The sequence below is a fragment of the Paramormyrops kingsleyae genome, chromosome 6, assembly GCF_048594095.1.
Source record: "Paramormyrops kingsleyae isolate MSU_618 chromosome 6, PKINGS_0.4, whole genome shotgun sequence".
Lineage (NCBI taxonomy): Eukaryota > Metazoa > Chordata > Actinopteri > Osteoglossiformes > Mormyridae > Paramormyrops > Paramormyrops kingsleyae.
This window is the reverse complement of record NC_132802.1, coordinates 10499097-10570711: the sequence shown is the minus strand read 5'-3', so window position 1 is coordinate 10570711 and position 71615 is coordinate 10499097. Positions and strand designations below refer to the sequence as shown.

Below are 71615 nucleotides of genomic sequence, written 5' to 3'. Positions count from 1 at the left end.
CTCATACACTATGCCACCTGGGATAAGTTCCAGGTCTCCAATGAGCCAGATTATAATAAGCAGTTACAATATGGATGGATGGATGGATGGATGGATGATTAAGGGATTGTGCAGCCTTAGATATTACTTTTATTAATTAAAGTGTAGTCTACTGTCAAGACCTACCTCCTTTTATACTAATAGCCACAGACTTGCCATCCAAAATATTTTTAAGCAACTTAAAGGTGAGACATTTTCAAAAATCTGCTTGCCAGCTCTGGATAAAATAAGCAGAGGCGGTTATGGAAATATGCCGGCGTTATTGACTGGAGTGAGTCAATAAATGAGTAAATGCATACTGACACTTTACTTTCACACTCTTAGAATGAAAGACTTCAATGAATCCGCCATTAGTCACCAGTCGCAGGTCATAATTGTATAGCGGAGCACCGAAATATACAGGCTGTTAGAATGGAAACCCAAGCGCATGGGTGATAATGAGACAGAGAAATGGGCGTCAGTACCTTTGCCGCTGCAGAGCACAACAGCCAAATTGACGCTTTGATGTTTAAATGACTATTTAGTCACCCTTTCTATGGTGTCCCCCAACCTTGCGCCCTGTAGACTTCAGCCATCCCACCCCCAGCCAACCTGACCCGGAGAAGCAGTTTGAAGATGAATTATGAATGGATTTTAGCCCTAACACTATTTTAGGTAATAAGTGGCGCTTTTCATGCCAGGATATAAACATAGATGTCTGTAACTTGTCAATCGCTCACTTTGGCCCAGTGGTACTCAGGCTCTGTTCCCCTTTTTGATCCAGGTTCATTAATTAGACCTTTATGACCTGTTCATTGAATCAGTCTGAAGTTTGTGGAATCACATTACATTAAACGCAAGGGCAAATTCGCAGGCAGATACACACAACACAGTGTGCCTTTATCCCCTTCTGGAAAATGCATAATTAGCCAAGAGTCATAATTTACATTTGTGAATATCTGAAATAATAGCACAGATATGATTCCTTTGTTAAAGTGTGAAACTTTTAGAAAGTAGTGTTCTCGAATTTGTTTTATTTTCATGAATCAATGGTTTAGTTCATTGTTCAACTGATTGTGTGAATTTTTAATAATGGTAATTTATTTGGAAGCGTCTTGCCGTTTTTATTATTACGATGACTCCTAACTACATTTCTGTTTCACAAAAAATGGAAAATAACAGCGTCTTCGTAACCTTAGGTTATTTTCTTAAACGTTGCTCCAGAGGGAGTGTTCAGTAATCAATCTAACCATCATTATTATCTAGTACAAGATCTAGGAGAGGTTTCAGAAATGTTTGCTGTAATTCAAGACAAAATGATCACGTAGCTGACTTCAGCCACAAATAAACTGAGCTACTTCAGATACCACTTCCACGCACTCTGCACAGACAGCAAACAGATAGTCCAGATTCTGAATGATGATTGGATCAAACAGTTTGGAAGCTGCGCTCTGATAACACTTCCGATGCCTTTCTCTCGTTGCCTTTTTGGGTCAAATATCGCCACGTGAGGAGATTCTTATCTATGCGTCATTATTGCGTCGTCATGGTGACCTTCTCTCTGAAACAGAACAGAACGTAAAACAACGCGAACCGGTGAAATTAGTTATTTTCTAAATACATCCTGCTGTGTAATAGAAAATCTAAATAGAAAGTTAATGTCAATTATTTAGTTGTAGCGTAGATATCTCATGCGGTGTCTTATGTATTATTGTTTAGATATAGTAGTGGTTGAAGATCACATTATGTGAAACTTTTTGTATCCCAATACTTAAACATGTAACAATCTCTTACAGCAATATGGCTTCGCATCGGGCCTAACGGCAAACAATACATATTCCGTCAAAATCACGGTGCCAGGTTATTTTTTTTATATCGTATTATTAGATTACTGCTAATTTACTGTTAGATCTCTACACAAGAACGTTTCTTCTTTTGCGGTCATCCTAGCTGTTAGTCTTTGTGACCTTCTCTGTGACTGCAGGGTAGGTTGCTTAGAAACTGACATAATAGGTGAATTGGATACATGAATTATTTACAACAAAAATAGCATTGCGCCTGACGTAAACACCGCACCTTTCAGCGTAAAATCCCAGCTGTTGCCCGAACGTATGTCCCCTAGTGGATATTGATAGATCACCCCATACAAAAAGGAGATAATTACGCGAGTATAGGTGAGGTAGTTGCTCGTGAACTTTTGCATATTTATACTGTATATGTTGCAATCGTAACTTTATACGAATTAATCTGAAGGGTACCTCATTAGATAAAAAGTTTATTTCTAGCCAGTGGTGACTGTCGATCATTTAAGTTTCCAATACATTTTATTAATTGCACAAACCAACATGCTGCATAGCTGAATAATGTTCAGTCAATTTTCCAATGTAGGCCTAGTTTCTATATATGTAGTACATTAGATGGGATTACCCAGTACTGTAAAGGTTGTGTTTAAGTGCAATTCAATAATCGGAAGGTTCCCCAAGGTTAAAATCTGAACCATTTTCAACACACCTTGCAAACTCAGCAATCGTCGACATTTTGCCTTTCTGCAATCTTTTCTAACTTTTGGTGTATGGAACAGTACGAATATTGTTCAGCATCATTCTATTTATTTAGACAGCACCTATAACGGTATACCAATAACAATAAGTATATTATTTCATTGCATCCTGTATATTTCAGTAGTTCACGGTGAGGGGGATTGACTGCAGAAAAATAGAGATATTTAGTATCGTAAAAAAACTGCGCATTTTGTCATACAGACAGACTATGAGCGTTATTATGCGTCCTTATCCGTCTTTAAAATATTTGCTGTAAATCTTAACTGACCTCTGATATGGTACAGGAAACATGACTTACTCAACTGGGTCTGTATCTCCTTCTGGTGGCAGTAAACTCGCATTACGAGCATAAACCTGGCATCTACATGTTTAGCTTGAAAATCTGTCTGGCACTTAATACGCATTTCTGTCAAAAACATGTTAACAGAAAACTAATACGTCGATTTCTAACGATTCTCTCTGCACTCGTAAAAAACTTTTATTGCAATATATTTGGTGTTTAACGTGCATACTCTTCTGAAACGCAGTACTACTTACCGTCAATAGTGCAACTGGCAGAATGACGCTTATTCTGACCCATTGCTAAGTTAAAGCCGCGCATTCGTGTTTGCATAATGCTTGAATACTTCTGTCATTAACCTGGACTGGTCGTATCATCTAACCATCCGCTCCATGCACAAAGCTGTAACTAGGAGGCAGTCAGGGGCTCAGGGCTTCAAAACTGCTCCGCGTTCCCCTGGCTCACAATTAGTAGCTAGTTCACTCAGCTAAAACAAAGCAGGAAAAATGCTGTTCTGAAGAAAAAATATTTTTAGAAGCTTAAGCTGAAATTTTGCCACAAAAGAAACCCCAGAGCTAACTTAATGAATCTGGGGAGGGGTTCATCGTCATTAATATCATCATCGCCATCATCAATTTGCATGTGATACTTCGGAAGAAGTTTTTATCCTTCCCTGTATGTGCTGTAAGTTTGCGGAGCCTGGGAATCGGAGCGCGTTGCCAAGTGAATGCTCATTTAGTGATTTGTGAATTCTCAGACCCTTGGGCAATATGCACTAATGTGAGCTAATGCAATAGATTACACAGCAATAGCCTCCAGGAAGTGACAGAAAACAGATGTGGTATACTTTAAAAAAAAAAATTAAAGTCGAAGGTCTTTAATGTGCTAGAGACTGTCCCTTGTAATTTTTCCTTTGAGAGAGCAAACCGCGGTGATGCGCTCATCTCCGATTATTAGGGTTAGTGAGAATGTGTGGCTTTTTTGCAAATTGTAAAACATTGTAAACTAGTTAGATTAGGATAAGCACATACTAAAGCTCTAAATAATCTGTACAGGACCACCAAAAGCACATCACAGGCCTTTTCGACTATATAAACAATATCTGATAACAGTACATTAGCCGAACTCATTCTACCATAGATAACAAAAACAGGATCCAAACGTCACTTAAAACCCAGGCTGCGTCATTGTACGCATACCTCATGCCGCCCGTCCTCTCGCGGGTCCTACTCGGATTTACAGGTTGTAAACACTGCCCTCTAGCGACCGTTTCGCAATCTGAATTGGAGTTATATGTCGTAGGGCTGCAAGTTTTCTACACTGAGCAATTACTTAAATGGACTCTGAGCACCGAAGAGCCGCAAAAACATTTGGACTCATTATATTTATAAACAGCAGTCTGCCAAACGTTTACATTTCAACTTGTGTCCAAAAGAGAACGCCTAAAAATATTGCAGGGCTGCATCAGTTTGAGGGTCTATTTTAATGATTTGAATTCACCTCAGAATAACATTAACACATAGCAGAACAAATTATATAAATACTTTGTGTACATCATACTACCCAAAACTGTTAAATCCATCTTCATTAAACTAAAAAAAAAAAAAATTTAAATCTAACTAAAAACAGGACCTCAAATGGTGCATAGCGCTCATCCAAAGGTGTGCTTCAAATGTAGATTAGCTTCCTTCCAAACTTGGATGCAATGAAAGAAACTCTAAAGGAAAAAAGACAAACAATGCCAAACTGCAAAACTCCAAATCTATATTTACAAGTGAATGCAATTACAGTTCAACTCAAGCACAGCACTCAGAGTACGCTTACACCAGTTTTGTTCCAGGCATACAGTATGACTTGTAATAAATATATTGCAATGCTCATATCCAGATATTCCAACTGTAAAAAATGAATATTTCTACTACTGCCATGTTCAGAAATTGCTCAAAATGTGTAGGAGTGCATGCAAAATCAGGATGCTTCCTACAATATACATAAAAGGCATGTGTAAGGAACAATAAAACATTTCCAACTAAGTGTTAGAGTGTGATTTAGACAGGACAAAACAAGCCCTTGTATCGCCTTAGTTATGCTTACTTCCATTTTGTGTCTGGAATAAATCTTGCTATCGGAGATGTGTGTTTGGGGGCAGTGTTGGAGTTAGCAGCTGCCGCTATTTCTCAGTGTTTAAATGTCCAGGGAGCTTGAAACAAGAGCTGCGCTACACAGACACTTGGATGACAAAACATTCACAAAATGCACACAAAATAAAATGTAACAATCAGGGCTGGAGAATGTATTAGATATGGCTCAGATCAGGAACGATTATTCACAGGTACATTTTTATATTTTGGAAAAAAGAAATGAATTATGCAAGTTACCCTGTGACACAATCTGGACCAAATATAAACACACACGTATGAGGTGGATGTCACCCAGTACAGTTCACTTGAAATTATTCTTAATCCAAGCTAATAATTACAGCAAAAAAATAAAGAAAATTATAAATGAACCCCCTATCTGAATACAGTGATTTAAACAAATAAAAATACTATTCTTTTCAGCCAGGAATTTATGGCTATAAGTGGTTTCAAGTTTAGTTCCAGCAAAAAAAGGGGGAGACAAAATTCAATAGTTCTTATAAAACCCTCACGCAGAAAAACATAGGAAACTAACTTTACATTTTAAGGGTTAATACTCTCCAAAAACGAATGACACAGGAAATTACCTAATTAGACACGCAGAACCCAATCGGTGACCTCTGCAGTGTTCCCTGCAATAAAAGTCTCTCGGTCACCAATTGATAAATGCCAAAGGACGAACACGTCCAGAAATGTTTTTACATTCAAGAAATACAAAAAGAAAGCAAAATAAATAAACCCAAGATGTATAAATGCTGCCAACCAAACAAAAACATTCAAATATCAAAACATTATTTATATTTATATATAAAGTGTGTAACCAACATTCCCTAAAAGCACGATTTTTGACGATGTTCAATTGCAGACCTGATATTCTCACAGCTAAAGCCAGACCCCACCTGAGAGAGGTTTCTGCATCACCGGCAGCTTCGCAGTCACTGATGAGTTTATTACTAACGGCCGAAGCTGACCGTTCAGATGGTGAGGATCTAATTGTGGTGGCAGACGGCAGAGTTAATTAAATACTACTTCAAGGACAAAAGGAGGTCACTGAAACAAAAATGACACCCCGGGAAGCGTTTAAAAAGGCACAGCGTTGCCCCAAGATTCCCTCCGGATGTCGTGCGAAGGCACCCAGGCTAGTTTAACCGGCCACACCAAATGTGTGAAGCCACATCAGAACAATTATTTCTTGCAATCTATAAGTTTCCTACACATTCAATCTCAGTCAATTAAAAAAATATATAATGACCAGGCACTCTGAAGACAATATGCATCCTGATGCGTGGATTTGAGTGTTTCAGTGGTTCTGTACACCCCAAGTACACCAACAGGCAGTGTGATGAATCAAACTGCGTAACAAAGCAGCAACCAACTTCCGGGATTCTCCCATAGATTTGTTCAACACGGATGTCCCCTAGCTAGCGTCGGACTACTCGTTGCAGGCCGAGACCCCACACCCATCCTCCATTTAAGTTCTTACTATATCGTGATGTCGAACACGACGTTGCTTAATGTCCTTGTATGAACGCCTTAGATGTTATGACATCGTCTGACATTCTTATTACTTCTTGACTCCATTCAAGTTGTTTTCAACATATGAAGAAACAGATGAGAGAGTTGGGGGGCAACCTATCCTGTACCCTTGGTCATGAAGCTCATGTGCTGGGATGGTCAGTGGCTTGTAGTCTGGCACTCAAGTCAAAACCCCCAAGCAGCAACCAAGAAAAATAAAAAATTCACAAGTGAAATCTACTCCCTAGTCACTCAAATTTTATTTTCCCCAAAGTTCTCTAAGCACATACATCCTTATAGTTTACATCTGATGTGCTCATGCTAAAGTCATGAAAATGCAATATGCAGACACACACAATGTAATACATCTCGTTAGCTTTGCCAACGCCGTTCAGAGTAGTGTTTGCAGACACACACAGGTCACAGCTTATGTCAGTGGGTTACGTCTTCCTTTCCGCCGAAGTCCTCGTGTCGTGACGCATGGATGACATTGGCTGCATGGGATCTTTAGCAGCCTTTGAACCTTGAGTGAGTTGGGTGGGGGGGGGTGGGTGGGGAGAGAGAGGAGACTCATTTTAACATCAGTTCCCCCAGGGCACAATTGAAAGCAATTTACAGTAAGTACAGAGAGGTCAATCAAGGAATTTACCATCATCTGACAAATGATGTTCTAAGCATTCTTATCAGTAGGTCCACAGCGTGCATTACTCATAGTGCTGAAATTGTGTCTCCTTTGTAGCACGTTATTCAGGTAATGTTGATAGAGCAATGGCCTATTTCCTAGGAAGAGAGGGGAAACTGCTCGATTAAACGTGTCGCCGAGTGCGTCACGAGAGGCGCTTTAAAAAGCAGTGCTGTGGAAGATTTAGGAAGAGCGATCGGGGCAATTCCCCACATGAGTAGCGTGGAGATCCAGAAACGCCGAGCGACACAGACAAGCAAGCTTTCTGGAGAACGTAGCTACTCAACACCATGGGTATAAAAAAAAAAAAATAAAAAAAAAACTCCAGGAGGATACGGGGTTGAATACGAGAGCTGTGGTTGATGCTGGAGAGCAGGGCTGGTAACTAGAGGGTCTAGAATGTGAGCCCCCCCCCCCCCCCCACCACACACACACACACACACACACACACACACACACACACACACACACACACACACACACACACACACACACACACACACACACACACACACACACACACACCACCAAGTGACAAAAACCACAGAAACATGAGGTGCTGCGGCGAGCAGCCCTGCACAAGGCGCTGGGTGGGTTACTTTGGACTGGCTGTTGACCCCGAACACATTGGCTCATCAGCACCGACACGGGCGGCCTGAGTCAACAGCTGTAGTTTTGCAAGCCTCCCACCGCTGCCTCAGCTTAAGAGTGCCTTACTACCTTAAGATGCATCTTTTATTAGACTTTTAAAAAACAACTACCTGTGCTTGCATATTGTAATCGCTCCCTAAATAATACATTGTATAAAGCTTCCAGGTAAAATATGAAGAACATATTTGATTCCTGCCGAATCACGTGGCGTGCCATTCTCATAACAGCCGAGTGTGGCCACAGTGTGGCGCCATTCTCATAACAGCCAAGTGTGAGCACCGTGGCCACAGTGTGGCGCCATTCTCATAACAGCCAAGTGTGGCCACGTGGCCACAATGTAGAGACGCAAGGCGCAACGGAAACGTACAAAGAGGAAAACATGAAAGGAAACGCGAATGAACGGGGTCTGCAGTCGGCTGCTGTGGGAAAGGAAAAAGAAAAAACCATATCAAAAAAAATGTGTCTGGAGAGTCTGCTGGGGGAGGGGGGGCAGACGGTTACAGTAATGGCGGGTCACCCTGGGCCGGGTGCCAGTTTCTGGGCCAGGGACGAGCCCCTTAGCCTTCAGCGAGCGGAGCTGCTGATCTGTACTCAGAGATGGCTCTATGATGTAGAATAATTTGCGCGCAGAGCAAAGGTCACTACACTGATTTTTCTGGGGAGGAAATGGAAAAGCCCCAAAGTTACAGAGTCAGGCGATAAGTGGGTGTGCAAAGCTCTGGGCTTCACTACGCTGCGCCGTTTATAAATGTTCAGTAAGATCCTGAAGGGCCTGGCGAATCTGGCCGGTGAACAAGCCGATCACACCTGAAAGGCTGCATTCACACACAAACGCAAAACAAACATCTTTCCAATGGGCAGTGTCGAGTCTCTTCTATTAAGGATCCCAGTATAGATATTCACCAGCGTCAAATTGCTCTTAGGCTACGCAGTGTCACAAAAAAGATTAGTTTAGGAAATAACCTCATTACTAACCTCATTTTCATTTGGTGCGTGTGATGCCTTTCTTTAAAAATCTCAAGTCTGCAGCGGCCGGAAAAGCAAAACTAAGCAGCTCCACTTTAACCACACTGTTAGCAATCTGTATATATAATGGAGATACTGTGGAAAATATGCTAAAATACTCAAGAAACATTATGCTGTAACGTTAGTGGCAGACATTAGTAAATCCCAAACACTCCAGAGTACTACAGAGAACAGATACCCAACCAGCTATCATATTTTAAACCAGTCAGCTTTCAGATACCTAAGCTGATAAAAGCTTAAGCAATTACAGCAAACCATTAATTTTGCTGTGTTTGATACCATGTATTTTATGCAATGACAAATAAAGCTTCTTCTTCTTCTACAATGTTTTGCTGTAATAAATTACCATGTAATAAATTACCATTTATTACTTGACAGACACTACACAGCCTATCAATTTACTTACAACAAAACTTTGGCCAACAGTAAAGTCTGCACAACATAACATGCTAATCTCCCGCTATTAAGATGGACCAGAATACACCACTAATTTTTGCTCCATTATAATTCTTTACTGGGCCATACCCAGAGGTTTTAGTGCTGCAACAAACCCAGAAGTCACACAAATTATTTCTGTGATGAATGCCTTTAAGACAGGACTATTTAGACTGCAACTTCAGGCTTGTTTAAACACCGAGCCATCACAAAAACTGCCTTGTAAAACTGGGGTTTCGTTCTAAATCCAATTCAAAAAGCCATTTCAGTAAATATTCTGAGAGTCAGGTACCACCAGTATAACAATCTCTGTTTTGGCAGAGACGGGTCTAGTGGAACCAGGGACTGCTCAAAACGAAGCATTATATTTGTTGCCAATGTGACATTTTTTCTAGCGCTTATCTGAGAGGATTGCAGGGATTTTTAACTAAGCTTAAACTTGTCCTTAGCTTTCCACCCCCATTTACTTATTTCCTTACACACACACACACACACACACACACACACACACACACACAAATTTCACTTATATACTATAAATATAAAGTTTAAAGTACATACTTTTGTTGTCAAATGACTATTCTTATTACAATAGAATTTGCAACATGCTATTTTTGGACAGTTCACTAGGTTCATGGATCCAAATATTAATAAATTAATATTTTTGAAATAAATTGAGTAACTGTATGCACTGAGCGGGCTTGGAACATTGAACACCTTGCTCAAATCAAAACCCCCGATTATAATGAGGAAGAGAGATACGACACCCATCCTGGCCTAAATAAGCCTATTTCTTAGCGACAGAGTCCAGCAGCAGCTTGCTTGCGTGGCCCGAGGCGAGTGGAGTCTGGACACCGAGACACCCAGCAGAGGAGAGCCCAGCGACGGGTTAAATTAGCGGGACGCGCTCACCTGCTGTGGAGGAGAGGACACCCCCATGGCTGGACCCGGCCACGACAGGATGGTAGAGGGAAGCCAGGTCGCTGGGGCTGTACGACCTCAGGATGTTGATCACGTTCCAGTCCATGTCTCCCGCTGGTGTGGAGGTCGATTTGGCAGGGGCCAAGGACTGAGGCATTTTAGAGGCGGGGCTCCTGGGCGCTGGGGCTCTGATGTTACTATTCTTCCCTGGGGGCAGCAGTCGGCCATGGATGTCACCCTGCCAGGCCTCGCCGGCTTCCGGATCCCGCACCGTGGTGCCGGAAAACTTCCGCCTCTTGGTGTGCGGCTCCCCGAAGTCCATCTGCGAGAGGCTGCCGAAGCGAGCGGACAAGCACGAGCGCATGGTGTCCGCGGGCCAGACGGCGCTGTTCCGGGCTTGCCGGGCCTTCTGTCCAGGCCCGTTGTGATCCGGGGGGCTCGGCCTGGCGCCCACGGCGACGCCGTCCCGTCGGTAGTTGCCATTCGGTTCCGGGTGCCGCTCCGGTAACCTGGTGATCTCTGGCCGGGCCCCAAGATGCGGATTGGGCTGGGTGGGACGGCGGGGCTCCGCCGACAGCGAGGGCCTGATGGCCTGGGAGGGCAGCGGATGCTGGCTGGGGGGGGGCGGCGGCTTCTCGGCGGGCTTGCCGGACTGAGGGGGAGGGGATTTAGTCCGGCGGGGGTGCCTGCTGTAGGGGGACTGCAGCGGGGCGACGTCTTTGCCCTCCAGGGCGGGGGGACAGCCTGTGTGGCGCCTCAGCTTGATGGCTGCCAATGACAAGCGGGGGCGCCTCTTCTTGGCCGCATCCCCATTCTCCTTATGACTGAGTGCCTTGTGCATCAGCAAGACTTCTGGGTAGAGGGTCTTAAAGGTGCAAAGGGGACAGGCACTGGTGACCAATGAGCTCCTCGGCAACGTCACCATGGCGACGGAAAGCGACATCTTGACGGACAGGTTTAAGGGCGACTCTACGCATTCCTGGTCGACGCCCGATGCTTCCTCCTCCTTGGGAGAGGCGCGGCAGGCGGCGCTGTTGGCGGCCCCCGTACTCGCCTTCTCCGGGTCGCTCGGCCCCTTCTCGTCCGCTTCACTCACCCCTCCCAGGCAGGGGGCGCCATTGTTCCTCTGTGCGCCCTCAGTGCTTCCAGCCAACGTGGAGCACACCTTTTCCTTGGAGTCCTCGGGAGTGGGAGACGGCGACACGGATTTGACAGACGGCCCCGTTTCGGGCACGTCCTTGTGGCGTCGGTCTTGGTGATATCGCAGGGAGGTTTTCTGAGCCGCGGCGTAATCGCAGTGTTCACATTTGTAAGGTTTCTCACCTGCAGGAAACAGACGGTAAAAGCGGGTGTCAGACAAACTGGACAGGCTGAACCGGGCTTGGCCTGGCCTTCTGGCATTCCAGCAACCTTTACACCCCCTCCCCCCCGATCCCTCCCTCGAACCCTCCCCTGCTCAGCAAAATTTACTGGCTTGTCTGTCTGGAGGGCCTGCCTGGTTAAAAGTCCACAGCCAATTCTTAATCCCAATCCAGCCTTGGACCAAACAGAGTAATTTCAGCAGCCAATCAGCTATTGCTTCAAATTTTCAAAGGGCAAAACATTTTAAGGATCTCAATTTTAAGCTTCAAAAATTCAAGAACTGCCAGGTAAAGACTTTACCACGGCAAATAAGGCAAATTACGGACAGACGGCTAACATCCTGCAAAAACAGGAACAGCTTGAAATAGCAGTACAGCCCCTGATAGATGCTATGTTCTACAAAGTAAAATGGGGATATTTTAGAAGAGTCACAAATTACACATTCTACCTGTCTGAAACACCACAAATGCCAATGAGAGAGAAGGTCCGGTAGTAAACAGTAAAACCCGCAAGGGGTGGCGGTGGGGGGGATAAATAAATCACAAACATATTCGACATTTTCACCTTCCCTCATTTTTTGTTGCATTACATATAACTATAACTTAGCATTTAAAACAGACTAACTGCTGGAACAGCCGTGTTAAAGCCATTAGTAAACAAAGTATGCTAAGAAACATTCAGAAGAACAGGCCTGAAGACCCAGGACCGTCTTCTGAAAAAACACCCATCCTCAAGTAATAGTGAGATTAACCTGTATGCGTCCTGAGGTGAATATTGAGGTAATAATTGGAACGGAAAGACTTTCCACAGTAACTGCATTCCTTTGAGGGTGCGAGAATCTTCAGCTTTGATGGGTCAAAGCCATCTTCACTTTTATCTGTGGTACACAGAGAGGCAAAGGTTATATTTTTACAACAAAGTTGCCGCTAGTGTCAACTTCCTTCAGTAGTTATTCCATGATTTAACCAGTAGAGGGAGTTCAAACACAGAAAACTGGATGCAAGGAATCATGACAGACTTTCATCCTACTTGTTCTTCTTTTAAAAAAGATCAAATTAGCAGGGGAGGGAATAAAACAACATTATCCAAATGCTAATGAGAGAGAAGGTCCGGTAGTAAACAGTAAAACCCGTAGGGGTGGGGGGGAAATAAATAAATAAATCACTTAAACACATTCGACATTTTCACCTTCCCTCATTTTTTGTTGCATTACATATAACTATAACTTAGCATTTAAAACACACTTTAACTGCTGGAACAGCCGTGTTAAAGCCATTAGCAAACAAAGTATGCTAAGAAACATTCAGAAGAACAGGCCTGAAGACCCAGGACCGTCTTCTGAAAAAACACCCATCCTCAAGTAATAATAGTGAGATTAACCTGTATGCGTCCTGAGGTGAATATTGAGGTAATAATTGGAACGGAAAGACTTTCCACAGTAACTGCATTCCTTTAAGGGTGCGAGAATCTTCAGCTTTGATGGGTCAAAGCCATCTTCACTTTTATCTGTGGTACACAGAGAGGCAAAGGTTATATTTTTACAACAAAGTTGCCACTAGAGTCAGTTTCTTTCAGTAGTTATTCCATGATTTAACCAGTAGAGGGAGTTCAAACACAGAAAAGTGGATGCAAGGAATCATGACAGACTTTCATCCTACTAGTTCTTTTTAAAAAAAGATCAAATTAGCAGGGGAGGGAATAAAACAACATTATCCAAATGCTAATGATGGCTTCATCTATTTTAAGAAAGAGAGGCAGTGAGACTGTCTTTTAGAATACTTTTTTTTTCCTTTTTTAACAGGTCGTGGTTTATCATGTGACATTTTCACAGTGTATCTGCAAGAGGCAGCCAAAATTAGCTTGTTTGCTACTCTTTACAATATGAGCAGCTCGGCCTTAATGGCAGCCTAATGCACTGGAGAAGAAAAAGAAAAAAACACAGAAACAACATCTGGGGAAGAACATCTTTTCCAACCTTCTACACACTTCCTTCTTGCTTAGCTGCAAAAATTACCTTAAAAACACGTTTCATTTTTAGACTATTCTCTTATTCTCTCCCAAGTTCCTCATTTCATATTCCACTGAATCATGCTCTTTTTAATTCTTTCAACATTTTTTTTTTTGCTATGACAAGCAATAACTTATTGATAAGCATGATTAACATCATGTGTAATGAAGAGCTTCTTTTTCATTTACACGGCAGAGAAACAATCCAGAGAATGTTCAAAATGGTTTATTCTGCAGATTAACCATGCGGTCATTCGACTCTGAGCCAATGAAAACTTCCATCCCCTATAACAGGACCCACCCCCCCCAACTTAATGCAGCTGCTGCTGCTTGGACTCTGATCTTTCACTGGATAGAAACACTGGTTTCGCTGAGCACAGCCCCAGCTACTTGGCTTAGGGCAGAAGCCTGTTAACGAAAGAAAATCAGGGCAAAGCATCCACTGCATTTAAGCAGAATGCAGCACAGGAAGGGTATAGCACTCAGTTACATACATAAAAGATATATGAAATACAGGACAACTAATTACAAACCTACTAACACAGTGAATCATTTATCCCCCTGAGCTACATTAATTTTATAGGCTTTTCAGTTAAAGGGCCAATTTAGTCATTTAAAACTGAATTAATCTGGAAAAGCACGGCAGCTTTTCAAAATACAGCACAGTCGGTTCTCTATGCAAAGCTACTAGAGACACATAAAGGGGACACTGGCCCACGGACCGCAGGGTGCTGAGGTCTGGCCCTCGTCCCTCTGGGTGAGACTGACACTGCGGGGTTTGTGGAGGCCAAGGCCCTTACCTGACTGACAGGCGTCAGCTGGCCCTCCCTCCTCCGAGCCGTCCTCCGAGGCCTCCTCGGCACGGTCCAGCTGAGCGCCCTGCTTGCCATCCACAGACGTGGTGGGGCTCTCGGCACCGCCCCTGTCTTTCTTGTGCACCCTGGAGTGCAAAACCAGCTGGTGGTAGGTTCGAAATGTCTTGCCACAGTCTTTACACCGGGTCGGCTTCTCTTTGGCCAACGACTTGGGGTCTGGCTCTGGCGACGGGGTCCCCCCACCGAAGCGCTTCGACCTCAGCTCGCGCTTGAAGCCGTCCTTGGACTTGCTGCTACGGCCCCCGGACCAGATCTCTCCCAGCTCCTCCTTGTCCGAGCCGGAATCCTCGACGTCGGAGCCGGCATCGGGACCCAGATCCTTGGCCAACCCCGGCCCCACGGCGATCTTGCCCTTCGTGGCCAGTTGCCAGGCCTGGTAGGTGTTAAAGGGGTCCAGCTCGGCGATCCACCTGGCGGGCCTCTCCGAACGGGCCCTCGTGTTTGACACCGGCGGCGGACGGAGCCCCAGGAGCTTCAGGAAGGACTGCTGGGAGAGCGAGGCCTCCTGCGAAATGCAAGGCTCCTTGCACGCGCCCTCGTCTTCGTTGGGGTCTGAGTCTCGGTTGTGCACCTTGCTGTGCTCTGCCAGGACGTCCTTATTGGGGAAGAAGAAGCCGCAGACCATGCACATGCGATACGGGGAGCTGACGGTTGGCACGGCTGCCTGGTCCACCACCACGTGGTTGATGGTGGCAGGGCTCTCCAGGTCCTGCTGCACCTTGTTCCTGGCGCCAGCCTTGCCACCGTGAGTCCTCATGTGGTTCTTGAGGAACCAGGGTTCCCGGAACCGCCTGCCACATAGGCCACAGCTATAGGTGAAGGAGTCCCTGTGCTTCCTCATGTGGGCCTCAAGTTCGCTGGCGTCCTGCACGGACTGGCCGCACACCACGCAGCTGAGGTCGTCGTCCGCCTCCGCCGCCGGAGGTCGGATCCGCTCGCTGGGGCTCAAGAACTCCGCCTCCACGCGCAGCACGGCTGGCCCAAACAACGTGGTGGGATGCTGGGTGAGCACATGCGGACTCAGCTCATCCTGGTGCTGGAATGTCCGGTCGCAGAACATGCAGTCGGCCGTCTGGCTGCCGTCGGCGGGCTTCTCGGCAACGGTGCCGTGCGGCGTCATGCTGGAGCCCATGCCGGGCATGTTGGCGTTGGCATCGTTTAGAAGGTCCTGTCCCAGTCCGTCGGGACTCTCTATGTACGATATCAGTGGGTGAGTGGGCATGGCTCACAGAGAACAGAAGCAATAATTGTCTCAAATGCAATTCGGAAGCCTCAGAAAAAAAGACCCAAAAAATTAAGCAATTGATTTTGACCTTGCGGACAACAAGAGGGGAAAACTGGCCGGAAAAGTAATTTTCAAAAATCCTTTTGGCTTCCTGCTGCACATCACCGGAGCCCCAATATATAACGCCAAAAACCGCCGCCAAAAACTTCACAAACGGCCATGAGAAATTCCGCGAGTCCCCCGCGAGAAAGTCGAGGCTTGACTATTAGTTATACCAGAGTCTGGCCTGACAGATTCTTATCTTGACACAGTCAGCAATAGCTTGTCACACGTGGTACCTGTAAAGAAATAAAAAAGGGAGGGGGGAAAAAAGGCATGAGTTTAGGTCCTGCAATGCATTCATCTCCATACATCTGGAGAAAAGAAACTGGACACTACCAGTATCACCTACACACACACTTTAAATGGAACAGGAAATAATATTCAACAGGTTTAACAGATTTCCTTAATGCAAAGCATCACAAAACTGAACCGTCTTGTGATACTGCCCATTCTTTTGCAGGTATAAGGAATCCATGCAGCATAAACGTCAAGTTTAGCACGACTGATCTAACGTCACACTTCCCCTGGCGTCGGGTCGAGCGACTAACTTGCGTACTACAGAGTGAAACGACACTACAAGGGGAACGACGTAGGTCATCTGCTCAGATGAGAAGTTTCTTTAAACCAAAGAAAAGACACCAACACTGCAGGCCAAACAAAGGGACATACAATGAGCAATGCAACCAAATAAATCAAGCAAGTCCCAACACCAGAAGCCTGTCTGTAAAACGCCACATTTATGACCTATTCAGTTTTGGCATAAGAAATATGAATAAACTATTGGGAATAAACTACAGGGAATAAAAATTTTAAATACAGCATGAACTACAAACACAAAAACACTGAATTAACAACTTGCTAAAGCAAAATACGAAATACCATCATTAAACCAGTACCATAAAGTCACTGTGGAAGTAAAATTGGACATTGACAGGCCCAGAAGAGGCGGATTTCTGCTAATGGCAAAAACAAACCTTATAAGAGACCTTATTTACAGCTGCCTCATTTAAAAAGTCAATTGTCAAGACAATGGGCTTCATTTCTGCTTTTCTGGCTTCTGTGCTGCATTGTGTTTGATCTGAGAGACTTAATCCTACACCTTCTGGAGAAGAGCAGGCAAAAGAGATATGAAAGCTAGGAAACCTTCTCACCACATTTCTATCAAGGCAATGAGTTTTTACATAACTGTTCCACCAAACTACTGCTAAATCTAGAGACAAAAATCCTGCAAACCACATTTGCAGTTTGACAAGGCCACAAACATCTGTTTCTGACTGAAGACCACAACAGAGAGGCTACTTCATTCCTGCACCCAGACATCCGAACGGGATAACCTAAAATGCGCAGCGAGACGTTTTCAAGTCAGATATCGCACCGCCTAAAAAAAATCAGATACAGAAAAAGACACAAATATCCTGACTAAGGTTTCAATTCTACTGGATAAAAATTCCCCCACCAGAGGGAAAGTTTTATTCAAAGGAGCTATTCTCTATAAAAAAAGGGCAACATTCCCATTTTAACAAAACTTCCTCAGCGCCATCTTCACAAAGCAGAACTACACCAACAGCTACACACACAACACTACATAAAAAAAGAAAGTGAAAGACAGAACGTCTACAAGCAGAGAATGCAGCTTCCATTTTTATCCCAAGCCTTTATCCTGCAGTTTAACACAAGTGCTGACAATACACACTCCAAAATGGCATTCCTCATCGAGCTTGTCAAGGACTGCAACGTCCTCAAACAGAAATAAGCTGCAGAATACTTCTGATATGAAAAAAAAACAACTACCAAGAATCAAACCACACATATTGCTTGTGACTGAAATATTCCATTTTTATAAAAGTTATGTTTTACTTTGAAAAACTCTGTGCTTTTAACACTTCATACAGGATCAAATAATCCACATACCATGCTGTGGGCATATCAAACACTCAGACAAAGCCAGTAACAGTCATTTCAAAACCTATTTTTCCAATCCTCCCCACAAATGAATGACAAGCATGTTTACTGCCTGCCCGTTAGGTGTCTGCCCAGGGATCAAGTAAAACAAGTTTCTCTCTGCTTTCGCCCTTAATCTGGCAGCCCGCCAGCCCTATATGAGAAGCTCCAGTATCCATCCCACCTTCCGCTAAAGTTTACCAGATTATCACCAACACATGGAGGCCAGAATTCTGCTTTCACAAACGTCAGCAAGAACACAGCAATAATCTTCCTGGAGATTTTTTTTTTTTAATTTTCCATCTAAATATTTCACTTCAAAAACTACACTCCTACTTTTTAAGATCACTAATCAGTATTATCATAGGAAGCAGAAAAATACACCCTGGCTAATACAGAAGCAACTGAAAACTAGTGTAATCCCAAGACACTGGTTTCTGCTGCAAGCAGGTCTAGGGGCCAGCTGTTGCTTCCCCTAATTCTTTTGTTGCAGGGCTCTCCATGAATCGCCTGGGACCCATACAAAAGAACAACGGCTTGTTACATTCTGGCAAAAATCATCTGAAGCTTTCGAGCATGATCCGAGAAAGAGAGAGAGAGAGAGAGAGAGAGCGAGAGAGAGAGAGAGAGACTCGTTATGCACAGCATACTATGCGGCCAAATGACTTTTAAAAATCCCACACGCCGGAAAAAAAAAGATCAAATGCTCCACCAGGTGCTAATTCAACTAAGGAAGGAAGAAAAGAAAGTCATACAATGTGAATAATGCAGGAAAACAGAGCAGGGAGCGAAGTTCGCCATTCGCGCATAGATGACACCCCTACCGTTTAACCGCAAACTTCTCGTACTTCTCGTAAAGATAGTTAAACGTCTTAAAGCCCAACGTGGTGTTTTTTTCCAAACAATCCGCAGCAGCTTGATATGAACTTTAAAATCAAACGGACTCACCCTTCATTCCGCCTAGGCAAATTATTCAATCGAAAAGATTATTTTGTGTTATTATAGTATATGTAGAAAGTGCATGACACATAAAACCTGTTATTCTTGACGCGGCCAGGGAGCCCAAATCTAAGGGATCCTCAACACACCCATACGGGCTGATTGCGTGGATGCTTACGCTGTTACTATTGTTATTCGTGCTCTGATGGCTTTTAGTAGACTTTTAGATACCAGAAAGCACTCATTCATTACTCGGCGAGCGTTTACCTGCCGTCGTTCTACTTTTAAAACGGGCTTGCAGTGTAACTCGCTTCGCCACGCCGAACATTACGCTTCACCCGAATATGTAGTAGGAAATGGAGCGTTATGACATGGAGATTTTCGAGCCGATGTGAAAGAAAGACGCTTCTCCTTCGCCTAGAAACATGACCGCCAGGGAGCTGCGAGTCCCTCAAGGACAGGATCCCACTGTTTTCTGCCAGCCAGTGAAATATCGCTCATTTCCTGACACGTGTTTAAGCTTTTACTTTAATTTCTGCAGGACTGCTGTACAAGTCAGTACATAATGAGTCATATTGACAAGAATCACACTCATACTTTTCATGTGTAATATATGAATACATATATAAACATGTATGCATTGGGAATATAAGTGCATATAATTATCATATTTGTGGAAAAAATACATTCGACGACCTTTAACTGAAAGTTATCAATTAAGCCATTTTTAAGTTTTAAATTTTAAAGTTCATATACAGTTTTGGTGAAGGAAGAATATATAATATAGAATAATTTCTCAGTATAAAGAAAAACTAATTACCCATTATGTTCCAAAATCAAATGAAGACTCCGGGAACCCGCCTCTAACTAGTGAAACTCAGAAGATAATGGCTATAGCGGCTCTTCAGATGCTCCCAGTACAGCAGGAGTTAGTTCATCTATCAGTAAACCAGCTAGCCAACTATTTCCGTATGTCAGCTTCCGTCCGAACTACTCGTTATAATACTTATGACCCACTTAAGCTAATAGGTAGTGGTGGCTATATGGGGAATATAAGCCAAGTCATATGAACTAATGTACAATACAAGGCTGCTTTGTTACCAGCATATTACAGTAGTTTGCTCAATAATGTATAATGGCATGATTCGTCGGTATTGCCCTCCTGTCATATGTATAATTGATTTATTCGTTAAAATGATGCGCAGTATTCGGTTTGCGCGTGAACCGAGGCTCGCCGGCGCCGCACGTTCCGCTCGCAAGAGTGAATGAAGAAGCGCGCGGCAGAAAGTTACAAACAAGGTGCTGCGCCTCGCGAGGATGCACCGCTCGCCTGTTAGCTAAGCTAGCTACTGATAGAAGAATGGCTCACAAACCACATAAAGAAAAGCACTTACCGATACCCACCAGCATTTTAACAGACCACATCGAGCACGCCCTAAACGAACACGAATAGCTCTCTCACTTCTCTTAAAGTAAAACAACAAACTTTTTCCCTTCTTCTCTCCTGATATATACTTTAGCCAACTTGTAGCTAGCTAGCGTTAGCGACTCAGTGTTTGTAAATCTCACACTATGCAGCTGTTGCACTCCTAGGCGCGCACTCCCCAGCCAACGACCGTCGCGGCGCGTGCACATCCAGCGCTGCGGGGTGATCACGTGTACGCAACTTGTTCACCGGTGCTTAATTATTCCATTATTCTTTCGTCTGTTTCATTTCTACGCTTCTTTTTGAGTAGAATGAGGTGGAGTAACAGAACATACACCTGACACACAATAGTCGTGTTTGTATAAAGTTTGGGAGACACTGGTTGGCATTTCTTCACTATACATAAACTGACGAAGTGCAATAATTTTGTGTTGCTGTTATTCATAGATATAGGTCATACTGGTTAACGTTATCTAATCTATGTATAATGCATAAGATATTGTGTGTATATATTATATATAGCAGAATACATATAGCAGATTATATATAGAGTGAACTGCCCACGAATTGCAAGTGAAGAAAATGCAACGTTATAGAGAAAACCTCAAAAATGACTCGATTAACACATAACTTGGTGTACAACTCACTATTAAAGAAAACCTAATCTTGTGCTGTTATTTCAACAAAGGCTTAGTAAATGCTACCTGTTTATAATTATAGCTTATAGTATTAAACCTCACTGTCTTGTCCCTCTTTAATAATACATATTGCTAGTTTTAAAACAGCAGGAAACTATCTTGAGAATGGGGCAGCTGATGCCGTTTACATGTACACGGCACTGCTCCCTTAGCACCCCATGGGGGAATGGGGGAGGGGCCGGGAACTGTGCTTCTTGCAGTTACATGTGGGGCTTCCCAACATCATCCACGTCCAACTCCTTAAAAGCTACCTAATGCATGTGCCCGAGTAGCTCCTTTCTAAGACGCATGTGCTTTGTTGACATTTATATTTGTTTTGGAGGTTCATTCCAAACTGACTTTACGTCTTTACATCTCTGGCAGTATTAGTAAGAATAAAATGTGGAAGAGGAACTTTGTCTTAAACGACTCGTCTTTATAGCGCTTTTATGGTCAAATGAACAATAGCACAGCAAAGTGTCACCTTACTTTCTGTTAGTAAGTGCATGTAACTTCACAAAGCAGTAGAACTGAGTAATGCTTGTTTCCATTTAGTTTTGACTCGTGCTTCAGGAAGTATCTGGGTTTCTACCAAGAGATTAACATTTCCTCTTTGGCAGCCTTTAAAATAGTAAGAGTTGCCTTCTGAGAAATCAATCATATATGATTATCAAAGTAAGCAATAATATTTAACTTCAACTTTATTAACTTTAAGTGAATTACTCCACTAACTAAAAAAAGAAAAGATTACCCACGATTTGTACTGTGATTAGTCATATCTATGTCTATGGGATTGACTTATACCTGGTCTCACAATCACGATGTTATACAGCAAGCACCCTTTGTTATAAAATTAGAAGAACGGCAGTCGTGAGTCGGATGGACGCTGTTCTGTAATACGCTGCTGTCGTGAAGTGAATGTCTGTTTGGCTCTTTCTGCCTGCTGGTTAATCTGCTTTCTGGGAACTCGCCTGTACTGCTAGCAAGTGGAGACGGTGACCATTCAGTTCAAAACAAAATGAACGTATTTATGAGTCACAAAACGAAAATACTTTAGGCCTATATCAAGGCTATTCGGATTCGTACGTATGGAAACAAATTCTGAATTTGTCATTTAATTCTGTGTTATCATTTTCTGTTATATGCACAACTAAATATCGGAAGACCCCATTTCATTTTTAAATAAAAATAACGACATACTAATTCGTTATTGGTACACAAGCCAAACCCATGCAACGAGTGATTTGTTTTGTAATACTATGCTGGCATTCCTGTTCTATATATCAAATACATAAAATACATTTTATACCGGGGTTAGCCAGAATTTTAACTCAGCATTTATTTATATGTTTATATTTTATTTTCAGATTTATATTACTTTTTTTATTTATTTAGGTAAACAAAACATTTTATCAAAACGAGAGGTAAATTGAAAATGAAATTTTACAACTTGGTACAATATTCAACAAATGAAGCTGGGACATATTTTTGTTATTCGATTAATCACATCATCATTATAGAAACTAGCAAAACTCTTTCAGAAGTGATTGCTTCTTTTTAACCAGTTGAGCTTTACTGTGATTGATTGATAAAGCATATCTGGATGCAGTTTATCTTGGACACAGAAGTTCTATGCTCTTAATCAGATTTGATCACAACTGAGAACTGTTAGGAACTGCCCAGTGTTTACAGTTAATCACCCTGGCTGCTCCGCTTAAGTGGTATTCCATGCATGTCAAAGCACAAAAGGCCCATCCCCCGCACCAATATGCAGCTGACTGCCAGAAAAAGACTTGTTTCGAGTTGTCTATGTTGTTCATTAGTTTTACTAATAGCTATTTTTCTTACATGAGTCTTGGGCACCTTGCTTCCACCTCCTGACCCTACAAATTTTGACGGCCACCATTTTGTGTGTGGTAAGAAAGGCTTGTTTTCCAATCTCTCCAGCCAAGAAAAGGCCATCTGATGAAAGAAAAAAAAATGTTTGTTCCTCACAGGAGACTTTGGTTAGAAGTCGCCCCTTTTAGCTTAAACAGCACTTTTCCTGACAGCAGCAACCTGTTCTTATGTTCAATGACACGCTTCCCCAGTCTTCAGGTTCCAGTGAACAGATAAATATCACTGAACAATTGATGAGAATCTTAGTGAGAATCTGTTTGGGGGGGGGAGGGCAAGTATATCTTGCATCATCCGGTCATTTAGAAGAATATTATGATTTGGTACATTTCTACAGCAATACAAAACATTATATTTTTGTGGTGTACAGTTTATGTACAGTTTTATAAAATGCACAAGGAATGATTTTAAGACCTGGCAATCAACTACCGGATTAGCACAAATAGATTACATTTTAACAACTAAGTAATTATATTGAGTGAAATTGCGTACTCTGTGCCCTCCAAATGGAACATTCCAGCATGGGTAGAGCTTGGCTTGCATAACACCACCACAGCACCTATTGCCACAAGCAATGGACAGAGCTCTCAGCTAAGGTCCCCAGATGCCTACATGAGGAGCTGTCGGTCTACACTCACCAGACACCTCCAGCAGTCAGTTGGAGCATCGCCTTCCCTCTTTTCACTTTGAGAAAACGACCCCCTCTCTGCTAGCTGACATAGACAAACAGCAAAGCCCATACCCACTGTCACATCTATTGGGGGTGCTGCACTCTGGTCAATATGAAGGCTTGTCCCCATAAATATAACCATACACACACAAACGTATGTGTATATATATATATATATATATATATGTGTGTGTGTGTGTGTGTGTGTGTATATATATATATACATATATATATATATATATATACATGTATATATATATATATATATATATATACATATATATATATATACATATATATATATACATATATATATATACATATATATATATAGAGAGAGAGAGAGAGAGAGCATTATTCAGTTTTTCAGTTATAATTTGCTCTGGGTATATGGGGGCAAGGCAGAGAATTAGCCAGGACAGGGGGCCAACCCATTACAGGGCAAATACACACCATTCATGCACACAGTCATACCCAAAGACCATTAACTTCAGTATATATTTGGACTTTGGGGGGAAACCCAGAGTATAGGAATGAAAGCCCCTGATGACATGGGGAGAACATGCAAACTCCACACACACGGCGCTATTGAGACTCAAACCCAAATACCAGAGGTGGGAAGCAACAATACTAACCAGTGCCCCACTGTGCTGCCCCTAATTTAAATCAGTTTATTTAATTTATTTGTTACGCAACTGTGTCGGTAATTTCTCATTTACTAAAATACAAACACATTATGTAGAAATATGTACTGAAACAATTGTTCAGTTCAAACTGAAACAATGTAAAGTTTCCTTGATTTTGTTAAAAGTAAATTCTAAAACAAGTTTACAAAATAACAGAATAGCGATTTCCTCTACAGATAAAAGTAGGGGTTGCTGGGTTGTACATTATACATGAACAAGCTTAACACAGAGTGTTTTGCATACACCCGAAGAACTATTTCATTAACAAAGGGTCCCTCTAATGTGCTCAGAGGTCAAATTCACTCATTACAGATACTGCTGTGCTAATATAGCTGAAGCATGCCAGCTCACCTTGCATTTACTCTCCCCCAAAAGTTTTTGCCTCCGTTTCTATCAGCCAGGCCCGTCCAGAACGTTAATCAAAGTGTGCATGTGACAGCTGTGGCCCCCCGCTCAGTTCCCATTGTTCTGGCAGCACAAAGGCCTGTGGAGGGCTAGTAATCTGGAATGGCATTGTTATGTCTGAGGATGATGGAACTCCAAAACGGGAAACCCTGCATCATAGCAGATAGTAACCCTCATATTTATACACTTTTAAGTCATTTTTAATATATGATTCAAATGGAAAGTAGGGCAGCTTTTTTTCTTCCTCATGCACTCTATTGCTTAATTCCTACTTTCTGATTTCAGGGCACAGTCAATAGGTGTGTCTTCCCCAGCCCCCACCTGCCAAATAGCATTTTGTAAACAGCAAGCAAGGTGAAGAAACCCTGCCATGTTTGCTTTACATGATGAAATTAACCTCTGATTTGCAAGGTAATGAGGTGATAACAAGTGCATATATACAGATGTACAATTAACTTCAACCACTGGTATATATATATATGGCATACATACACAGACACAACAAACACACACACACACATATATACACACACACACACACACATATATATGTTTCAGAGATTCAAGCATTTAAAATGAAACGTGAAATAAACCTGACAATCCGTATTGCTGTGATACATTTACACCACGTTTGTCATACGTGCTGCATTACATGCATGGTTGTTACTTAGATTGTCTGTTGGTAATTAAGTGTAAACAGCCAGCCAGAGTGTTTCTTGTTCAGCCTGCAAGTCGGGGGATGTGGGGCAGGAGGAGGGGGGAGGGGTCGTCATATATTTGAATAAAGGCCCTAAAGGATGGTGGTATCCGTTGCCGGTAGCAGTGGGAACTGGCGGAGAGGACCGTCTGCGGGTGATCGCTGCCTCAAAGCCACTGGCGGCCACTGGTGCCCTTTACGCGCCATTATTCAGTTCATTTTATATATATAGAATTGCCATTACATGATGTTCCTCCACAAACAGCTAGAGGGCAAAAAAAAACACACACAACAGTAGAAAGGGGGGAAAATAGGTCAGATAATGCTTCCGTGGGCAGTTTACGTTACAGAGAACCGGGAGGGTGGTCCTGTGTGATGGCGGTTGGTGAGAGGCCGGTGGAGACCCGTGGTTCTCTGCGGTTCTCCATGGTTCTCTGAATTTGTCAGAACCAGCTGACTACTTTGTGGAAACTCATTAATAACCTCAGTAACACCCCAATACGGAATATGTACTTTATTATGTTGATACATTGTTGTTATACATAGTTTTAATGTTATACATACACTCACCTAAAGGATTATTAGGAACACCACACTAATACGGTGTTTGACCCCCTTTCGCCTTCAGAACTGCCTTAATTCTACGTGGCATTGATTCAACAAGGTGCTGAAAGCATTCTTTAGAAATGTTGGCCCATATTGATAGGATAGCATCTTGCAGTTGATGGAGATTTGTGGGATGCACATCCAGGGCACGAAGCTCCCGTTCCACCACATCCCAAAGATGCTCTATTGGGTTGAGATCTGGTGACTGTGGGGGCCATTGTAGTACAGTGAACTCATTGTCATGTTCAAGAAACCAATTTGAAATGATTCGAGCTTTGTGACATGGTGCATTATCCTGCTGGAAGTAGCCATCAGAGGATGGGTACATGGTGGTCATAAAGGGATGGACATGGTCAGAAACAATGCTCAGGTAGGCCGTGGCATTTAAATGATGCCCAATTGGCACTAAGGGGCCTAAAGTGTGCCAAGAAAACATCCCCCACACCATTACACCACCACCACCAGCCTGTACAGTGGTAACAAGGCATGATGGATCCATGTTCTCATTCTGTTTACGCCAAATTCTGACTCTACCATTTGAATGTCTCAACAGAAATCGAGACTCATCAGACCAGGCAACATTTTTCCAGTCTTCAACTGTCCAATTTTGGTGAGCTCGTGCAAATTGTAGCCTCTTTTTCCTATTTGTAGTGGAGATGAGTGGTACCCGGTGGGGTCTTCTGCTGTTGTAGCCCATCCGCCTCAAGGTTGTGCGTGTTGTGGCTTCACAAATGCTTTGCTGCATACCTCGGTTGTAACGAGTGGTTATTTCAGTCAAAGTTGCTCTTCTATCAGCTTCAATCAGTCGGCCCATTCTCCTCTGACCTCTAGCATCAACAAGGCATTTTCGCCCACAGGACTGCCACATACTGGATGTTTTTCCCTTTGCACACCATTCTTTGTAAACCCTAGAAATGGTTGTGCGTGAAAATCCCAGTATCTGAGCAGATTGTGAAATACTCAGACCGGTCCGTCTGGCACCAACAACCATGCCACGCTCAAAATTGCTTAAATCACCTTTCTTTCCCATTCTGACATTCAGTTTGGAGTTCAGGAGATTGTCTTGACCAGGACCACACCCCTAAATGCATTGAAGCAACTGCCATGTGATTGGTTGATTAGATAATTGCATTAATGAGAAATTGAACAGGTGTTCCTAATAATCCTTTAGGTGAGTGTAGTCCCTTTAATTAACATTTAAAGTAGAAAATTGTATTTATATATTTATTGATATGTTATGACAGAACAAATATTTGCAAAAGCCTTTTTTTTTACCTCTTTATGGATGATTTAAAAGATATCCTTCTTTATCTCTATAGATTTCCATTTTCAGACACACTCCACTGTTGTGCAACATTCCCAAAGGGCTGAAAAGGTCATTGTTGCAGGAGCCTTTGGATTGGCCCCCTTGGTCATGAAGGGATGAATCCAGACAGTGCGCAGTGAAGGGATGAGTCCAGACAGTGCGCAGTGAAGGGATGAGTCCAGACAGTGCGCAGTGCAGCCCCCACGCCTCTGAGGCCCGACCCCACATGCCCCACATGGTTTGGCAGCGGTGCCACGATCTGGGGATGCTGACTGTCACCATGAGTGAGTCACCACAGACATGAAGGGACCTGAACACAAACCGGATGCTCTCTGTCCAGCTGACACCCTCTATTGACTTGCTCTGTCTCAGCGCATAAACACGCCAACCTGCTGCAAAGCGATAAAAGAGCAACACCCTGTAAATGACACAATCTGATCATTCACCTCTGTAAAGAAATATTTTTTAATTTAGATTATATACTATGTTAATGTAGTCATTGAGAATAAACAAAGCAAGCAAATTATCTTCATTTCTGTTACTATTATGTACTACTATGATTGATAATACTACTACTAGTAATGATTGATAATACTACTACTAGTATTAGTACCACAACAGCAAGAACCACAACAATAGCAACAACAACAATAAAATAATAATAATAATGGCATGAATAGGAAAGTGTTATAGCATTTTGTTGATTGTTGTTCTGATAAAATTGTTGCCCAACAAAGACATAATCACACTTAAAGCAAAATATGGAGGCACTAATTTTTCTGATTAGTTGCTGATTTGTGGGTATCTCTTGGGTCAAGAATAGAGAAAGAACAGAGCAGAAAATGAAACGATGCATCAGGTTAGGAGGAGAATAAGTGCCTTTGTCCTGCAGATCTGCCACTGAAGCCTGAACTAAAACCTGCTCGACTGCTAGCTTTTGAAATGGAAACGGTGCTGCTGGATGTAACACGACAACAGGGTAGGCGATCGATCTCAAGTGTCGTCCTGTTTTTATGTTACCATTCACATACCAAGGCAGCACCCAAGATGGCCACCATACTATATTCACTAGGGCTTCAGAACATGCTGTGGTTCTGTACAAGCCTACCTAATTAATGTATTTACGTCACACAGTGAAAGAATATCTGCTCATAGTTCAGGGACTTCCTGTCCAGGGAAGATGGTAGATTAGGCAATGTTTTACCAAGTAAGAGATAGGAAGCTGTTGCTAAACTATGGTGTTTTTATGCCAGAATGTCACTAATCAAACTGAAGTAATTATCTGTTCTTATATTAAAATAACAAGACATTCTAGCTATAGGCTCCTGTTATCGTCTACTTTTTAAAATTTAATCTATTAAAATATAACATAATCAATGACAAATATTTTTACTACAGAAATTCTTCCCTGTGTCTTAGACTGTTGGAATTTAAAGACTGAGATGCATTTAAAAAATTTCTGATTGTGGGGAAGGTTTTTTATAGATAGCAGTCGGACTACAGACTGTCAGATTTCCAAGGAAAACCTGTATGTGTGATGATTTGCATGTTAATTCTTTGTTACCATGGAATATGTGACAGTACAGACAGGATGGATTCAGGTGGTAGCTGCATTCTCAGCTTCAATCTCCATGACATTTCAGGACCCCTGGTGGCAGAAGATGTTAATGTCTTAATTTAAAAAAAAAAGAAGATATTTGTAGCAGTACACTTTTTGACATCCATATCACTGACCTTTATTGGTTTCACATCATCTTCCTCAGGGTTGGTCAAACAACGTTTTCATTCATTAATGTAATTGATTTTGGACACACTGTAGCCTTTTTAAATCAGTTTGGCTCTTCAGAGTGAGCTCCCAGTGATCGCTTGTAAAGACTTGTCCAACATGTCTTCAGATCCCGACACATCAAAGCATGCTTCAGTATCATAAGTGATGCAATAATTTGCATGCCATTCTAAATAATGTCAGCTAGGTTTGGTTCTAACAAGAAAGCAGTCTTGGAAAATCTTGTTCTTCCAAACGTAAGCGTTCATTGTCCAAAGGAAGGTGTTGCGTGTTGGGGATTTTTTGTTTGTTTTGCTTTGCTGTGGCTTCCGCTTATTGGAATTTCATCCACAAAGGAACTGTAGTTGGTAGACATTAGAAGAAATTATATATGTGTCAACATTTTTATTAACCTAAAGCAAAGGCATTATGGTTTTTGTATAGTCATAACATATCTGTGGTAAACTGAACTGCATTTTTTGTTAAACTGAACTGCATTTGTTGTTAAACTGAATTGCGTTTGTTGTTTAACTTTGTAAGCACTATGGTATTTGCCAAAAAACAAATCAGTAATAAGACTTGCTTTGGAAATATCATAAATACCAATATCCATTCCAAGCTGTAAACTCAAATTATTTACTTATTGACTAATTAAATACAAAAATATGTAAGAAGCTACACCAAAGTGGAGTGTCATATTAATTTAATTATTTAAGTTGTTCACAGTTTTCATGAACAATGCATAAAAAGCAGCAAAGGAAAAACACTGAGCATTTTGAAGAATGTTCATGTTGAAATTTACTTTGTACAAACATTTCTGCCACCCCTGTCCCTGCCCCAACCCCCCGCCTAGAGATCTTCACACAGCTGTACTCATTGTCCTGCGCTCAGCTGGGGCGGCGTGTCTGCGGTTCAGATCTCAGATTTAACTTTGCATCCTTACGCTCTGTCAGGCAGCTGCCAGGAGCGTCGCTGGTGATACGGCGCCTCTGAGTGGCGCATCGTTTGGGAAGGCAATCAAACAGACAATACAAACGAAACAAATGAGCATCAAACGAAAATGTTTAAAAATAGAAAGACTTCCTTTTTCTTTGGAAAAAGGCTCCCATTATATATATATATATATATATATATATATATATATATATATATATATATATACGCTTAAAATAATTAAATAATTGACTATCATATTATTGCATATTTACAGAACATTCTGGAACTCCTTAGTGATACACTATTTAATTGTCTGTGAAAATGACCCATTGCCTAATCCATGTCACTTGCGATGAATTGGACACAATGAATTCCTTTTCCACAGGACCTCTGAGATTAACGGGGGTACTGTAGCCCCAGGGCAGCGAGGAGGCTGAGACCAGCACAAGGAATCGTTTGCCCTGCTGAGAAGACACAATGAGGCCCGTTTGCTTTTTTTTTAAGTCAAGGATGTACTCTGACTCTACATTCCTTTTGATTTGGCCCTCAAGGGCAAAATTGAAGAGCGAGTTCTAGCCAATGAAATAAAATGGTGGGAGACAGGGGTGTTGCTAGAGATTTCGGGCCCTATAAAAGCATATCATATGGGACCCCCAACTCAGACAAATACAATTATGTTCCAAAGTACCCCCCCCCCCCCCCCCCCCCCCTTATGAGACCCTTAGTGGGAGATGGTCGGAGTCCACTTCAGCCAAGCAGGTTAGTCATTCTTGTAGTAGTCTAGGTTTAGGTCATGGTCTTAATGTCCCCCTGCCCACCACCACCACCCAACAGCACATGCCTGTCATCAGAGCAGTGTGCCTCCCATGTCTAAACCTGGCCCCTACTTCCCTTTTTTCACATCTTCGAACAGAAAAATGAGCACGGCGTGCATTATGGAGTGGAACGCCCATTTTTGCAACCGCCAGTCTGGTGGCAGGGAGCTTTTTACACGCCTGTGTAGAGCAGAGGGCTCATGCATGGCTTAGCGCTACGGTAACGAGAATGCCAATCAAGGCTAGCCGGCAGAGGAGCATGGACATGCAGCGAGGCTAAATCCCATGCAGCTGTGTGTCCTGCCATGTAGCAACCTGCACTGTGTCACATAAGGCAGCTGCTTTAGAACGACATTGCACTGCTATTTCGCACCTTTACCTCAGCTTTAGTTGGAGAAGGAAGTGGAAGAGTATACGTTTGTATGTGATACTTTGTATTACATTGTTCAGCAGATGTTTCCGTGCCAAGTGACTCTGCCACCAATAATATCCCCCTGTGTACATGTAGGTTCTGTGGTAATTCATCTGTAATTCTAAACAAACTTCACAGTCAAGCTGAACGATGATGGTTGGAAATGTAAAGAATGCATAATGTGCAGATTTAAACACAAATGGTTTATGATACAAAACCCTTAGAGATTTTCAATCATACTGAGTGAAAATATATTTAATAAATTATAATGTATTGTATGTAAAAGCTTATTTGAACCTTGACTATGTAAAATACACAACAAACAAATTGTGAAAAGTTTACTTTATGTCATATGAAATACAATGAAGTCGGGACTGTTCTTTGACCATTTTTCTGCTCCTGCCCCAGTCTCTGCCTTAAAGACTTTATCACAGAGTTGTTTTGAAAGGTCTTTTGACCTTCATGGCTTTATCTTTGTTTTAAGTGCACCACGACCAGCAAGAGCTTACAGACCTTTAAATCATGTGATTCACCCTTTGACCTCTGGGAACCTCATATTCCTGTACTATTCAAACATTCTAAAACTGAACATTCTAAAACAGAACATTTTAGAACATCACCCAATGATTATCAAGACTTGTTCATATATTCCTTATAATAATAATAATAATAGTAAATAGCAAACCACTATCAACAAGCAAAACTTCTCTTTCAAACTGTATTCATTAGCCCTGAGAGTTACTAAAGAAGAACAAAATAATTACCTTATTATTTCAATAAAAGCGAACCAGCTTTGTAGTGAAGTGTAGTGTATTTACTGTTATTAAACTCATGAAACTCTTTATTAGGTCTTAATTACTGGTCCTGTAGCATAAACCTTGTATAAGAATGTTCAGAAATGTCTTGGGCTCCGAGGAAAATCTTAGCAGACATTTTAAGGACCAAACATTTTAAAGGATTGATCCAGTTAATATGAAATGAAATGATGATACTTTATTGATCCCTGCGGGGAAATTCCTGTTTTGCCGACCTTATCCTGCTCCCCATGACACACATGCAGGGGAGAGCAAGATTGGCAGTGAAGGGCAGGCCGCCTGACCCAGTACTGGAGCACAATATTTTAGGGAGAGGATTCTCATATAATTAAGAACTTTCAAAATGTAAGACCCTGAATCCTTCCCAGAACAATGAAAAGATATTATGAAAGATTGAGTTTATAAATATAATTCTGCTGTATATGGATGTGTGTTTTCAGCTCTCGCTGCAGGACTACAGTTGACCACCAAAGCAAGTGACTGAAAAGAGGAACCTAAAAGTGATGTGACTCATCTTTAGCCTTTGAAGGAAAAGCTTCTATTTAGCTACACTGGCCAAGTGAAGAAGGCGTGTCATGGAAATGGATACAGGATGTAGATAAAGGCGGCAAGAAATATGATTCGGGATCATTGTCACACATGCACTATAAGGTTTCCTATATGGTAACTAGAGAGCTACAGGCAATTTTGACAACTACAAAATTGTCAAAAAAGAGAATGCAGCAGGACACACAGTGTGTACTGTACTATCTTGGGGGTGTCTGTCTGTTAATCACTGTTGTATTCATCTTGAATGTGATATAGATCGCAAATTGGATAACATCACTGTGACTATTGATCGCAAATTGGATAGCATCGCGGAGAAGCTCACGGCTTTGCAAAGGATTTTGGATGGCGGAGACCGGCGTGGACATTAGAGGAGCTGTGAAATTACAGCTTCTCGCCCGAAAACTCAAACAACCCTATCCTATCTGCTTTTGGCTCCCCCCTAATCAGCATTGGCCTCGGACAAGGCCGCTGCTGAATTAACAACTCCCCCGGAAGAACAAGGCAGTGAGACTCTCTTGCATTCCTCTCCCCCAATCCCAAGGACACCTGGATACACACACACATATACATACGTACAGATATGCACTCACCGCACCCTCCCCCCATCCCACGCCTTCGCCGCTTCATACCCCCAGCGTGAACAGGTGGGCCTGTGACCAGCGCCTCTGGCTGCAGGACCGGATGGCTGTTTGTCTATGCTGGACTACCTCCACCTCCCCATTTCCCTCCCCTGTTGCAAGTCACGACTTTTTATGTTGTAAGGTGTAGTGACTATGTGCTTATGTTGCTGAGGTGTTTTTTTCTGTTCCTACATTGTATTCCCTACTGGAGTACAGTCTGGAGGCTGTTTTTTTTTATTCTCCTCCTCTCTCCTCATGTAATTCTGTTTTCTCTGTTCTTCCTGTATCCCCCGTCTTCCTGACCTGTCTACCCCCTATAATGTGATGCTTGTATATGTATGGTCGGGTTGATGGCCAGTTTTTCGCTGGTACTTGTGACTAGTGACATGGTGTATCGCAACAGCAATAAAGGTTTTCATCATAATCATAATCTATTACTCACCAACCCCAGGGGCAGTCTGTGGCACTGTGGGTTAAGCCTCTGTGCCCATGCTCAGAAGGTTGTCAGTTCAAATCCCATGGTGAGCAGAGTGATTTCATCATGGGGCCCATAATCCCAATTTCCACAGGGACTGGTTGACCCTTCTTTGCTCTTGTTAAAAGATTCTGCTAAATAAATGCAGACATTGATCCACTGAGGAAAATGAGAACGTTGTGTTTAAATACCACGTACAACAACATGCTTAAAGTAGCACAGCACTCTTTTGGTTCTAAGGCTTGGTTGGAGAAGGAAGGAGAAGAGCAGGATCATCCACCTTCCACACCCGAGCCTGGCAGCCTTCCATGCCCTCTCTCCAGTTTGCAATTAGGCATAGCTGTCAGATAATCTAACCCTTCAATGATGCCGTACCATGATAAGCCATTATACCTCCTTACTAGCTTATAATTAGACATCAATGTGTTAAAAGTAAATGAGACCCTCATGGAAAAAGATTTCCATCCACCATCTGTGGAATGTCTCAAGCCATTGCACCCAACCCCATAATTACTACACACTGGCATTTTGCTTCTTAGTGAAAGTTACTGCCGTCTGAGATGAAAAAGACACGAGTCTCTTTATTTAATGCCTTCTGCTAATGAGAGAGCATTCAGAAGCCGAATCATTCATCACCCAACAAAATGCAAAGCACCATTTAATGTACAGATTGTAAGAAAACTTTGGCAAAGGTTTTCTCTTTAGTAAATAGAAAATAGTTCTACTATGTATTAGTAATCCAGTGAATTTTCTTTTTTTTGGTCTTTTTTAGCATGAGGAAACCCCCTTCTGCATTAGGGTAAGAAAACGCGGGTTAATGACACTTATCTGACTTCCTGTGAAACTCTTTCCAGCACATTGGCTGAGGTGTAAAAAAAGGATTTCAGAATTGCAAGCAGGTGCATGAAGATTCAAATCAGTGACCTCGCTACACTCATAGGTGGAAGCTCATAGCTCAGTGCGTTTGCCACAGTGCGGATTTTTACGTGACCGAATGCAATCAGTGGCAAACATTTGCCGTGGGAAAATAAGAAATATGTCCACCGTACCAGCAGTGGCTCTTCTGAATTTTTCATCGGTCAGGCATTAAACGGACAATTGTTAATGATCACACCTACAATGGGAGCATTGCACAGACGTCCAGATGTAGATAATGGAGAGCAGGTATGAGTGATGTCGTCTGTGGCTGTGCTCAGTCACTAATGGTGGACAAACTCAGAAAGCGCTATCCAAAATTCATCCTTCCTGGGATGCTAACCGACATGAATCATACAAATTAATATTATGAGTTTCAAATGATTAAAGGCACTCCCCCTCGCCAGAGGAACATAATGTTTCAAAGTGACTTTAATCCAATTTGACTGCAATAATTTTTTTATACACAGACTTGGGCTTTCAATTTTCAACTAATACATGTAAAAATATGCTGCACAATCAACTGGCAATTGACATTTAGTTTCAAAGGATAATCCTCTTCTCCCTGTTTGTTATTCCGACAGTGACTGTACTTTAAATTCCCCAATCATTAAATCCTCCATTAATGTCATTTCTGCGCAGCAGTTGGTCATTTGTCTCATTCCCGGCCGGCTGTTCGTCAGGAGTTATTTGTTACTCTATCATTTCTGAGTGGCTGAATTACAGTATTACAGTGGCAGGTAAGGAAAATGTGGGCAAATTTAAGATGCTTTAGAGAAAATATGACTGGCCAACAAGGCTCACATCATGGGCTGATCCAGTGCTCAGTGCATTAGGATGGATGGTGGCCCGCATTAGGGAATGTGTTCTGTAGCTTTAAGACTGTCACCAGATGCTGGACATTATTTTGGGTTGAAAAAAAACAGTTAGATTCTTTTGGAGATTGGGGTAAGTTAGTTGAGAAGCCAGCAATCAAGACTTCATGATACTGTACTGTTATTTTTTTTGCAGATAAAACACGTGTTGTTCAGCACGGCCATAGCTGTGATTGTTCTGACTCATGGTAGCCTTATACGTATAATCAAAGATCCATATTCTACATTACCAGTCAAGCCACATTGCCATGCTTCCAAACAATTGTTTGAAAAGCAGACATGGGAAAAGGTAACGCTGGGGGCTTGTCGGCGATGATTCCATAGAACCATGAGTGAAGATGTTCATGTGAGTTCATGAACTTTATCCATAGACCATTTTGCTGAGAGGAACCAATGTAAGCTAGCTATATGAGGTTGCTATGATTGAAGCAATTCAAAAGTTAACACGGGGAATGGCAATATTCCATGGTAGAAATGTGGCTACACTGAAGGGAGAGATCATCGTTGGATTTCTTCAGTCAGCAGATGTTGCACTGCTTCACATCTGTACTGCTTTCAGATGTGAAAGCAGTGCAGCTTCAGTCCATCCTTACCCCTACTGTGCAATATCAAAGTGACGGTGCCTCTGTCCCAGGTCACCGGCTGGCAGTACATGCTGAAAGATTGCTGAAAGCCATGGACAATGGAGTTTATTGCAGGCTAGCACAGTTCCTCCAAGCCTATTGAGATGTTCTTTTTTCTGCAGGATCTACTGATTTGGCTCAGTATTTAAGTAATGCCAGGTCCAGCAGTGAAAGAACAACCACTCCAGATGGCAAGCAAGAAGCAGCTAATAGGCAATAAGTAGGTGCAATAAACTTTGACACTGACCTGGCTTGTTCGAGTAACAGCTGCTGGGCCTCGCTAATAGTGATGGTGTGAAAGAAATCCCAGACCTTGTGTGGTCTACTGAGTTTTAAACGAGTGCACTGTCAAAGATGCTTATCAATTACTTCATATCCAATATACCTTGGACATGCTCTCCACTGCTAAGTAGTTTAGCACTCTTGACCCCCGTGCACACAAGGTGGCGACTATCTGCAGTCATAATGGGATATTTAAGTGGAATGTCATGCCTTTTAGTTTTTGCGATGCGCCTGTAACGTTCCAGTGCCCTAAGGACCCCATATTGGCAGGAATGCAGTGGAATACCTGTTTCATCTATCTCCATTTATATGATAATCTTGGGGTACAATCCTGCTGAAATGCTGGAACATGTTCTACTGACTAAGGCTGATCTCAAACTGAAGACCAAGTGGCTAATCTGGGGCACACTGTCTCTGAGCACAGTAATATTCAGAATATTCAGATAATCTAAGCATGGCCTACCCCCAAGTGTGTCTTGGATGTTCGCCAGATTGTGAGCCTAGCCTCATATTACAGGTGATATGTGAAAGCAGCATTCAAGAAGGTGAAATGATGGGCAACGTCTGCACCAGCTGTGGGCTGTGCTACATATGCTACTGGTGATCTCATCCTGGACTTGGATGCCAGTGACTTCAGAACTGGTGCTATTTGGTGCAGGAGCGGCTTATGGCTGCAGAAAATTACCTTCCACCAAACATAATTCCTGCATAACAAGGAGGGAGCTCCTGGTGGTCGTGGAGTTCATGTCACCTCTGCGATGTGCCAGAACCCAGCCTGGGCAATGCGCAATTTCACCACCAGGAGATGCAGCGTAATGTGAGCGATGATCTGGCTGAGGAAGTACAGTAATAGAAACCACCATAGAGCTGATGTCAGTGGGGGAAGGGGAGACAGACTTCACCCAGCTGAGGAAGACACCACAAGCTCCCATGGGGACTGTGCGAGTTGACACTCTTATGGAGAGAATTGTATTCCACCTGATGGGGCCACATTAGAGGTCCAGGACTAATCTGGCACGCAGTTGGAAGCCCCTCCCTAATGACCAGGCCATTTCAGTAGCTGATGTCACAGTTACCGCAGCTACTTAACTCTGCGTAGGTGTGTCATTTTGGAAAGCCCAGCATATAACATAGTGACTAAGGCTCTATCTTTGACTCTGAAGCTCCCCAGCAGATGTGTGAACTCCAAGGGATTGCGCAAAACTTCCACCACTGCTTACCGACCTCAGTCTGATGGCCAAGTTTTTAACATAACAGTGCAGAAAATTGTAGCCTCCACAACTGAATGATGCCACTGGGAATAGGATGCCATGATTCTGTAGTGATGGCTTATTGTGTAACAAGGCACAGCTATACTGGGTTGACACCCAACATGATGCTCTTGTAAGGGTTACCAAATAAGCCACATTCCCATGCTTCCAAACTGGTCAGAAATGCAGAGATGGGCAAAGGAAACACTTGGTACAAGGTTTAAATGTGGTCACATGACATATAAACAAAACAAGTGCCTTTAGGCATTCAACTGTGCCAAACAGCAGTTGATAAACACAACACCTGCCTCTGTGCCAAAAACTGATGTGATTAAAAAAACTTTCATGCACTAAGCCTTAAGAAACACATGTTTTCAAACATTAGCTTTTCTACTTGACACGAGATGAGGCATATAATTATTTTACTTTAAAACAAAGTTTAATTTACAGTAAAAAACCAATGACGAAACCCACACATCAGTAAATCCCAAAACATACATGATAAAGAGACAGGGTTGATCAGTTGTATACATTTTATTCTGTTTTATGAGTTGGTGTGACAGACCAATCTACTTTTAAAAGCATTTTAAAAAGAGCATTAATATTTGATGTACTTTGCCTGTTACATGATACAAGATTGGGGGTTAAACTCTGTGCTACTCCTTCAGTCTCTCTGAGAATCTCGGTAGGGGTACCACTTTGACCTTTGACCCTTTATTCCCATGATTCATTTACAGTCACTAAAGAATAAGCCATGGACAGCTTTGACAGCTCAAAAATCTATCTTCGAAACCTGAAATATTTCTTGTCTGCAAACCACATAATACAGAAATACATGCAGTGACCACTATGACAAAAATGCCTTTTGATAAGAATGTCACCCGAACATTAAGTACTGTACTGAGAATAATTATGCTTTCATGCTTGGTTATGTATTTTGTTTAATCATTAAATAATAATTAGCAATACTTATGCAAAAAAAGTTAGAACAAACATAAAACTTAGGACCCTGTTTAACCATGAACACCCTTTAAAAAGTTTAAAAACTGAAACTTCCCATTTAATGAGTATGTGCTTCTGGGTTTCATTACCCGCAGTGTTGAGTATTTTTCTGTAAGAGCAAACCACAGATTACATGTCTGATCTTTAGTATTTAAAATACAAGTAAAGCTTGTGAACACCTTCTTCCCTTGAAATCTTTGAACCTCCTTGGAATTTTAAAGCACCTGAGTCAGAGGGTATTTCAGAAGGCAGAACTCTACCTGAGAGCAGTGTCCCATCGGAGCCTGCAAGCTCCAACCCCCCCCCCCCCCACCCCCCACCCATCAGTGTTCTGATCGATTTCCATGAGGCAATGATGCATGGAATAAGCATTTGCAGTAAAAACATCACTCATAGCAAGCTTGCAAGCAGGAATGCTGAAATTTGGCTTCTATTCAAATATCAAGTCACTGTTGTTTATGGTTTTACGTGTGTTCCTAACTTACAAATTGAACTTCCACTGTTTTGGAGGGAAGCCTGTTGAATTCGTGAAAATGTTACCTTGTGACTGGGTTTCCCTGCTGTGCACTTATACTGAGCACACCTCTCTTGCTCAGTTGGACTTGAAGAGTGGTGTTCAGCAGATCTGGGTACTCATGCCACATGCCATTTCAGCAGCAGGCTTAGAGCAAGCTAATCACATAGGCAATGCATTTTTAATGTTCTTCATGTTCCATGAGAAGATATTGGTTTACAAAGAAAATAATAGGTACACATGTGCAGGTATTTAGGATCAGACAAATCTTAGCATTAGAATATCCAACATACAGATAAATATAAGGTTTGAGTTTAGGAAGATTTAAGTTGAACACTCCCCAAGTTGAAGGCGGGGCTTTAAGAACATGCTCCCTTTTTATATAAAAATAAATGCCATGTCAGTTAAAGTGAGTAAAACAGAGTCGCACGTCTCTATAGATTAGCTACTGCTTTTTTGCCAAAACGGCACTGATGTCCATCGAAATGCCACAACCGGAGTCATATCTGAGCCTGTTGAAAATGGGCTTTCTTTCCATTTCCCGCTTCACATGACACAGCTGTCCTTCCTTTCGCAATCGCTAACCACTTGCTCTTAACCCTGGTACACATTTAAAATTTCCCCACCCTTCCTCCCACTCTCAGATGAGAAAAGGAAAGATGTATCTGTACAAAAGTTCATCTTGCTATTCATTAGGGTCAAAGAATACGGCAGTGGAGACTCTCAGCGGGGCTGTTACTTGGCCTTTTCACACGGATAAGTAATGGTCACGGGATCAGTCTGAACGCTGGCTTCCGACAGCCTCTTTGGCCCCTGCATGCAAAACAAAACAAACCGCCCAGATGAATTTGCTCATTCTGTACCCTTTAATTCAGATAATCGGAAACAAACTGAAACAAAAGTGAACAAATATAACTGAAACAAAACAAAACAAACATAACTGAAACAAAACAAACATAACTGAAACAAAAGTGAACAAATAGCGTGGCTCGTTACATTCAAGTTAATAACAGGGAATTCCCATAAAAGGCTGTCATTAATCTAAGGATTTTGTCAGCTTTTCATCTGAATTAGTGGTATTTGGGACAGAAAGACCTTCCGTGAGCTATCAGCAGAAAATATGGAAAAAAAAACACCCCCAGTGGTGTCTTGAAAAAACACATTTAACCTACCAGGCTTTTGAAGAATAAGTGGATGGAGTTCCTCTTCTCTAGTTTTTTGGAGACACTGACGGCGGCTTCATCGCCGCTCTGTGAGGCTTCCGACACTGATTTGCTGTCTACGGCGACCTCCAGGGCCTTGACTTTGGGTATGACTTCCTGCTTTCCGCTCCTCTTCTTCTCGGCCTCAGTGCCGGGTTTGGGGTCCTCCTTCAACTTGACACCTTGGGCCGCCTCGGGCAGAGGAGGTGCATCAGGCGGCGTGTTCTTTGTGGTGTCGGGGGTCTTGGGGGAATGGTATGAGGTGGGGGGGGGGGGGGGAGGTAAAGGGCAGCCATGTTAACATTTGCCCCCTGGATTGAGGTGCTGGTGGGGTGGAATACTGCTGGGATATGAGGCCAAGAACTAGTGTGTGTCTTTACATGGAATGCATGAGAACTTAGTATAATTTTAAAAAACTGCAGGAAAAGTTTAAAAGTGAATTCAAGTTATTGTGCTCCTGTAGAAAGCCGCCTGCTGCCGATTTCCTCTGCATCTGGTGTTTTACCTTAATATTTACCTTAATATTACATTGGGAGTATCAGTGCAAGAAAACACATTCAAATGGCATAATGAATGACAGATATTATGGAGGGGTGGAGCCACTGCTTGGCAATACACTGAATGAGGTTCATATATCTGCACTGCATGACCAAAAACACGAGGAGCTCTCAGAGACCAATCAAACGGCTGGATAAGAACAACGCATCTGAACTGTAAAATACACTGCACCTCCCCAGAGCTGGACACTGGATTTACACTAAATTCAGCTCCATGCCCAATGCTCATGAGTTTTGTTTTTAATATTTGAGGTGCTTTGAGGTGTTTCAACAGCTTAAGCTGTCATAAGAAAAAAAATAATCATAACCATAGGAATGCCATTACGTTCTACTTAACAGGAAAGTCTGTCATTTTAGACCATGTGTATAGATTCAAATCACAATTGTTAGTGGTTATATTTGAAGCACAGTACGGGACATTTGGTTTGGCCAGCATGATGTCATCAATTTAGTCAATATATCTCCTAAAAAGACACTGAATTAGTGATTTGTTTAATGCTGTAATCTAGAGTAATTTTAGTAAGGCCTGCTCATGATCTGGAATAGACCAGTGTATTTTTTTGTTGTTATTTCCTGCTTGCAGTGACCAAATGGAGATTAATCTGCATCGACGGTTCGTCATGGCCATCTAGTGGTTGGTAGGGGTATAACGTGGCCTAGCCCAAATTGCTATCACTAGCAATGATGGAATCCATTTAGTGATATGAGTCATGTTAATGTCTGACACACAGTTCGATTTACCGGTACATCAGTGCTGACAGGGACACTGTTTCCACATGTCGGGGCAGTCTGGACTTTAGATGTTTGTGGGCGTTGCGGTACCTCAAATTCACATTACTCTGTTACGATCTCACACAAGGCATCTCTTTCCAGTCTTGCCAAAAAGCAGGGATTACGGTAGAAGGTCCAGTCTTCTTACCTTCGTCTTGAAAAGGGTGATAAGATTCGATTTCTTTTTCTCCTGTGGTTTTCCTGTCTGTGCTGGCAGTGCGGACGCTTCTAGTGTACTGGCCTTTGACGCTCCACCCTGCATGGAGAGAGTCAGGCAAGGTAGGGGTGAGGGGGATGGCAGAGCTTATGCTATGGGTCGACCTTTTAAGGACCAGCGATTACGTTCGAGGAACATAGTGGGGACTATGGACCGGAGCGCATGCCGTTCTCCTGCAAGCAAGCAAAGGTTGACGAGAGAAAGTGCTGAATTGTCTACATCCCTAAACAACGTCCATCCATTTTCTGTGGAAGAAGGAGGAGCCAGAAAGCATGGAGGTGACTCAGATCCTGACCGCGAACCACCAGAGGGAGCGCCCCACCTCTCACAATGGAACCCCCAAAGTGTAGTGTTTCTCAACCCTATCGTCAGGGACCCTCAGATAGTCCACATTTTTGGTCCCTCCCAGGTCCCAGTGCACCTGATCCAAATAACGAAGAACACTGGGTATTTGGTACAGAGTTACTGGGAGGGAGCAAAACTGTGGACTGTCTGGGGGTCCCTAAGTATTTGACTGGGAAACACTGTTCTAGAGCAAGCGAAAAAGGACAAAAAGCCACAACAATTAGGTGGGAGGAGTCTTCCCGCAGCGTTACCTGCCCCTCCTCCTCATCCTTTTGCGGATCCTCCTCCTGTGGCTCCTCCTCCATAGTCTGCAGGGAGGTAAGAGCGACGTTAACCCTAACAACAAGGCAGACACACACCCCACCATCTGGTCTTGGCACCGGAAATTTGGATTGGTCAAGGTGAGCACACTATCCATAATGGAAGTGACCTATTTCCTTTTATAAATGATTAATATGCTAACTTACCTAACAATATTAAGTCGAGCATGTAAGATATATTTTACCATGCGGCAAAATAGATGAGAAGTTCAAGGGATTAACCGCATTTATCAGGTACTTAACATTTATACGTTTTTGCATGGGTTAGAAGCTTCAAGCAAGATGATAAGTATGAGTGACTTGTGTCTTCTTAATGCCAGTCTGTCCACGGATCTGAAAAAAAGACACTGGAATCTCAAGAAAGACAGCTCTTTCCTTGAAGTGTGTTTTATTTATGGCTTACCTTGCGCTGGAAGAGTTTGGAGAAAGGCCTACTTTTAGCAGGCTTCTGCTTGATCTCCGGCCCACTCGGGGCATCCTTGGGTACTTCCTTTTGGGAGTTCTTGGGATTTTTGGCTGCCGGTTCTGCTTTGGTTTCTGCTTTAGGTGGTTCAGGTGGTGGGGCTGTCTTGGTAGATCTAGAAGCAGTAGCAGCATCTACCTCCTTCAGACCCCGAACAAGGCAAAGACAGTGTGGACATTTTATATATATATATATACTTTTGGCAGTCTTTATAAATTGAAGCCAGCACTATGTATAAATAATTACAGGGAATTTTTCACTACATGTCTGTTGTGTTACACGTTCAGCAAAGTCAATACTGATTATTATTTATTATCAAAGGGAATCATTACATATTATGCTATTCATTAATTCAGAGATAATCTTTCAGACCTTAATTCTCATAACATTATATAAAGCAGGTTACCCATGTTAACCTCAGATTAATAAACACTTTCTATTTATTTTTCATCACTCCTATTTATTACAAATATTATTAAAAATCAACACTTACACTTGTGGCTGTTGGTTGGGTATCCTTGAAGGACTGTTCAAGCGTTATAAAAAACAAATGTCAACAATATGCATTATAGAAAATAAGGAATAACTTACAGATTTGTGTTTAAACATAGTGCTGTATGTATTTTTTGTGCTGGATTTGCCGCCTTTTGTGCTGACGCAGAACGTACTAGCTAGCAAGCAATTGTCGTAATGTCCTACAAAGGCAAAACACGGTAACTATATTGGCACTGAAACTGAGAAAAGGGGCTGCTTTGCCTTTGCTTTAGAGTAGATTTTGTAGTAACTGTTATTTTCACGCTCTTTTGTTATGAAATAAAACAAAGCCTAAGAGCCCGGATTATGGTAATAATTCAATTTCGATAAAATGTGCAGTTCTGTGGTTTCGCCTTTGTACGGCAGTAACGGAAAATTGCGTCTGAACTGTCAAACGCTGCAGTGATGGCTACAGAAACTGCTGCTCTGGCCCGGAGCGAGTACCTTCTGCCTAAAGAGTTTGCTGAATGTCCCCCCCGTGGAGTCCTTTGGATTGGGGTCCGTGTCTTTAGGTTCTGAGGCAGGGGGCTCTGCTGTCTTGGCTGCAGACCCCTTTTCCAGTTTGCTTTGGCCCTCGGGCTCCTTGGTGCCCTTTGCCTGCCAGGTGAAGAGCAATGGACGGTGAGAACATCCTGCCAGTGGGGTTTTGGGTCGCTCTCGCTCCACCACTCTGCCTCTTTCTGTCACTCCCCCACATTGTTTATGGGGAAGTGACCTATCTACCATATGGCTTTCAATTCCTGCCAAAAAAGCACTTTGGCGGTAGATAAAGAGGACAGTGTACCCAAGAGCAGAATGTAAATTTGAGGTTATGACATATTAGCCATTTTACAAGCAGCAAGAATCACATTATTTGGATGAAGAGTAGACTGAGGTATGGATTTTGAATGAGATTAAACCCGTGCATTAATTCATTGTTAGTTTTGCTTCAAGTCATCTTTGCTTCTAGCATTTGCGTTGGAGTCAATCAGAATGGAGGGCAGCTGAAGATTCCTCAGGAGGCAGCTAGGAATCTCATGGCAGGCAGGATGTACCGAAGCACCAAGGAGCCAAACCCAAACCCTCAGCTCCTACAGAGTCATCACACCAGCACTTTATTTACATCTCAGTCACAGTGGAGAGACAGTGTGAAAAAGACGCAGCCAGCACCGATTTATGAAGGTTTTCCATGGAAGCCCGACACATGTAAAGAGCAATGGAGTGAGAATTGATAAGAGAATGGAGGTATGGAAAAAGAGATTGACCACATTGGTGCTTCTCTCCCGTTAGGGCCGAGTTTGTTACCGTGTCTTTGGAGACATCTGGAGAGACTCCTTTGGAAGTTTTACTTGGACTCGCCTAGGTGAGGAAGATGGAAGTACAGTATTCATTCTGGATAGTCTGATTAAAAGTGTTCCTGGCTGAATGTTGTTTCACATGTGACACAAGCGTTCAGTGTTTACAGTCCAAAATGGCTAGAGTGCAGCATTTAGCCACATGTTCAATCAGATTGTTACGGTTCTTTCTTGCACAAAGCAGTGAGGGACTTAGCTAACTGTGGGATGTTAGGGAATGAACATTTTCACAATCGCTACTGATTATGCAACATTCCTGGGCTGGCCAATGAAAGACAGAGTAGTGGGTCCAGGTCATAAGCGGCCTTCACTCCAGTGTACAATGGGATTTGCCACGTCACATCACATGATCCCCATTGTTTGGCCTCAGTGATTGGCCTATTATCTCTACGCTGTGCTACCTCAAACCTCAGCAACGCTGCTTGTTAGCTCACACTCCATGCCCAACAAAAGGCAGCCATGTGTAGAACAGGCCTGGGCCTCTTTTAGTGAGGGGGAGAAGGACCTGGGAGGGAGCAGCCGTGAGCTTAAATTCTGGGGGAGGAAAACTCACGGGGGACAAGCGATGTCTTATGTCAAAGCAGATAAGAAGATTCTTAACTGTGAGGCTCCGTTTCTGCCTGCTGACGCTTGCTTTCAGGGGGGTGGGGGTGGGGGATCTCTCCCCCCACCCCATTCGGCACGTCCTAGCGCACAATGAGCGCGATCGCTGACAGCACTATACAGTCTCAACACAATGACATCACCCGTGAGCCACCGCTCTCTGCATTAATCACCTTCTGTCTCCACAGTGTTGAATATCCTGCACACAACTGCCTTTCACAGCGGGCCGGAGGAGGCCGGCAGCAAGCAGCACCACGCACAGCAAAATGCCCGTCGGCACGCGCAGAGCAGGAAGGCTCACGCCTGACGGCCACTTGTGCTTTTCAGGCACTTAAGCTCTAATTTGACAACCACTATTAATAATTAGAATTTAACAAAAAAAGTTAAATAGGAATAATAATAATAATATCCATCCATATTCTATCCTCTAATCCTTATTAAGATCACAGGGGGCCTGGATCCTATCCAGGGGCAAACCTTAATAAATAATAATAATAATAATAATAATAATAATAATAATAATAGAGTGAAAATAATCCAGTTCTGAAAAGCAATCATTTATGAATATACCAGTTATGTGTACATAACTTCCCTTTTGCACATTGATGCATTAGCTATAATTAGCTATAATAATTTTCAGCTTAATCAACAATTAACATACAGAATATACAATTTGTGCATTTTATGTGAGTTATCTTCCCTTTGAGAGCTTTTACCATAACAAAAGGAATAAGACAACAAGTGACAGACCTTGCCAATCAAATCAAATTCAATCAAATCAAAATAGCTAATTAACATTTCAGGTTCTGGAATGGTGGCTTGATTGGCAATCAAGCCACCATTCCAGAACCTGAAATGTCAATTAGCTATTTTTTTCATATATTTTCATTCCCCTGCAGGACTGAAATATAAAGTGTGACTTACGAATGTTTTGAAAAAATTCATCACTGGGCGTTCTTCTCGGAGACTTTCCCCGTGTTCAGCTTGCTGCGGGTAGACGTTGTCGCTGTTGACGCCGAGCTCTTCGCTTTCCACCGGGACGCTGGCAAGATGCTGAGAACGCAGGGCCGACGCCTCCTCGCCTTTTCCAGGCTCCTATGGACGAATGCGCAGAGATAGCTTGTGGGAGCCTACTGTGGCTGCGCAGCTGGGGTGCGACCTCTTCATTCGTTAATCGTGGCATTGAGACGCGAGCACAAATATTCCAGCCATGCCACTGCCCACTCGGGGCAGTGCTAACAATCATGCTATTATTGCCGCAGCGCTTTCTGCGGACTCCATTGGTATTCAGCAATGTAGTGGCCTACTGGGCCAACTGTGCCCTCTGCTCCGAAAAAATGCCGGGCCAATGAGAAACAGCACGTTCGTGCGTTAATAAAGTCTTACTCCACAAACGTGTTCATACCGTATGCTACGCTTACTGTGAATATCCACAAGAACATGGCTCAGTCACTCTGAACAGATGAGGTTTTTAATCCAAAGACCTTGAAAATGTTATTACTAATGGATTAGCCCTCCATCCATCGTCAAATTGCTTTTCCTGATGAGGACTAAAGTATAGATGACCCATCTTAAAAATGCATTGACCAATATTATGAATTTTTTTACAGCAGAGCAGTAGCTTTTAATTGCACCAAATGAAACAAAAAACTGTAGATGCAAAGATGCAATTTTTATTTCTATAATGACAACATAGACATTTATTTAAGCATTACTATGGGCCGTTTATGTGCATTACACTATAGGGGATATGCACTCTGTGACCCTTTTCTAGGGTCAGTTAGATCAGGGGTGTCAAACTCCAGTCCTGTTCTTCCCTGTTCCACCACAAAAGACTCAGCTCAAGAGCTGTGCTGTAATTAGCACAAGGAGCTGAATCAGCTGTGTTAAATGAGGGGAACCCCCAAAAACTGTGCAGGGCTCTGGCCCTCCAGGGCTGGAGTTTGACACCCCTGAGTTAGATGGTACTGGGTAGGACCAATTTTGCCTCCAGAACCACTTCAACAATTGAGTTATTAGAGAGGCACGATATATAGTTCAACATATTGTACGGGCTGACGTTTGCTGTTATTCTCATATTTTTAACAGCGCTAATTTAGTTCAAACTCAACAGTGACTTCCCACATGAGCAAAAGTGCGTGTAGCTAATGTTTATATTTTAAGTCTGTAACTGGAAGCATGTTGGTTGTATGGTTGTATTTCTCCGTGGTAAATAAGAACAACTGAGGTCATGCCAGGTGAGTGTAGGGTTAGGCCTTTCAACATTTCTAATTTAATTAGCCATCTGGCAAACCGCCATTTTCAATTATCTAGCTGCAACTCAAATGAAAGCTAAAATTATCAGGTTAGCATTGCTAATGTTAGCCACATTCAGCAATCATTTCATAGCAATTTCCTCTGGACAGCAGCAGAGCTAAAGGCGTAATACTAAAACTATCCTGATGATTACTTTGAATGACACCTCAACAGGGGGCACTAATCAGTCTGAGCTGTTGTTAATCAGCCATGACAAAATGCATGATTTCTGCAAGCTATTTATTTTCGCCGATTGTGGCGCTAATCTATTTCTCTGGATGTTAAAATGCTAAGTTAACTTGAAACAAATCCATTATAAAATAATATGAAAAATATCATAATTGAGGTGAAAATGATTAAGAATTTCTTTTTACGTCATATAATTTCACAAAGAAAGAACTAAACTACACAGGGCTGCGGCCCTCCAGGACTGCAGTTTGACACCTCTGCTCTAAGGCTAGCAAAACGTCAGTGGGTGATCTGCTTATTTATGGATCCCCTGGGCTGAACAGTTTAAATGGTCTCTTCAGTGATATCTGACTCAAGCTCAGGCTAAGGTTGCTATTTTATATGTAATATGACCCCAAGAAACCAACCTACTAAAATACGGGTATAAAAGGGGGAACTCGCAAATAGTCAGTTGAATGCAGGAGTTTTACATTTTCTCTTAAGCATGTATGCTTGTTTTACATAATGCTTTATTCTGTATAAAACACAAGGAGTAAGACAACTAAAAATCAAAACACCGATGTATTCTCTGCTTTTTGGTATTAGGCTGTTTGTGTCATGACAACAGACAGCGCCGCCTTCATGAATCAGTGCCACGCCTACCCAACTACTTAAACTCCACATAGAGATCGCTCCTTGCGAGGTATTGTTGGTCATGCCACTTCCGAGCGATTCTAACCCTGGTCTTCGTTACAGCTCCGCTCCGCCCGACTCTCCCTACTTCCTCTGCCCGCGCCTCCTACGCCTTCCCACTTCCCTCCTGACCAGCCCTGATCTACCCTCGTGGCTTCTCCTTGTGTGTGTCGTCCCTGTCATCGAACAGATCTCCTGGTTCCCCGACTTTGCTGTGCCCGGCTTAACGACTTCTCCTTCGGATCATCCCCTGGCTTTGGTAAACTGTTTCGGACTGATCTCTGGTTGTGCCCCTGCTTGTCACCTGGACCCGATTCTGTCTCTCCCTAATAAAGAACTCACCCGAGTGTTTTGTTGTGACAGTTTGGATCACAGGTTACCACTTACACAATGGAGACCATTTTTCTTGACTGTAACGACAACAGGCTTCTCCTCCCCCTGTGAGCCATCAGTCTCCACCACAGGCAGGTCCACCTCAATCTTGGCCTCTGTTTTCTTCTTGAAAAGCTTGTTGAACAATGGCACCTTCTCCTCTGTGTCCTGCTTGGGCTCCACCTCCTTATCTGCTGCAGGTGGAGGCTGGACACTGACCTCTTCCTCTTTCAGCACCGGTTGCTGTGCTGGATTCCCTGGAGCTTCAGCAGGAGGTGACACCGATTTGAAAAGCGAGAATGTGGCCTGTCGAGGGGTACCTTTGGTCCGCTTACGGTCACTGTCCTGCTCTGGAGCCTTTGTGGGAGACACCTCCTTTTTGAGGAAGGAAAAGAACATACAGTCAAACCTCGGATTGCGGGTAACATGGTTTGCGAGTGTTTTACAAGATGAGCAAATTTTTAAATGAATTTTAACTTGATAAACAAGCGAGGTCTTGCAATACGAGTATTATGTATACGCTTTGTCTACCTAGCGTCACATCATCACAACTACCAATGGTTCTTCTCTCTCTCTCTCTCTTGCTGTGGGATTGTGGGTAATCGTCTCCCATGCTTGGTCTCAGTCGGTGTGCCTCACTTGTATAGTCAAAATTTAGTAGAAAAGCACCACCCAAATAAGGGTGTAGCAGTGCAATCAATGAATCTAACGACAACGCAATGTCCACATTTCCACGAAATCGAAAAAGAGGCTAAAGTGGCTGTCATTTGATAGGTTCCTTGTTGAAGTCGCACAAAAAGAAAAAGATTCCAGCGAGCCAACAGATAGCAGTGATTCCGGTAATTATTGTGAAAAGCGTCCTACAAAATAACCCTCCTCTTCTCCTCTCTCTTGTCTCCCTCACACCATCCATGATTCTTTTCGAAGAATTCCCTGGAGCTTACATAATGTTTGTTATTAATGAATATTACAGCTGTTAAGGGATGTTAGGATGTAAAAGTATACATACATGATGTTTATGAATGATTTCTGAATACTTAATGAATACATTATGAAGGTGTACTGAACGTTTTATGAATGCAACATAAAAGCATTATGAAGGTGCAGTTAATGTAAAGCGTTACCATTTATTTGAAGACTTTTTAAAATGTATTTTGATTTGGGATTTGTTTTAAACAGTATTTTTTTCAATTTCAGTTGCACTGTTTAGAAAAATAAATAAAGGAATATTTTTGAATAAATTTGTCTGCAGCTCATTCTGTTAAAAAATCGTGAGAAAATCGTATCGTGAACTCAGAATCGTGAATTGTATCGAGTCGTGAGTTGAGTGTATTGTTACATCCCTAATGTGGCGGTACTTTTGCAGATTAAAGTCCGACACTTTTTTTGTGAATATGATTTTCATTTTTATTTCAGTTCAGGAAATTGCCTTTTATTTAGTATCCATTTTCTTTTCAGTTTAAGTCCCAAGAAGTCCGATGCACACGCATTTACACACTGGCACTGTCAGTCAACGTGGAATAAGCCCGGATTTTAGCCTAAAGATTTTCACAAACACTTATTCGTTGGAGATTCTTATGTAGCAGGCAGACAACTTTATGGCTTTAATAATGAGTGTTTTTAGCAGCTACAAGGACAAAAGATATTAAAAAGCTCTCCGTACTAATGGTAATTTAATAAACATGAATAGCCAACATGGTGGTTTGCCGGTCTAGAATAGCGCCGGTGTGATATCATCGACTACGACGACTAATCGCAGCAGTCTTAATTAATTATAATTTGATTGATCAGGAATTCACTAGGACCAAGAGCCAGCATGAAAAATAGATCACCAGCAGCAGAACCAAAAAATTCTGCCTCTTAATAATTCTCACCTGTGGTACAAGGTATCAGTCATGTGGTACTTACACAATGGAGGCCATTTTCCTTGATTTTAACTACAACAGGCTTCTCCTCCCCCTGTGAGCCGTCAGTCTCCACCACAGGCAGGTCCACCTCAATCTTGGCCTCTGTTTTCTTCTTGAAAAGCTTGTTGAACAATGGCACCTTCTCCTCTGTGTCCTGCTTGGGCTCCACCTCCTTATCTGCTGCAGGTGGAGGCTGGACACTGACCTCTTCCTCTTTCAGCACCGGCTGATGTGTTGGATTCCCTGGAGCTTCAGCAGGAGGTGACACCGATTTGAAAAGCGAGAATGTGGCCTGTCGAGGGGTACCTTTGGTCCGCTTACGGTCACTGTCCTGCTCTGGGGCCTTTGTGGGAGACACCTCCTTTTCGAGGAAGGAAAAGACAAAGGAAAAGAATGTAACAGTCTTGATAAAACAACAAAATATATTTTGTTAGCATGAATTTTTAATGATTTCGGTATTAAAAACGATGCAAAATAATGAATATTAAGAGGTTGATTATATCACCAAAGCAGAAATGAGCACAGAGGGAAGCGCAAAATCGCCTTTAGGGATGAGCAGTATAAAGGATATACTGACCTATTGTCATTTTCAACTATATGAAAATGAGAAACGTCGACAATTTGTCAATAAGGATCCATTCTTAATAGCGCACATCAACCAAAAAAAAAAAAAAAAACCCACAAACTAATGCAATCTTAAAGAATCATATTATCTGGGAATGACATAAATGGTAAGCAAGTACGCATTTGTCATATGAAGGTTAAAATTCACTGTAATTTCTTGGCTTAACACCACAAAGGCATACTTATTATAGCACATTTTATCTTGTATATGGTGAATACGACTTGCGTACCAGTTATATCAATTCCTACATCTGGTAGTCTTACGAATGGACTATTACCATCAAACCCACTGCCAGGTTGACTTAACAGAATGCACCACATGCTACTGTTTTGGCAACATCATGTAAGAGATGAGTGATCCCTTAGAGGAAACCTCAAGTGTCGGTGAAAGCAGCGACAATTCAGCAGCCACAACATCTTTTTTAAAAGGTGGTATTATGGATAAACGAGGTAAACAGATGTTGGTGGTACCAAACTAATGCTGTGTACTGTAAACTCGACAACAGACCTCCTCCCTCCTCGGCTCCAGTTGCTGCGTTGAATTCCCTGGGCCGTCAGAGGGGCGGACACCACCAGCCTGCTTTTGGCTGCCTGCCGGCTTGCCAGCTTCTGAGGGCACTTTCTCCTGTTCGGAGGGTCGCGAGGTTGACTGACTGATCAACTGAGCATCTGTTTAACAGCCCATATATGGAAAGAGAACAACAGGAAATGGTTAACAACCCCTGTGCTGGGAACAGTATTGCGTAAACATGTGCCTAACCTGCTGTCTTCTGCGTGTGTTCAGTGATATACTACATGCCAAGCCTCTGTTCCACTTGGATTACCCATTAAAATGTCATTCTCTATATTTATTAACACTGGAGTGCGGATCACAGGGTTCGGGTCTGTGCCAGTGTCTGGGAGGTTGTGGGTTCAAGTGCTGGATTAATGTTGCTGCTAACTTTGAAAACTGTTAGCAGAGCAAGCCACATGCTGGAGACTGCGGGAGGAGCTGGTCAGCTGGGAACGGAAGCGTCCGGCGCCTGCTAGCAGCCCAGCATCCACCCGCTTCCCAGGCTCCATTGCCTCGCCAGGCCTCGCGAGTGGATGGCTCCCCCTCATCATTGAAGTTCCCACACCGGCAGCTGCCGGTGGACCTTAAGGACTTAAAACTGAGGGACTAGGTGTGGTGGTTCCTGGGATTGTTGACCTTTGGGGGGGGGGACACTATAATGCCTGCGAGATGGCTCTGAGTAGCGGCAGCCTATCAGCATCACTCACACGCCTTGTATATAGCTCCTGTGTATGTCTTGTTGTAAATAGATGCTTTGTGGACCTGATTGTTTCGGGTGCCCTACCTTGGTTTGTACTCAGTCCTTGCCTGATCCTCCCGTGTCTTTAGCCACTGTGTAAATATCCCACTGTGTGTGTAGCTTACTGTCTCTCTCTTTCCTTCCTGCCACTGTGATGCCCGGGATATTACAACATAATACTACACATTAACCAATGATTCTGGTGCTATAGATACTTATGCTGAAAACATCCATGAAGGTAAACTGGAAAAGTGAAAATTTTAGGTACATGGTGTGTGCTTGGTATGGACAGTCACACACTCCTATGATCCATCATTGTATTTCTGGCAAACAGGGGCAAATGCAGGGATGGGGCCACAGGGGAACTCGCCCTAGCTGAAAGCTGATTGGCCCCTGGAGTGCCCCCCCCCCCCCCCCCTATGAATTATGGCCCCTCTTATTCCCTCCAACTTCAAAAATCCCAATGGCAAGGGTATTTAAACCTCACTGGACAGATAGCAGCAATGATCCTCCATAAATATTAGGACTGGCCTAAATGTGACATGATGCTCAACCCCTGTTAGTACCAGAGAAACCTGCCAACATCAACACCATCCTCCCTACAATGTCCTCAAGAGCTTGGCCTGTAAATCCTCACACATGACTGTTTTGGAACTTTATAGCAACAGTATTTGTATAAAGCCAAACTCAAACAATGTTACACCCTGAATTTACACAGCATATCACTAGATATTTCTGACAGGCTGCTGTGCCTGTCAAGGCCAAACAGACTACACCCGTTTTAATCTCATAATCACATTCCACTAACAGGAATTCAGTTAAACAATATTTTCTAAAACATAATTTGAAAGTAAAAAATATGAGCACCAAACAGTTATGTATCTAAAATGTTGAATTGTAATCTTGTCATACATCACCATTCCTGGCATTTCCTGATAAAATCATATCAGCGGTCTCATCACCAATGTCATAAACTTGCAATATTTCACTGCAAATATTTTTAAAAGCTTGAACACCATTAGCAAATAAATGTATGAATTTATATATGGGGTTTTGTATGCAGAACATGATGTTGGTAAAATTGGTCTTATAGTTTTTAAGCAAAGAAACTTTTTCTTAATATTTTTGTGTAGAGTACTACGCTGTTTCTGCAATACTAATTCTGGAACGGGTGTTTATTTGCTTTTTTTCTACTAACTCTGTGCTTCGTCTATCTAAAACACTAGAAAATAACTCAATCCATAGAATTAGGACAACTTTCAAAGTTCAGTGGTACTTTAAATGTTCAGTCAATCGATGTATAGTATTGTGTTGGAGATCATACTGGATTTGTTTGAAGTGCTATAATAGAATGTTTGTAACTTAAAAACAAGACCAAAGATATATATCTTTCATAATAGGAGGATTAATACGCAGGCAGTTAACTAATTTTACTGCCAGCAACAGATTAGCGGATTATTGGCATTGCATCATTTTTAATTTTCTCTCTATTCTCTGGCTCAAAAATTAGCTCAAGTGCCCTGCTTGATTCATATTAGCCCAGGGCCCTCAGAGAGTTAATGGGCCCCAGTAAATGACAGCCACTGACAGTTGTCACCTGTGGCGTCCAGTACATACCCACAATCCTGATGACGTGGCCGTTTGCCTCTCCATTCTGCAGCTTCCCGTTAGCCTGAAAAAATGGGGACCATCAACTCTTTGACCCAAAGTAACCATGTTTGCAGGACATGTTTCTCTTCCACTTCCCAAGCCCTCAAATATTTCAGAGGAATATGACAGATTTGAGGTCAACGGTAGCAGGTTTTAGGGTCAGGGTTTTGCAAACATGAAAAAGAAAAGCCAGAATTTAGTATGAAACAGTGGTTAACAAATGAAGTCTAAGCTGTCAAAGTGACCCTGGCTATATCTAATCTAATAATTAATAACATTATGAAGCAAAAATCTATTTACAGCACAGGCATGATGGATGTCTTCATACTGACAATGTATATGGAGACATGGAGAAAAACATCTTATAACACGAGCACTGAATAAACCTCCAAATCACCTCAAATCCCAATATAAAGGAAAGACAAAGTACTTTAACATCGCTGAACATATTTCATAAGGGGCTTTTAGCATTAGGCAAGGAAACAATCAAACACGTTAGTTCGAAAGGCTGCGTAGCCAATATGCTGAGATACGAGCATCAGCAAAACTGAATGTCGAGACATAAATCAACAGTTTTCCTCAAAGACTGGAATCTGTTAGTAAAATCTATTCCCTGAACATTATTTAAGCAGTTCAACTGTGTGTTCAAGTGGTTGTTTGAACTATATCTAAAATGATAGTGACAATGAAAATATTAGCTTGAAATATTTTGTGATAAAATACTAATGTTGTCAGTGTCTTTTTCAGTTCTAGTGCATGATCTCTTAACTTAATAAAAATATTTATTGTTAAAGTTATAAAGTTATATCTTGTATCTTTACATTTAACCCAATACATTGCTATCTATCTATCTATCTATCTATCTATCTATCTATCTATCTATCTATCTATCTATCTATCTAAACAACATCACATGGCACCATTAAATTTATGTTTAATGTGCAGCACCTCTGAGTTAAAACGTATCAAATAAACAACTATAAAATTAACAATATCATCAATAGTGCCAGGTATTACAAAAAGCACAGATTTTTTTATTCCAAACGTACTTTTTTTGTCTTTATCAGTGCCTACTGCCCTAAGCTAACAGCCAATAGCATCCCTACCTGAGGGTGTTCCGTAAATTCATAAACTGAATTCTCATTTCCCATCTTGAGTGAAGCTTGGTTCAGTGGAGACCTGAATCTGAAGTACAATGACAATGGAAATGGGTTTGGAAAGGAGTTTCTTAAAAATGTCCAACTACTAATTATTTTTTTAGTTTGACTATGATCAAATGAGTAAAAACACTTGGAATACCTTGAAGTCTAATCACAAATGAATTATTTTTTATTAATTTCCTCATGAGCAATGTGAGGTCATTGGCACCTGACCATTAAGAAGCCCCATGAGGCATAAATCAGTGTTTCCCAACCCAGTCCTCGGGGAACCCCAGACAGTCCACGTTTTTGCTTTCTCTCAGCTCCCAACCAATCAGGAACTCCGTATACCTGGTTCAGGTTGGGAGCTGAGAGGAAGCAAGAACATGGACTGTCTGGAGTTCCCCGAGGACTGGGTTGGGTAACACTTGCATAAAGGAGCTGCTGTAAACAGCACTACTCAAAGTAATGGAACTCATAGTAACGCTACTCATAGTAACACTACTCATAGAAAGCGCACAGGCAGCTAACAGTGGAGCAAAGCAGCACCAAGCATAAGAACATAAGAGGCCATTCAGCCCATCAAGCTCGTTTGGGGAAAACTTAACTAATAGCTCAGAGTTGATCAAATCTTATCTAGCTCTGATTTAAAGGAACCCAGGGTTTTAGTTTGCACTACACTGGCAGGAAGACTATTCCATACTCTAACTACACGCTGTGTAAAGAAGTGCTTCCTCAAATTCATTTTAAAATGTTCCCCCGAAAGCAGCTCGAAATTCGCCGAAATTATCCAGTAAATGGACCAACCTGCCCCTGTCACAGCTACACTATCACGGGGCACTTTGAAGTGCATGGTGACAGATAACAGCACAGTGAAGTGCCAGCTATTTGTCAGTGGCTGAGAATCCATGCCTTTACAGAATACCAATGCCTTACCTACAACTGTAGAATCCTCCTGGGCTGAATGTGCTGTTATCCAAGGATTATAATTATATGCAGAATTCCAGTATTCAAGTCAAGAGCAACCTGTCTACGTTTTCTCAAGAAATGAATGCAGCAGCCAGCCCTGCAGCGTGTGTATATGTATGTGTGCACGGGAGGAGCTACCAGTGTTTAATCAACGGGCTATGATTTAATCTTGAGATGACAATAATGTTGCACAGGTCAAGTCGGCATGTAACACTGAGCTCATCGACCATGTGGTAACATTACTATATAGGTGTGTGTGTATGTGCGTGTGTGTGTGTGAGGGTCATGTATATATTACCAAATGTTTCCACAATGTGATTCAAACCGGTTGTTTTTCCATCCCCACAAGGGGAAAATCAATTTTATAAAAATCAAGAAACCAAAAATGCCAAAAGTTTCACATTTTGTTTGGTTGATTATGGTTAAGGTTAGGGCTGGGTAGGGGTTAAGGTTTCATTGCTGGGATTAGGGCTTTGCCCATAGAATGAATGGATGGTCCCCACAAAAATATGATAGTGTGTGTGTGTGTGTGAGAGAGAGAGAGAGAGAGAGAGACAGAGAGAATTAGAAGGCAAACATTGGTATATTTTCTTGGCCATTGAAACATCCTCTTGGAGGACAAGTGACACATCAACCTTGCTAAGGTGTGGCTGCACAGAAGCAGGATGTAAGTTGAGGATATCCACTGACCTGACAAACCACTGAAAACAACTGTATTTGCTAAGAACTCTTTCCATCAGAGAAGGACTCACAGTGTATACATTGGGATACCTAGGGTGCTCTGTAAACCACAGCTATGAGAGAGACACCCTACAGTAGGTGTGTCAGGAAATGAGAAATAGCATAAATCACATTACAGAGTCTCTGTCTTGCACTGTTTTAATTTCACCATCTGGAAGAACGACATAAAATGTTTGGCCCTCCTCAGTCCCATTGAGGAGTGAAGAGAGAAGATACAAGAAACACGAGATACGAGCATCACTGTGAGGTATCATATGAGAAGCTGCCATAAATGTGTCCGTCATCCTCCAAACCAGCACTGTACATACATTTTATGCATTTGAGTTAGCTAAACTTTTTGCGTGTCATCAGCTGTTTTTGAAAACTCTCAATAACTACCAAATATTTCTCATTTAATTTCTTATGTGAACCCACAATATATCAAAACCACAATGGGGAACATCACAATGCAGATGGGATGACTGTATTAGATATAACATAAGTAGAGCTTCAATTTTGTGGAGATATTTTTTCACCTATATTTCAGTCCTCCATCAACAAACACTGGATTTCCAAGTTTGGCAGTTATCTTAGCTGAATTGCCAGTGAATATTATAACTTTGGTAACAGTGCTTATGCCCACTGACTTTTTGGCATATTTAGATGTACCAGGCAATACAGCAAAAAGTCAGTTCTTGACATGAAGACAGTTTGCTATGAGCGAGTTTTCACTTTCACACATGCTCACAAAGAACAAGAAGCTGTTTTTTTCTATACCTTATAAGGAGTCCCAAATGAATAAGTCAACTAGTATGGATTATGAACAGTGTGTACCTCCAGGGGCACAATAAGCTGATTTTGGGGGTGGTGCATGGCTTACTGGGTTAGCAGGCTGTGCCAGTCATCAGAAGGTTACTAGTTCAAATCTCCAGGTCAGCAGAGTAATTTCACTGCTGGGCCCTTGAGAAAGGCCCTCAACACCCCCATCCTGACCTTCAAAACAAAAAAAGGGAAATGTTGCTTTGGATAAAAGCTTCTCCTAAAAAATAAAATTAAATCTGTAAGGGAAAACTGCTAAAACTTGCCTTAGCAGCTTAGAAGATCTTATATCACAAGGGGAAAAAAAAGGATTTGTTATACGTACATTACATTAGCTGGTGGGAAATGGAACAAACACACGGGGTAGTTCTGTGACTTCATGGTGATTAATCTCCAGTCCTGTGCTATGAGTTGACTCAGCTATTGAAGCCCATCTGGCACTTATTAGACTAATTATCCAGTTAGGATAAACAGAGCGAGGTACTAGTTGACACATCACCGCATCAGTGGACTGAAGAGACTATTCATTTTTATTTTCCATCCCGTCTATCCTGTGTTTTAAACTGCCACGTTTTCCTTTAAATGGGGCCAAAGATCTGTTTCATGTTGTTTTGCCAGGAAAGTCTGGTGGTTTTTGGAAGCAAAAAAGTTTGTTTAAAGATGCTTAAAAAGTGTTCAGATAAAATACATATTGCTTACCTGACAAGCAATACATTTTTGTAGCACGTCGTCACATTTACTGAATGATCCTTGAAGGTGTGAGATGGTCCTTTTCATTACATGCCTATGAGTCAAATTTAAAGAAGAATTTATAGTAGGAAAAAAAACTTAAATCATTATTAAATAATATAGCTTGTATTTTGCAAGTAACTTAGATTTTAAAAAATAATTCAGAGTTTAAATACCAAAACTTGCAGTTTTATTAAATGTCACCGATTGCTAATGTTGGCTTTCACGTTTGAGGTCAAAATAAAACCGACGATTCCAGAGCATGTGAAAAACTATGTAGATGTGAAAGAGAGAATCAGTGCTTTGGCTATTACTTTAGTATTCTATTCCGAGGCCATTCCGAGATGGAGAGCCTGATCACGGCACACTGAGGTGAGCATGGTGTTGTGGCCTAACCCTAACCTCCTCAGCAGTCCTGAGTCAGTGTATTTGTGTGTGGAATGCCGTGAGGCCAAGCCCTATTGTGACATGGAAATGCTGGAAATTCTTGCCTGACTGATACAATGTAACATTACAACTGCGCTCAGTGGGGGTGGAGGTAGCCCTGTGGCGTGCGTGGTTGCCCACTGAACTCCATTGTTGGCAAAAGGAGCAGAAGCAATGTTGGAGAACACAGAACCCATTAAAACAACGTAAATCAGAAAAAAATCCTTTACACAGAAAATAGTTTCCCCATATAATTAAATTTCAGATTATAAATACACTCTTGTGGCCAAATATTCCATAATTCAGGCAACAAGTGACGCAGTGCAAGAACTGTCAGATCCTGGATGTATAGAACTATCTATGAATCTTATTGTGCACATTAATACAGTGTGAACTCTGCAACTTATTAAAAAGGAAAAATTGCACTACGCTTAACCTAAAAGTTTTGGGGTATTTTTAAATAATGCACACAATTAATAAATCCTGCTATAAGAGTTCATCAAAAAGGCAACATCTGCTTATATTTGCTGTGGGCGTTGCCGGTGTTTGTGCAATGAAACCTGAAGCTTTTTCTCTGACCTACTATGTTTGGTTATTCACCTGTGTACGGATTAACTTCCATGTCTGTCACAACTCACACATTTCTTACAACATGGGTGAAAAAAAAATGATTATGAGTAATACCATGTGAAACTGACTCCTTTTCAATCTCGCGCTGACTTTTAATAACAGACAGCCTGAGAATAATTGCCGTCAAAAGACTTTTGTCTTCTCACTATTCTTGGCAGCTGAGGCAGCCTCCGTTAAAATCTTGTCCTGAAACAAGAAAAAGCAAAATACGTAGAAGAACTGTAAATTCAGCCCAGAGGAATAGAATTATTTGCGATGATTTGTCAGTGTGACAGCAGCATCTTTACTTGAACGGAGCTCAACAGCGGTACAGTATTTATGTTTGCAGCCCTGGCAAGCTGGTGAGACACATCCTGTCCCCGGTGGGAAAAAAAATAGAGTTCTCTTTGCTGATCGCTGCAGATATGAGAATGAACTTCCTTGGCTGGTACGCCAACAAGCCAACTTCAGGATGGCCGTATGCCGACCATCATTGTTTAATTCACCCATTTCAAGAACCTCCGGTGCTATTTTCAATATACAGTAGGGCTAGCGGAGCAGAGTGGCGCCACGTGAAATGATTACGGCTGTCAGCTTGGCTTCCTCATCACCCCGTGGATGAGCTCCACTATTTACTCAGAGGAGCTGAACTGGGAGTGGTAGAACTTTGGTCTTTAATAAGCTAAGGAGAGACCAAAACTATAAGCTAGGGAATAAAAATGACTGGGAATTTTCATCCCTCGTCTGAACTTTATCCGTCTTTGAGCTGCTTATCCTGAGTGTGGTTGGGGGGGGATACTGAGGCTAGGAGGCCGGTCTACTGCAGAGAATACATAAACACACACTCACTCACTCACTCACTCACACACACACACTCACCCACTCACACACACACAGGTTTGTAAATATATCTTTGTGGGGACTCTCCATTCATTTCTATGGGGAAAACCCTAATCCAAATATGACGACCTTAACCACTATCTAGCTGTAACCTTAACCATAAGTAAGCAAAGAAAATATGGGACTTTTGGCATTTTTAATTTTTTTATTGTATTCATAGATCATTGTGGGGACCTAAAAAATGCTCCCAAAAACGTCAAAATAAGTTTTTAATCACATTGTGGGCACATTTGGTTCCCACCATGTAGTATAGACCTAATCCACCCCCCTCCAGACACACACACATTATGCAGTTGCACACCCATGGGCAGTAGATTGGCCAAGCAACCTTTGTTGGCCTTTTAACCTTTGGGTGTATAAACTGTCAGTAATCCACATCTAATGGTTCTTATAAACACCTCATTCGTGTAAAAAAAAAATTGTAATAGATTTAATTATGCAATATTAATAAATCATTTCCAGATATACTTAATTACTTCAAATGAAAAAAAACTATATTAAGACCTTGTCTATTAATTTTAACTGCATAATGAAGGAGTTAACATTTTTGCATGGATTTACTAAAGATTTATTTCTTTGAAATGTTTTAGGATGAATTACATAACTTTTTTTCTAAAGTGGAACCACTTCTAAACAGATTAAATCGATTTAAAAAAAAAAAAAAAAAAAAAACGTACTGATAGTTTTGTCTGTCTAATCTGGAGAGGATCACAAACCAGAGCGCTAAGCCGGTCCATCAAAGGTTTTCAAACATATTAACCAAATCGGGAGAAGAAAAAAACAAACAGAAATTTTACTACCTCTGGCCTCATTTTTTTCGTGTTTCACCGGATTCCTTCAGAAGAAACGTAGCTTATCTATCAACTGAAAGTTGTCAGATCAAAGAGATGTTCCACAAAGCAGAGGCATGGTAAGAACTGCAATAATAAGCATATGTATGAGCAAGATAACCCTAGTAACACATTAAAAAGAGAACACCGAGTAATAATATTGTTTGCAAATAACTGAATAGATAATATAGCAATATGTACAAAATCACAACACTGCGGGAAAAACCCTAAGTATTCTACAAATAGCATTAAATGGACGCATTATCATAATAAAGTCATCCGGCTGGGATAAATAGCCTAAACGAGGAAATGTAGGCATCGTACTGCTGCTGGTGCTTTGGGACAGCAGAAGGGTACAGTGTGTCCATTGCATGTTTCTGGCTGCGTCGTGGCTGTGGACAGTCTCTCCGCGCACCGGGGGAAGCAGCCGCCACCTCCCCGGTGAATCTCCCGCTGCCGCGTGAAGCAGCTTATTTATACTGACGGATCCTCCCAGGAACCGACTCTGATCCGCACTCACGTCGACTCTGGGCGTTAATGAAAAGATAGCGGCGTCTCGTACGTGACGAAGCCCACGCCACAGACGGGGAAGACCAGAAACTGAAAACAAAGCTTTCCTGAGATGTTATTATAAAAGCAACGTGAGGTGCAGTCTACGTATATGTGCGGATTAATATCTGGCACCAGTTAGGGGTCTCACTAAAGCCCGCTAATGTGATCAGCGAGGCCGGTCTGTGCACAATTTCAGTTTGTTTCAAAGGAGGCATCTTGCTTGTTTAGATTTTTCCACTCGTTGTGCAGAATTAGCGTCAATAGTTTCCTACAGCTGGCAGTGTTTTCAAAATCTCTATCCCCTGTAAATTATTTAGAATAAATCACGTTCTTAATTTTTATCTTAACCGTTTTACCACTGTTTAATCAGCAAGAACCATGTTTTAGTTTATTTTTTAAATGTGGCTGTTACAGCATCTTCGTGGGCTTGAGAAGCGGAGGAATCTGCTGGATTAAGCTCCCCTTTCATGGGATTAAATGTGTGACATATGTATTTTTGAATTACAAAGTGCACAGATTTGTTTACATTTGGTAATGGTGGTGAAGTGGCCTTCCTGAACCAAAAGACACTATCCAGCTGGGAAATGGTCAGTGAGGACTTCTAGAAAAGTTCAGTGTTGGTCAGCTGCCTTACGTGAGATTTTTAGTTTGAGACAAGCCTGCACACACATGCAGATGCATTTACTTGTATGTGGGTTTTGCAAACTACCCGAATATTTTTGATGTAGCTAATTTTAGGTTTATAATGGAATAACACAGATTTGCTGTAAGATTTCTTGCACGAGCATGAGATTCTGAATGCGTGAGTGTCATGTCAGATGCGTGAGAGTTGGCAACTGTGATAGCTGATCACCTTTGCTGTTGCATCATATTTCCAAAGTGGGCTAGTGAAATTGTACCGTACAGCTATATTTGTACCATACGTATATATATGCACACACACACACACACATTTATAATACAGTACAGTTTGTTTAGAGTTTACAGAGCCAAGCCACGGTCCAAGGCACATTTTCCTTTTTACTGAGATAGTGAGGGTAACAGGCAGATGTGTCGTCCTTTCATGGAGCTCAAATTGAAGTTCTGCCTTCTTGAGCAGTACCCTACCCACCCAAATGCCTACATTACCCCTTTGGGCCACTGCTTGGAAGGTTGCCATGCCCTCCCACCCAAATGACGGTCCACACATCTGGGAAAGACGGACATCAAGCTCAGCCAATGAACTCATCCCCCTGTTGCCTTTCTCCGCCCATAGTAGGTGGCCCCAGAATCTTTATCCTCTTAGTTAAAAAAAAACAACAAACAGAAGGCTCTTGGCCGCTACAATGTGTCACATAACAGAAATCTCTGTACTGGTTCCAGGACAGAGTAGAGAGTTGTGGTGGCAAGAGGGAGGAGGGGACACCCATGGATCCAGCATTTCCACGTGGGGGCTGCGCTCTGACCTTCATCAATAAAGAAGTATTGTTTTCTTGGAGCAGATGCAAACAGAGTGAAAGACAGCGGGTCATAAATCAGGCAAAACACCTCACTGAACGAAGCTGCCCCATTCAAACACAAGCTCTTATCAGGAAGCCAAACCCACTGCAGCAATTATTGCCTTTCGGTGTTATTGCTTTTACACCTATTTGAAAAATTTGTCATATTTGAAAAAAGCAAAAACAGATCTCCAAACGATCCCTGTATGTTTATGCAAGAGATATTAATTAGCTCCCCTTCTTTTTCTGACATTTAACACTATAAGATTTTCTTTTTATTAAGTCCTGTTACTGCTTCATTTGTGTTATTTATTAATCAAAACCAGGGGCCATTCTGTGACATAGAATAACATGTATTTTTATGACAAACTTTTCATGGTAATTTGCATGTTAAGAATTACGGCATTTTATTTCATGCTGCACTCTGGCCTATTGATCATTTTGGTAACTGGTTTCTAGCTGCATGAAAAGCGTGTTCTGCTGCTGCAAATGAACTGCCAGAATAATCCTTCATTCTTCTAGCTAGTTAATACAAAGCTGAAAAAACAACTGATCGCACTGGCAATATCATGACTACAGATGAAGAAGGATGAGAATTTGCTAAAACACCCATATCCTCTCAGAAGCTTATAATATTAGGGGTTTACTATGGGAGGACCAGATGAAGTGTCCTGGGTTTAAGGGGGATTCACATTAAGTGAAATACTTGCAATACATCCTTCCCATAAGGCTGGTTCTCAGGAGTTCTGCACCTGAATCATGCTGAGTTTAATTGCATTGATTCAAGGATAAAAGCCGATCCTTGTTCAAACTGGATGCAATTAAAGAAAGCCATTCTATGGTGACAGCCTTCACGTCCAGCGAGATCTGTAATTCTGTGTAAGTCTAATGCTGGTGGTGTGAATGTTAATATAGTACTCTCTGTCTGATCGGTATCAGGCAAAATATATTCATGTATAAAAATGCATGAATGAACCCACACAAAGCAACATCTTTAATTTACTTGATTAATTGCCGATTGTCACAGTTCCTGAGGGTTTGGTGAATAGGGAAGGAGAAGATTGAACAAGTGTGACTCACACACTAAAGCAGAGTTAGGCTGCTCTCAAATCCCACTTCAGATCCCCACTAAGATATCGCTCGTGGCCACCTTGCTTTCCTCTATATCTCCGGTTAAGGGAATCAGTGAAAAATAAAGGTTCATGTCCTAAGTCACGTCAAACACTAGCCTTTGCAAAACCAGATGGCAAACCAAGGAGTGGGGCATCAGCTCCATGGCAGGCCGGCACATCCTCCCTGACAGAGAAGGGCATCAGCTCCATGGCAGGCCGGCACATCCTCCCTGACAGAGAAGGGCATCAGCTCCATGGCAGGCCGGCACATCCTAGACAGAGAAGGGCATCAGCTCCATGGCAGGCCGGCACATCCTCCCTGACAGAGACGGGCATCAGCTCCATGGCAGGCCGGCACATCCTAGACAGAGAAGGGCATCAGCTCCATGGCAGGCCGGCACATCCTCCCTGACAGAGACGGGCATCAGCTCCATGGCAGGCCGGCACATCCTAGACAGAGAAGGGCATCAGCTCCATGGCAGGCCGGCACATCCTCCCTGACAGAGATGGGCATCAGCTCCATGGCAGGCCGGCACATCCTCCCTGACAGAGAAGGGCATCAGCTCCATGGCAGGCCGGCACATCCTAGACAGAGAAGGGCATCAGCTCCATGGTAGGCCGGCACATCCTGGACAGAGAAGGCCCAGCAAACTCACTTCCTGTAGTGCTTTAGACAGGCAATACAGCCCCTTCTCATCCCGTCCACCTTTTACAGAGACACCATCCTGAGTGTCCTTACAGACTGTACAGACTGCCTCGGACCGCCAGGCCCTCCAGCGGGTCGTTTACAATGTCCACTGCCTCCAGAGGATGGCTGGCATCACCCAGAACCCCTCACACCTCTCTCAGAAACTCTCTGCTCCACAGCTGCCTGCTAGGAGGTTCTGCAGCCTCAAAGCTGGAACAGCGAGGCTTAAAACAGCTTTTTTTTTTCATCATATCATCTTGACTCCTGAATGGCCCCTCCCAGTAAAAGATTGGGTCTGTTAAAAGGACTAATTACTCTGGATTCAAAACTTTATATTTAAATTTTACTTACAGTGCAGTCCGCTTCCATACCAAACTTCTATACCAAATTACAGAATCAGGTGGGTAACTGTAGCTCTTTGTCCCTGTCTTGATGTCCATGTTGTAAAATTACAACACACAAACACACACACACACAAACACACACACACATAAACACACACATATACTCATTTACACTGTAAAGAATGACGGTTCGGCTCAGTGTCTGACTCCACACATCATATATCTGAAGCTGACAATAAAAGATATTTTGACTTTTTGACCTCACTTTGAAGTCAGTTACTCAAGCGCAAAAAATTTGGCTTTAATTGCTATGTTGCATTTTAATAGGAAGAAATTGAAATGTGCGTTTCAGGTATCTGGGACTGGGAATCTCACAAAATCAGTCATTACATGTAGCAACTAATAGCTTGCCAACCCCAAAATGCCTTGCAAGGATGTTTGCAGCCCATAAGACATACTGCCAACATTTTTTGAAGTGTCTGTTTAAATGCTGAATAAATAAATACATGACCAAGGGTGGAACTGGTCAAAATTATAATCCTTGCCTACGGCTCAGTTTTATGCTCTTGTGTGGGATTCTGTCATTGCACAAAGATTATATTTATATTAGTTTCAGGGGAAAAAATGATTTCTGGGTGCAGCTGTGTGAACAATGCCTGTGCAATTTAAACAACAGCTGCTTTGTACAGTATGGCTTTCACAGAGCTTCCTGAAAAAAGTTAATGAATATTATTACCATTGAAAACATGAGTGTTGCCTCTGAAGAAACCCACAAAAAGTTCCACACATTCTTTAAGAAGGACCATCAAGCAAATTATTCTGGCTGTCTCACTCAGCCTGCAGCGGTTGCATTACTACTGTGGTTGTCATGGCAACCTTGACGTCTCCCATTCTGTTGTTTTTAGTTATATACAATATTCAGAAATTTTAGTAGTTCTATATAGTATCTTGTATTATTGAATATAGGAAAAATAATAAGGGAATTTCTTTAAACATCACATGGACTTTGGCAAAAATTTACTTTAGAAATGTGGAGATTTTGTTAATTATTTTCTTATGAGTATTCACGAGGAAAGAATGTTATCATCTCAAGTCATAGAAGCATAATTTGACCTTTGGACAAGCGTGCACAAAATGTTACGTAAGTGACATCTGCTGGTCATGCTGTGTTGCTACATTTTTTGGCGACGCATGCTTAAAGAATCACGTGATCACTGCTAATGCGCCTTGAATGGAAGCTACCATGTTTTTGGAATCATTTTCTTAATTTATAATATATTAAGCGTGTATAAAATAAAAATTAAAATAACTAAAATAATTTTATACATACATATATACACATATTTTAAATAAAATGCACTATACATTGAAAATTCATAATCCACTTGTAAAACCCGTAAAACAGAATTGGTTTCTCTCACAGAAAATGGCAGCCACCATGAAGAAGAATGTTGTAAGTTAGCGTCCCTGTTTCAAATATTGCAAGCTTTTCAGTGTAGTTTAACAAGAACCTTTTAATCGTATTGTGTACATTAAGACTAAGGCAGGTTTTTTGCGTTGTATTTTTTGGTTTACTGATCATTTTGATAGCTAGTTACTTATTGTACGAAACCATGCTCCGCTGCTAATGAACAACCCGAATAATCTTTCATTCATTTATCCATTAATTACATAGCGCAAAAGCAAATAGTTTGTTTATTATCTGATGTCACTTACAGTTTGTATAGCGTCATCATAACTTGCTATCTGTCGTGTATCTTTTTACTTCACACGATGCAGACATCATCTGTCCAGTGACGCGGGCGACAGGTTTATGTCTAAAAATGTAACTGATTAAACATTTAATAATAAAGTTTAACAAACATTACTAATCATAAGTAATAATAACCGTTAAAACCCCCCAGCTGTATCAAGGTCGATTGTTCAACCACTACATCTTACCGCTTAATTATATCTCGTAGAGTGCTGTGTTCATATGTATGTGATTTGTAGGCGGTGGAAGATGTAAACGTTACCTTTGAAGACCAACAGAAGATCAATAAGTTTGCCAGAAGCACAAATCGTATGACAGAACTAAAAGATGAAATTGAAGCAAAAAAAGTAAGCTCCGTTAATTCTTGATTGTTATAAACGTTATGTGTTGTTATAATATTATTTCTTAAAATTATGAATGAAATACCAATAGGTTGATGGCTGCACTGTGCTGTATTTTTTCATATCAAATTTTCTTATTAGAAATCGCTACAAAATTTGGAGGATGCCAGCGATGACATCATGATGTTAGATGACGACACTTTGCTCATCCCGTTTCAAATTGGGGATGTCTTTATAAGTCATACTCAAGAAGAAACACAGGAGATGTTAGAAAATGCAAAGGTATGCTTTCTCTGCTGTGCGTAATGGTTATTTTAGGTATTTATGGGAAGTATGCTTTTTGTGCAACACAAGTCTGAGATGTGATTGCTGGGATTTAAGTCTGAGTATCGATGTTGGATTATTTTTTCAGTTAATACTAAGCCCCAGTCAGACTATAATAACAAGCTGTTTAATGGGGTGCCACAGTTGCCTCACACCTGCAGTGATGGGGTGAGAGTTCCACTCCTGACTGTGTGTTCAGTTGACATTATCTCCCAGTGTTTGGGTGTGTGTCCTCCTGCAGTCTTGAAGCATACTGCTAGCTGAATCGGTGCTTCTGTGTGCTTCAGTGGGGTAGCATTCTGTGCAGTGTGCTGTACGGTACTGGATAAGCAGTGATTGGTGGGTGTCTTGTTGAAATGCCTGGATCTGGAAATATCATTTCTACAGCAAACTTAAGCAACACATGCTGTCTTAAAATGACTTGTCTGATATAAAGTTTAATTTGGCAAGTAAGGATATTGACTGGGCTGAAGAATTTAAAAAAATAAAGTCATGTATGACAGCAACCAAGACGCAGGCTTGGAAGGACGGGTAGCTTATCTCTGTCAGCTTTGTCTCTCAGTAAAACAAGTTTGTTTCATTTTCTCTGAAAGAAACAAACTTGTTTTTTTCTGAATTCGAAGTGTAATACTTAGTTACCCCCAAAAGTTGTAACAATGTTAAGTTGTTAATGTGGGGTGCGTGAGATGTGACATGTCCACACATTCTATCCATCTTAACCTCCTTATGCTGCTGTTCTATAGGTATTATTGAAAGAAGAGATCAAGGCACTTGAGGGCCGGGTTTCATCAATACAGGGAGTCCTAGCAGATCTGAAAATCCAACTCTATGCCAAGTTTGGGAATAATATAAACCTGGAAGCAGATGACAGCTGAATCCATGATAGGCGAACACCTTTATGGCATTTGAGAAACTTTCCATGAAAATCACAGTTTGGCGCCCCCTGCAGGGCTGTCCATTAACCTGCCAAATCTGTTTATTAATGTAATTTCTCTCTTAGGGTAATTTATCTGCATCTTAATTTCTGTCATGTGTATTACCAGATTATTTGTGTAAACATCTGAGGTTTATTGGATAAGAATAAATTCATTCTGTGGAGCCAGTCTCTCCTGTCATTTTGTGGTTTAAGCCTTCGGCTGTGAATTAAAATGTGCATTATGTATGGAGAGTGTCCCTACTGTCTATAGATGAGTAGCTCTGCCTCTGTTTGCACGTTACATTACACACATGCATCATAATGAACTTTAAGGGTAACCGTAGACCCAATAAATAAGCACATGCACAAATAGATAAATGCATAAAAATAAACTTAATTGAATTTGCGTGGCACGTTATAAAGCTGGAAGGCACAATATGAGCTGACAAAATTTCCATGTTGTCACGCTGGAGGCAGGAGACTGGCGTGCTGCTTAGATTTCATGGCACATTTAATTAGCTGGAGACACCAAACGAGCACTTCAGGTTCATTTTCACTTTGTTTCAGACAGAAGCAGATTTTCGGTTGTCTCTTGGCATTTAGGGATTAAATTTGCATAAGTACGGAAATTAACAGTACTTAATCTATTTGAGCTGCAAACATGAATATTGCCAGTTTCATCTGGCTCGATTATTTCCTGCATACACTTTTAAGTGAACATTACAAGTATTTTGCTAGTCAGGGCTTCCAGTCATCAGTTCCCAGTATACCTTCGGGCTGCCCACTGCACAGTATCTACTGTATTTTATTAACTAAAGCTCTTTGCCACAAAACTAAATTTGCCATTTCTACATCTAGCTCAGTAGCGATTATTTTAAGTGTTAGAAAACCTTTGCACAGTCGCAAGCATTCAGGACCAGAAGCAAAGAAGCTGAGACTGTTGGTAAGTGAATAACAGTATGTGACCCAACCAGAGGATTCGGCACAGGTGTGGCATATAAGGAGGGATAACTAAATGTAGATACCTGTTAAAGTACAGTAATGACAAATGACCTGATTCTGTTTGTTCTGTGAGACATGCCGACAGCTGGACCTAGAGGGACATCTTGACGGACCATGAATCTGCTTTGATCCAAGGTGCCGTGGATTGAGAAAAGATACACAACTATACATCAGCACTACTGATAGTAAACGACCAACCTATAGAATGTGTTACTCTCGTCACACTTCCGCAACTACAAGGTGCTTCTGATCTGGCTTGGGATGAACATGTCAGTTGAAGCATCTCTGTTATCCTCTGCTGTATGATTCATGGGTGATACACTGAGATGAGATTACAATCTCATTGGTCATAGCGCAAGGAACAGTTATAGATGGAATATATATATATATATATATATATATATATGACATTTAAACACAACATACTGATGGACAAAGAAATACAATTATTGACATTTTTCAGCGAGTGCAGCCTCAAATTTACTGTCTTAGCATGGAAAATTGTGTAGGCATTCCCTTTGATGTCCTGCTACAAGTCTACAAATTATTTGCAAATATAGTTCTGGATCTCTTCATGGTCTGTGTTACCTAGAAAATGTATCAAATATCCAGAGAATGCACAGCCGAAGTATTGCTGTACCATTGGTGTAGCCCATACAAGGCTGGGCAATCTTGATGACTTGTGAGTGGAGTTGACATTTCAAAGATCCCGTCAGCCTTATACAGTATATGAGCTTCATGCAAAGAGAAACAACAGCAGAACTCCGTTATTTTTTTGGTAAGGGGCTACAAACTGACTGCATCATTTTAGCATCATGAATCATGAATTAATGTAATAAAAATAAATAATTTGGTTTTTATATTCTGATGTGTATTTAATTGTATATTTCTGACACTGTGATACAGTCTGATGTCCATGTTTTTCTTAATCTTGCAATGATATGTAATCCTATATGTATGGCCATCAGTATTTATATTTTTGCATTTAAAATAAAACTAAACTCAGATGGTATCAGTATTTGTGACTAAAATGGGCAGTTTTTTGAGAATGATTTTTACAACTAGTATTATTTTAACACTGAAATAACTGTTTTGGTAAATAAGATAAGAAAATGACTAATTTCAGCCATGCAGACGGTTTCATTCCGTTCGTTTAAAACTGCAGATTAAAGCCGCCCAGCATCATGCAACCGTCCAATGGGATTAGAGCTGTGAGTAGCCATAGAAACACTGCTCCGGCAGACCTTGAATTCTCCAAATATCAGGAACATTAAGCTGCTTATAAAATGTGGTGAAGCTGCTAAGCAACTAGCTATAACTTAATACCAATAATGACAAAATTGCACTGCGCATTATACAGTAGCTTGTTTAATATAGAGGTGGATCTGTATGAGGGAGGTAGCGTGTCAAGATATGGAAGAATGTCTTCCTGAGATATGTATGAAGGAGGCATTCTGTGTTAGAAGAATGTCTACAATGAAGGTTACACTGATTACACTTCATTGATCTACATGGGGAAATTCTTTTGTTGTCTCCCGTCTTGCTTCCTGTAGATAAGGGTAAGCTTGGTTGTGAAGGGCAGCCTCCTTTAGTGGAACCCAGAGAGCTGGGGGTTAAGGACCTTGCTCTAAGGCAGGGGTGCCCAATCTTATCCGCAAAGGGCCGGTGTGTATGCGGGTTTTCGCTGCAACTCCCTAATTAGGTTACTAACTAGAGGGCTGA

General features: G+C 41.9%; 3 protein-coding genes and 1 long non-coding RNA gene across 19 annotated transcripts; 2 read left to right on the top strand and 2 right to left on the bottom strand.

Moving 5' to 3' along the window:
• Positions 1-4603: 4603 nt before the first annotated feature.
• Positions 4604-20359, bottom strand: znf217 (zinc finger protein 217). 9 transcript variants are annotated; one of them, XM_072713634.1, is made up of 7 exons: positions 20073-20359; positions 14397-16034; positions 12970-13095; positions 12341-12466; positions 10219-11550; positions 7162-7292; positions 4604-7035 (listed from the first exon to the last, which is right to left on the bottom strand). In XM_072713634.1, exons 2-6 carry the CDS (start codon positions 15691-15693, stop codon positions 7183-7185), a joined length of 2991 nt encoding a protein of 996 aa, XP_072569735.1. In that variant the 5' UTR covers positions 15694-16034; positions 20073-20359; the 3' UTR covers positions 4604-7035; positions 7162-7182. The 9 variants fall into 9 exon arrangements, with proteins under 9 accessions (XP_072569735.1, XP_072569739.1, XP_072569738.1 ...); XM_072713638.1 differs by having other exon boundaries at positions 20083-20359; XM_072713637.1 differs by lacking the exon at positions 20073-20359 and adding an exon at positions 19499-20028.
• Positions 20360-39057: 18698 nt separating this feature from the next.
• bcas1 (brain enriched myelin associated protein 1) lies at positions 39058-56422 on the bottom strand. 5 transcript variants are annotated; one of them, XM_072713629.1, is made up of 16 exons: positions 56318-56422; positions 55349-55427; positions 54210-54264; positions 51809-51969; positions 50678-51037; positions 48785-49144; positions 46166-46336; positions 44589-44642; positions 43749-43901; positions 43264-43296; positions 42711-42911; positions 42239-42295; positions 41574-41681; positions 41396-41476; positions 40068-40340; positions 39058-39708 (listed from the first exon to the last, which is right to left on the bottom strand). In XM_072713629.1, exons 2-16 carry the CDS (start codon positions 55391-55393, stop codon positions 39631-39633), a joined length of 2190 nt encoding a protein of 729 aa, XP_072569730.1. In that variant the 5' UTR covers positions 55394-55427; positions 56318-56422; the 3' UTR covers positions 39058-39630. The 5 variants fall into 5 exon arrangements, with proteins under 5 accessions (XP_072569730.1, XP_072569733.1, XP_072569732.1 ...); XM_072713632.1 differs by lacking the exon at positions 41396-41476; XM_072713631.1 differs by lacking the exon at positions 42239-42295.
• Positions 43899-50010, top strand: LOC111855782 (uncharacterized). Of its 3 annotated transcripts, none has more exons than XR_011992167.1 (3): positions 43899-44646; positions 48461-48656; positions 48761-50010. It is a non-coding gene; the product is annotated as an uncharacterized lncRNA (long non-coding RNA). The 3 variants fall into 3 exon arrangements; XR_011992168.1 differs by having other exon boundaries at positions 48461-48861; positions 48970-50010; XR_011992166.1 differs by having other exon boundaries at positions 48461-50010.
• A 10430-nt stretch (positions 56423-66852) lies between the features above and the next one.
• pfdn4 (prefoldin subunit 4) lies at positions 66853-69073 on the top strand. Of its 2 annotated transcripts, none has more exons than XM_023834910.2 (4): positions 66853-67010; positions 67550-67657; positions 67793-67933; positions 68719-69073. In XM_023834910.2, the coding sequence occupies exons 1-4, from the start codon at positions 66912-66914 to the stop codon at positions 68848-68850; spliced, it is 480 nt and encodes a 159-aa protein (XP_023690678.1). In that variant the 5' UTR covers positions 66853-66911; the 3' UTR covers positions 68851-69073. The 2 variants fall into 2 exon arrangements, with proteins under 2 accessions (XP_023690678.1, XP_072569729.1); XM_072713628.1 differs by lacking the exon at positions 66853-67010 and adding an exon at positions 67186-67382.
• Positions 69074-71615: the final 2542 nt, after the last annotated feature.

What these genes read in the sequence shown, in the direction of transcription:
- bcas1 (XM_072713629.1), bottom strand. Translation starts at nt 55,393, where the DNA reads ATGGGAAATGAGAATTCAGTTTATGAATTTACGGAACACCCTCAG. An exon ending in AATTTACGGAACACCCTCAG is followed by an intron (nt 54,265 to 55,348) that starts GTAGGGATGCTA and finishes CCATTTTTTCAG; the next exon opens with GCTAACGGGAAGCTGCAGAA. An exon ending in ACTTATTCTTCAAAAGCCTG is followed by an intron (nt 39,709 to 40,067) that starts GTAGGTTAAATG and finishes TTTTGCATGCAG; the next exon opens with GGGCCAAAGAGGCTGTCGGA.
- pfdn4 (XM_023834910.2), top strand. Translation starts at nt 66,912, where the DNA reads ATGCACTATACATTGAAAATTCATAATCCACTTGTAAAACCCGTAAAA. An exon ending in CCACCATGAAGAAGAATGTT is followed by an intron (nt 67,011 to 67,549) that starts GTAAGTTAGCGT and finishes TGTGATTTGTAG; the next exon opens with GCGGTGGAAGATGTAAACGT. An exon ending in AGATGTTAGAAAATGCAAAG is followed by an intron (nt 67,934 to 68,718) that starts GTATGCTTTCTC and finishes GCTGTTCTATAG; the next exon opens with GTATTATTGAAAGAAGAGAT.
- znf217 (XM_072713634.1), bottom strand. Translation starts at nt 15,693, where the DNA reads ATGCCCACTCACCCACTGATATCGTACATAGAGAGTCCCGACGGACTG. An exon ending in TCACCTCAGGACGCATACAG is followed by an intron (nt 11,551 to 12,340) that starts GTTAATCTCACT and finishes TGTTTCCTGCAG; the next exon opens with GTGAGAAACCTTACAAATGT. An exon ending in TGTCCTCTCCTCCACAGCAG is followed by an intron (nt 7,293 to 10,218) that starts GTGAGCGCGTCC and finishes CTCTCTTCCTAG; the next exon opens with GAAATAGGCCATTGCTCTAT.